The following is a 71390-nucleotide window of genomic DNA, read 5'->3' as shown; positions in this document are numbered from 1 at the left end:
GTACTATCTGTTTGGTTTCAGTGACTCAGGTTCTTGGGGAAACACAGACACAGACAGGATTCAGATATGTCAAATGATTTGCCTGTGGTCACACAGCTGTGTGTTGAGACTGAAGTGTGCTGGGGCCTCTTGGACACCTCCTCACATCCCCTTTTCACCCAAGAAATTTTTATGTGGCCCAGGGTATATAAAATAGGCACACAAAACCCAAACATTTACTGATAAAACCCTAAAGGAATCTATTTTAATATTAAGTGAACGTCCACCTTTACCATGTATTTGCACACAGAAGCAAAATTGTATACTAAGGAAATGGATGCACTTGTTTAATTTACACAAAATTTGAGCCTCAGCTGAAGGTTTGATTCTGTAGGACACGACATCTTCCAGGTCTTTCTGGGATGTGTAGTATTTTGATTTCATTATTGTCAATGCTGAGAATATTACTTCACATAAATACATAGTACAGAATGGCAGAAGCATGTTTAGGACCATTTAGAAATTGCTAGAAATTCTATCCTAAGCTTGGAGAGATGGCCCAGTGGTCAAGAGCACACGATGCTCTCGGAGAAGACCTGAGTTCAGTTCCTAGCACCCATATCAGGCAGCTCACAACTGCCTGCAACTCCAACTCTGGTTTATGTGAATGCCTGCATTGACATGCATTGCTGTGGATATCGCTCTGTATAAATAAAATGCTGATTGGCCAGTATCCAGGCAGGAAGTATAGGTAGGACAAGCAGAGAAGAGAATTCTGGGATGTAGAAGGCTGAGGCAGAGAGACGCTGCCATCCACCGCCATGAAAATCGAGATGTAAAGTACCAGTAAGCCATGAGCCACATGGCAACTTATAGATTAATAGAAATGGGTTAATTTAAGACAGAAGAACTAGATAACAAGAAGCCTGCTATGGCCATACAGTTTGTAAGCAATGTAAGTCTCTGTGTGTTTACTTGGTTGGGTCTGAGCAGCTGCAGGACTGGCAGGTGAGAGAGATTTGTCCTGACTGTGGGCCAGGCAGGACTGGAGAAACTCCAGCTACATATGCATAGATACACACATACACATAACAAAAAAGAAAAACAACCCTAGCACAATACCATCTGAATATTCACTAATTTGATACCGCTGTGCTGAGGCATGATAGTATGAAAATATTGAAAGTTTTGTTTCCATAATTAAGTCAATGGTGTTTCTACAAGAGCAGAAAACTTGGCTCTTACAGTTTAAAACACCATGAGTCACAGCACAAAGGAGTCTCAAATCTGAGCCTGTGGGTTTTCGGGCAGAACTGGTGGTGGTATTGAGCATGAGAGCATGCCCAGAGCAAGGCATGCATGTTGTATGTTCAGATCCAATGACGCCATGGCCACACCATACTACATGAGTGAATTCACTGCCAGAAGCAACTCAGATTCATTACCTGTTTGATTCTGAATTAATTTTTGGTCATTCTGTGTTCAAGTCCCTTTACTGTTGTCAATATTTTTGTGACACCCCACCCCCAAATACACACACATTCAGTCACATGACTATACACAGGTTTGGGACCCACCAGCAAGCTCCAGTTGGCATTCTGACCATCTCAAGAGGCTCGTGTTAGAATAATCTGGAGAGGTAGAGTGTGAGCTCTGGAGCCAGAACCCTGGGTCAGTTGTATGACACAAGTCAAGAACCTTCTGTACTATTTTAATCAACAGGCTTCAAGCAGGACATGACATGTTCAGTGGTTGCTGGCCTGGTCACAGGCAAACCGCGGCTCGACATCTCCCTTCCAGCAGTGAAATGGGTGTCAGTTGTGCTAATTTAAAGATGTTAGTGGAACAGGGCCTGAGCCCCACTCCAAACAGCACTCACCTTTGCTTCAGGGTAACAGGATCACATTCCGGGCACACACTCTTCTCTGTGCTGGAGAGTCACAGCACTGCCAGGCCCCTCTCTCTCTCCAGGGCCATCAGCCCCACAGTCCACAGCTCTCCATCCGGACTGCTGGCAGTCCAATCTACTGGTAACGCTCCGCTGGCTCACTCTACCCAACTCTGGTTTCTGATGAAAAACCTACTGTGTTTTCATCAGAACTGACGATCTGACTCATTATTCCCAACACGGAAATGCAGGCTATCCCCTTGCTTGACTGCCGCAGGGGCCAATAAGAAAAAAGACAGAAATGGGCGAGAACTGCTTATGCAAACAGCCTGGGGCATGCAGACAGCCTGGGGCATGCCAAAGCCTAAGGACCAGATCACCTGTGGAGATCTGAATAGTTGAAGTAAATATACTAGAGATGAGTTAGGGTTGCTGGGAGCCTAATTCCAGATGGTCTGATAACCTGGGATGGATGTGTAAAGTCAGCACAATGAAGAAACTGTGATCACCTACTTCAAACAAGTGGCCCCGAATAACTTGGGCTGTTTTTATTTATACTATTTCAATAATTTGCATGAACAATTTTATAATCAAATTTGTTTCCTTATGTTTCTAATAATGGTTACAATAATTGCCAGTTTGTTCCTTCTGTCCCTCAACTTTCCCACCAGTATCCATCACCTACTTGATCTATCTCTACTGTTAGAAACATCAGCAGAGCTGCCAGCCACAAAGGAAGTTTTCTAACTAGACACACCTACAGGCAGAACAGTGTGTCCAGTTGGCAGCATTTGACGTTATGGCGTCATGCAAGCAAGAGACAGTTTTGTCTCTAGTGGTTAATATTTACATCTGGTAATGTCTGGGATCTCACAATCAACTCAGCAGCCAAGGCTGGATCAATTCATTCTTCATTCTGTACTACTCTATCTCAATGGAGATATACCAGGTTTCCCCCTATCATTCTGTAAGCAACATAACTTAAAAGCTTACCCTCAACAGTTGGCACTGCTTATCCCTTATTCTCATGTCTCTGCTCAACTTCCTACAGTGTTGGCACAGCTATTAGAAATGAGGACATTCTGGGTTTCAATGATTCTGTTTCATTCCCTGACCCTAGACTGTTCCCATTAACTCTTGATACTATCTATTTATTTGCATTTCTCCTAGACTCTTGTGGTTAAAATAATTCTCTCCAGAACAGTTATGCAAATTTGCAATGTCATGAATTACTGTGACACTTTCAGGCTAGTCACAGGGTGCACTGGAAAGGCAACATACTGTTCTTAAGAAGCCTGAACTCATGGTCATACTTGAAACATCAAAGGCTTCAAGGGCTGAATCAGGTCCACTGTATATTTTTAACAACATTCCCTCTGGCTGACCCAGAGGAGAGTCATCAGGGGGGACGTTTTCCTCTTGTAATAGCTATTATATCCATAGCTCTAAGAAAGTGAAACTAGAGGCAACCAGCAATATGGCCAGCATAGTGAAAGCCAGGAGAGCAGGTAACACATATACTCCTGGGGTCATGCCCAGAACTATGCAGGGAACTGTCCACAGGCTTTTCCAAATGGGTCAGGCTCTCCAGGCCTTGCCACAAGGAGAATTTGTTCATGCTATTCTCAGGCCTTGTCCCCTGAAGAAGTCACATGCCTCCCAGCATATGGTCTCTCCCCCGCCCCACCCCCCGTTTCCATATGTATGAATGTGGTACACATGCCTGTGTATGCATTTTGTATGTGTAGGTACATGTATGGAGTATACTCGTGCATGTGAGTGCATGTGCATGTGGAGGCCACAAGAGGGCGTTGGGTTACTCAAGCTGCAGCTACAGGTTGAGTGAACCATTAGACTTGGGTGCTGAGAACCGAGCTTCAGGCGTATGGAAGAGCAGCAAGCACTCTCATCCATGGAGCCATGGCTCTAGCACCTATAACCAAATTCTTTACCTGTCTATTTCCCACACTGGCTTTTTCCCTGCTGAATACTGTCTGACCTGGATCCTTGTACATGTACTGTCTTGCAGAGATTGCAGCCATGTGGCCTATCATCCCTTTCTCCATAAAGCACTTGTCAAACTTCCTCTGCTTTCCTGCTTTCATTTTCCAGCCTGCCCCTGGATCCTAGCAATGCAGGAGTGCTGCTGGGATCTCTCCATCTTGTTGTTGTGATTATGTTACTATTCCATGCACCTTCCCCTTCCCAAGCCCCAGCTTTGGTGAGTGTTGCTGGTAACTCTGCACAGTGGCTCCCTTCTCTGCAGAGCCACGAAGCTCCAGATCAACCAGGTACTACCTGATACAGGAATACTCGTGACAGGGCCCCTCAAGTTAAAGAGCCAAGGGATACCACGGAGGCTCCCATGTTTAGCACCCCAGAAGACTTAGTGGATATTGAGTAATGGAAACATACGGAGGAAAGTCAGACATTGCAGGAGCAGTGGGACCCACGGTCTGGGGTGATGTTAGTATCCAGGACCCCAGCTATCACTGGCATCCTGCCTGTCCCACAGGGTGTGTGGAGGAGCTGGGGCAGTGTGGATGGAACAAGACAGATAGTGATCCTGCCCTGGTGTGTCTTATGGTGGTGCGCTGTAGCCATAAACTCACCACGGTCATTTCCCTGGAGTCTAAATGTATTTCGCCATTGCAGGAAACTCACCTTGGCCCTTGCTCTGCAAAATGAGAGTTAACTAGAGTAGGAAAGCCAACAAAAGCTCTGGAGCTCCCAACAGCTTTCCTAATGAGTGAGAAATGCCTCTGCATCCTAGATTGAGGCAGGAGCCAGGCCGGGTCACCTTCTGAGTATTGACACTTCCTGGAGGGGCAGTCTCTGTAGTATTCCATCTAGTTTATCATTCTGTCCCTACAAGCAATATGTGTGACAGTAGACACCTCTGGAACTTTAGAGGCATTGGTAAGCAGCAGCCCTTCTGTCCCAGGTAGTGTTTCTCTCAGCCTTGGTTGTTAGCTCCTGAATGGTCAATGGATTTTTCCTTAAGCCAATCACAGAGGGAGATCAAAATTTTTTATATTTGTGATGATTAACATTACATTTAAGGTTTTAATTGCTATTTTATATATGTGCTATGTATGTGTGTGTATATGTATGTATGTATGTGTGTATGTACGTATGTATGTATGTATGTATTATTGCCTCTGGCATGTAAACCCCTAGCTTGTACAAGCTGTAGCCTGTCAGCCCACGTCTCTTTTTTCCAAGATGTTGAAGACTATTCTTAAATTGACTGATCTTGTAAATTTGCTGTCCTTTCAAGATAATAAATAGGTCATAAGGCTATATCCCACAACTGCTATTTCTGCTTTTATAATCAAACTTACTTACTCTGCTTAAAAAAAAAAAAAAGAGTAGGACAATTGCAAGACATATATGTTAAAATGAGACTCTGGGTGGTGGTTTGAATGAAAATGGTCCCCATAGGCTCATAGGGAGTGGCACTATTAGGAGGTGTAGACTTTTAGGAATAGGTGTCTTAGTTTGGACTTTCATTGTTGTGAAGAGACACCATGACCACGGCAACTCTTATGAAGAAAAATTTAATTGGTGGCTCACAGTTTCAGAGGTTAAGTCCATTATTATCATGGTGGGGAGCATGGTAGCATGCAGGCAGACAAGGAGCTGGAGCTGAGAGTCCTACATCTTGACTTAGAGGCAACAGGAAGTCAACTGACTGTCATTTAGTGAAGCTTGAGGAAAAGATCTCAAAGCCCACCCCCACAGTGGCACACTTCCTCTAAGACAGCCACGCCTCCCAATAGTGCCACTCCCTTTGGGGGCCATTTTCTTTCAAACCATCACAATAAGTATGGCCTTGTTGGAGGAAGTATGTCCCTGAGGGTGGGCTCTGAGGTTTCAAATACTCAAGCCAGACCCAATGTCTCTGTGTCTTCCTACTGCCTGCCAATCCAGATGTAGAGCTCTTGGCTCCTCCTCCAACACCATGTCTGCCTGTAGGCCTGCCACGAACCTTTGGACTGTAATCCAGCCCCAGATAAATGCTTACTTTCCTTTATAAGAGTTGCCGTGGCCATGGTGTCTCTTCACAATAGAAGGCCTCCTAAGACGCCCTGTCAACACATAGGCAGGATACATGTAATCTTGTGGGGTTTGCCTTTACAATTCCTGGGCTGATAGGGCAAGGGGCTGCATCTTGGGGGTGCTCTCAGGTACAGTCCTGACCCCATGTTGGATGCCAGGACCTAAATAAAAAGTCTCTTTTTATTAAAATTTATTTATGGTCATGGTGAATCTCTGAGTGACCCCAGACCTGTGACAACATTCACACAGGACAAAACTTGTCCAGACATTTCTCCTAAGTAGGAGACCTGTGGGGGCAGGCACCACCACTGGGCTGACTCCAAGCAGAATCTTGAGGTTCTGTCCTAAATCCTCCCCATCTCAGTCCCCGTGTCCACCCAAAACCTCCTAAAATGATCCTGCTGGCTTCCTGTGTGCTGAGGACCCCTAGCAGTACCTGATTCTACTTTCTTTTTAGCCTCAAGCGTCTCCGGAATTCACTGAGTTTAGACCCAAAAAAGCGTCTCAACCCTGTTCTCTTGCTTGGTTGCCCTTCCTGCCTGGCTCTTATTCTTCTGTCTGCTCCTGGCTCAGTGGTTTCCTATCACATCTGGAAGACAGCCTGTGTGGGTTGTATTCTTCAGTCACCCTGTCCACACCACCTCTCTTGTGGACTTGGGGGCCAGCTACCTTCCTGGGGACCACTTGAGCTCTGTTCCAGCTGGGGCTATGCACTTGCCTCATCCATAGCTGTAACCTTACGCTATCACAGTGGCTGGCTCATGGCAAGTATTCCATAAAGGCCTCTACAGCCAAAGGACAAGCATCATTAAGATAGACGAGCCATTACCAGGTAGTTTCTTGAGCAATACTCATATCTGGACCGCACTGGTGGTCCATTGCCGCCAGTAAATAGCCATTGCCATTAAATCCAGCACTTGTACCACATGTTTCCAAAACAGTAACTTATGAGTGCAGGACCCGAGGGCAGAGGGAGGACAGGCCACCAGCAGGGCATGGGACCTCTGCAGTAACCTTTTGGCAACAGTGCCTGTGAACATTCTGAAATCATTGGCATCTTCACCCACTGTGGTAGTGATGAGAACGGTGAGTAGGAAACACTGCCCTGGCTCTTTGCCTGCCCTGGGGAGGATGTCCAGGGGATGTTCACTTGTGGAACCCTGTGCTTCTGTTCTGCCTGGCCATCCTGTATGAAGAATGTGTCCCCTCCCTGAAGTCCCTCTGGAGAGCTTCACAAGCACTCTTTCTGCTTCCTCTTCCCACCCCCAGCTTTCCAGGTGCTCACATATAAAAAGTGAAGGTCTGCTGTTGTTGCCAAAGATGGCTGAAAAGACTCCAGAGGACCTTGCTCGGCTAAAATCTCCAGCTTGGTCCCAACTCTCTCTCTCCAAACCCTGCCCTCTCAGAGAACTGCTGAAAAAGCCCAGTGGTATATCCTTGGCATTGGCAGTGGCTCCTCCCCCAGGCTGCTCTGCTCAAGACCCCGCCTACCATGATGGGGTCCAGACTCAGCTTGTGGAGGACGCAACATCACGCCTCCCCACACCTACAGGATATTGAAGCCCCCTCCTTCAGAGTGGCCATGTGATTTCTCTCCTTCCCTCTTCCTCCACCTTGCTCTCTGGGGGCCAGAGGACACCCCTGGATGTGCTTTGCTCAAATAATTCAGCTTGATCTGGCTTACTTTGTTGGTGGAGCAACCTACAATCGGGGTCCGGACATTTATCAAACCTGATGAACTTAGCAGATTAGCTGAAGTCCTTGCTGCTGTGTGACCATTCTTCAGAGTCCCTGAGCTATGTGTGACCTGAAGGACACAGTCTGATCTTCTGTCTCAGTTGCAGTGGCATCATCGGGAACACAGAGGGAGAGGGGTGAACAAACATCAGAGCCAGGGTTTTGTATGGTGGGTTTTTTTTTTTCTGATTCAAAAAAAGAATTAAACTTCATTCTAAGGTCTATTTAGGTCTTCTAAGAATTAAGGAACATTATGGATTTGTTTAAGATATTTGTATAGATGGAAATTCACATAGGAACCTGGGAATCAGATGTCTCCCACCTCCCCTTCATGTTTTCCTAGAGAAATAAGGAGACAGGTGAGTCAATCTTATTATAATACAGATGTGGTGTGGCCCAGCAGAGTGAGAAGGCCAGGCAAATACCATGACAGGCTCCTAATAACTCAGTTAAGAACTAGATCTCAGTTCCTGCCTCTTGAAACTGGACAGACAGTTTCTGAGGAAGCCACAAAGGGCAATTGATCACCAATGGCCCTGACAGCAAGGATGAAGGGAACTGCATGTACCAGGCCTGAGTCAAGCGAAGACAATCACCAAGTAAGGACAGAGCCTGGAACGTGTCCAGACGTGCCCCAAAATAGACAAACTACAGCCTTACCCAACCCTTGCTAACCCTAACCAATCAGGGCCATACTAATATGATTGCCACTCATGTAAACCAATCCTAGACAGAATGATCTCACTGCCTTTAGAATTCCTTTAGCTATGTATAAAAGAGCCTACAAACTTCTCTTGTGGTCGCCATTTTGCCTTTGTGTTGGATGTGTGGCCCCAGCATGCTGGTATCTTTACTCTCGAGATAATAAATGTTCTTGCTGATTGCCTATGTGGATGGTGGTCTTTTGTAGGACTTCTCCAGGACTCTAACCCAGAGCTCAGATCTGCCCTCTAGATACTTAGAAGGAAAGAGGTCGGGCTCTGAGCTCTGGGTGTGTCCTGGGTCGCAGGCAGAGGGCTCGCCTGGTCTCAGCTCACCATGCAAGGGTGCTGTGGAGAATCCAGACCTGATCAAGGACGGCTTGGAAACTGTTTCAAGGCCAGTCCATAAGGATTAAGGTGAGACAGGACTGGAATGTGGGAACATCTGCTTCCTGAGTCCGGGGTCTGTCCCTTGTGTATTCACTTCCCCTTTCCCCTGGGAGGGCCTTGAACTGGCTTTGGTTTCTCAGGCCCTGAAACAGGAGAGTTCTATGTCTAACTGCTGAGTTCAATTTACCTCTGTCATCACAGCCTGAGGCACAGTCCTCTCTCCACCTTCCCCACGCCCTAGGTGTTTTAATTCTGAATCTTACTTGGTGGCCCAGGTTGGTCTTGAGCTCATCATCCTCCTGCCTCAGCGCCCTGAATAGAGACAACTGCAGTCTATGCCACCTGCTCAGCCCTGCACTCTCGAAGTGCTTCTACTCTATTCACCCTGCCCTCCATCTTCCACACTGGAAAAAAAAACTCCCTAAAATATGTGGATTATCACTGGAGCCTCACATTACATCCAGGGCCCCTGTAATATGAGCTGATGTCTCCACCCTGGTTCCTCTGCATCACAGGCCAACATTCCAGAACAGCAGACAGTGCCATTCAACTCACAAAAATGAAGACAGGACTTATTAACTCCAGTTCTGAATACAGACTGGAAATCTGGCAATAGGGTACGGGGGACTGAGTAGGTACTTTGGAGAAATTAAGGCCTCAGAGGGACTTTATGAAGCGGAGATCTTGGAACTTAGAGCTGAAGGTGTGAAAAAGCAAGTCTGGAAGAATGTTCCAGAATGAGAAAAACCTGCTTCATTCAGTGCTGCATCTGCAGGATGGTGGAGAGTCTGAACTTGGGACAGCTCACATGGCCATGTTTTTGCTCCTCCTAGTGGCTCCCAACTAGTCTGTCTGTTTGTCTCTCCTCAGAGAAGCTTCTAAAGTGGCACAGAATCCACTTGTGTTAATCTGAGCAGGCTGCTGTCTATTTGCAGAAGTGTATTGGGATCTCAGTGCAGAACTGCCAGGCCACAGTTCCATGACACCACCTGATTCTCATCGGTTTCAGACTGCAGAGGGCAGATAAATTTTGACCCTGTAAGTTTAATAACATTGGTGCCATCACCAACAACTAATCACTGACACCTTGCTCTGACATCTTCGCTGGGCTAGGATGAAGGAGGGGCGTATCCCTCCATCTGTGGTGGTGACTCTGGATCATCAGGTTTTGTTTACTGCAAGATACAGAAAATTGTGTTCACTGTGACCTTTGACTCCTACACCATCAGGCTGCTGTGAGGCCACATGGAACAAAACACACAAAGCTGTTGAAACAGTGTTATTAGACTGGGTTCATATAAACAATGTCCACTGTGAGGTTGGCTGATGAGCAGCATGAATTCTCTCTGCAGCCTTAATTCCTCTTAGGACAGTAAGGTGATATAGCCAAGGATCCTGGGATTCAAAGGTGGGTATCAGGGATATCAGGGATGTTATTTTTATCTGACATCAGTTGCTGAGTGGTAACAACACTACGCTAAATATATATGGGGCATGTGTGTATATACCTTTGTGTGTTTATGTGTGTGTGCATATGCTTATATATGTGTATATATGGATGTGTGCTTATGTGCCTGTGTGTGTTTATATGCATGTATGTGTGTGCACATGTGTATCTGTATCTGTGTGTGAATGCTTTCTTGAGGTTCAGAAAAGGATTCATCTAAGTGCAGCTCAGCTTTTCCAGTTTTCTGTTCTCAGCATCATCCTGGAAAAAAATCCTCTGAGATGTAAGACAAACAAAAGGAAAACATTAGGTTTCCAAATACAGTGGGATTTATAAAATGGCATGTCTGTGGGGTCACATGTCCTCAGAGGACCTGCACAGCATCTTGGCTGTTTAAAATCCTTATTTGCAGATGAAGAGGATAGAGCGTTATTTGTTGTATAGTTTATTCCCTCCACACTCTCTTAAACTTCTTTAATGAACCTAACTGAGGCTGAATTTCCAGAGCTCGGCGTTACATCCTGAAAATCACACAAGGCTGTTACTGCCCCGGTGGCTCTCAGTTCCCCAGAGGTTCCCATGTGAGGCCATATTACTGTTCTTGGTGCCGTGACCAAATACTTGACAAAGAAACTTAAGGATTTATTTGCACTCACAGTTTGAGAGTCCGGTTCATCTTCGTGGGGAAGGCATGGAGGCAGGCGTGTGAGGCAGTTGGTCACACGGCACCCACAGTCAGGAAGCAGTGGGAAATGAATGCTGGTGATCAGCTTGCTTCCTTCTTTTACTGAGCCCAACTCTGGGGTGGTGCACCAACATCAGGGGCTGGATTTTCCCTCTCCTTTCTGAAAATACCCTCATAGATACACCCAGAGGTGTTCCCATGGTGATTCTGAACTCCATCAAGTTCAACAGTGATGATTACCATCACAGGGGTTGAACTGCATCCTTTGCCTCTACACACCAGACACCAGGAACATCCCTCTTTGTGACAATGAAAAATGTCCCCATGCTCTGCCAAATGCCCCTGGAAAGAAAAGTCACTCTGGGCTTCTTTCTCCCTCTGTCCCTCCACTTCATCCAGGCTGAGCTCACACAGTCTGAGAGGCACATGCTCTACCACTCATGGTTTTAAGAGCAGACCTGGAGAGGGTGCTACATTTACCACTGGAACCAGGAGTCACAGCAAACCCTTGCCCAGGAATTGTTTACGATGGGCAGAATGTGTCTGATGAGGTTCTTTGTTTAAAGAGGACAATCCCCATTTCAATGCATTAGTCAGGGTTTGCCAGAGAAACAGAACCAACCAGGTGTGTGTCTACACCCGAAAATACACAGAGATAGTGAGATTTATTTTAAGGAGTTGGTCCACGAGACTGTGGAGAAGCCATAGGTCCAACATTTCCAGGGCAGATTGGAGTTTAGAAAAGCCACAGTCTATGCCCAGAGGCATTCGTTCTTGGCTTTTCTTCTCGCTGGCACAGGTTAGTGGGGCGATTTGGTTGGGGTTCATCCATGTCAGGAGCTCTGTCTGAAATCATGCTGTGACCCAGAAATGTGAGAACCTCGTCAGACACACTCTGCCCAGTGTAAACAATTTCTGGGCTAGGGTTGGTTGTGACTCCTGGTTCCAGGGGGTTTACTCCATGGTGGGCGGGTTCCTTGTTTCTGGGTCTGTGGTAAGGTAGAAGGAGCATCGTGGCTGAAGCATGTGAGGAGGCAGACAGAAGAGTACCCTGCCATAGAGGTCTCTCCTCTCCCTCTTTTATTTCACCCATGACCCCAGGCCATGGGACAGTTCCACCGACAGATAGGGTCAGGTCTCCCTGCTTAGTTAATTTCCAGAAATATCTTCACAGACACACCCAGGAACGATTTAGTAATGTCATGCACTTCTCAGGCTACAAGTTACCCATCACAGGAGGTGGAACCTTTCAGGAGGCTGGATTAGCTTTCCCTGCTCGCCCTTCCTCTCTCCTGCTCTCCACTCACAGGGATTTCTGCCACACGAGCTCCTCCACCCTGTTCTGAAGCAGTGTGGGTTCCTTGCCAGAGAGATGACCACCTGACCTTGAGTTCTCAGTCTTCCAAACAGTGAACCAAATGAACTTCTTCATACGTTATCCAGCCTCTAGAATTTTGTTTTACCACCAGGAAAAGGATCGACAGTCTTTTCAGACAGACAGACAGACAGACACACACACACACACACACACACACACACACACACACACACACACACACACGGGAGAGGAGGGAAGAGGAGAGGGAGGAGGGGAGGGGAGAGGAGGGGAGAGGAGGGGAGGGATAGAGGACTTCACTCAGGCTTTAGAGAAGATTCCGCTTTTCATCTAGGTACATGGCAAATATTGTACAATGTCAATTCTTTGCAAATTAGTGAAAGTTTAAAAATATAGTTTTTTTTCTATTTTTTCAAATCAGAATTAGGCATGGGAGTCATTTATAAATAATACACACACTCTAAGTGCACCCTGTAGCACGACCTGCAACTTCCAAGCTCATGGCAGCTTCTGACATTTCTGAAGAACCAGCCACTGGGTACATGGCCAATTGCAGATTTTATCACAGGCTCACCGGATGGCCTACAATAGTGGGTACTTTTGGCTTAGCTGTGCCTGGGAAGGCTCAGATCCAAAGCCAATGTATTTTTGACATTGCAATTGATTTTGGAAACTGCTTTCAGGATTTTAAAATTGTGAAACCTATTCGGGGGTAGAAACAATTATAAAATGTGCACGCACGCGCGCGCGCGCACGCACACACACACACACACACACACACACACACACACAAGAATGAACTATTCTCTCATGTATACTTAGGGATGATGGGGTGCGAGTTTCCTTGTCACTGCCAGTGACAAACAGTGAGAGTCATGGTTAGGTAGAGAGTTGCAGACTTCCAGTGGTTAGGGAAATACTTTGAGAGCTACTTGGCTAAAAGCCACCCTTCTTAGGGGACACGTGGGAAGAGCCTGCAGTGCTGTGAGGTCCCAGCAGATGACTGGGAAGATGACAGAAGGGTGTCACTCCTACTGTCTTTGGCACCTTTGGGGAGCAAATCCTTGACTGAGCTAGAGAGAATGCTGTGAGGAATAGGGGAGGTTGGAAAGGAAGGAACAGGGAAGCCAAGCCATCAAGCCTCCCCCAGTTCCCCTGAGCTGCAATAATGTTCATTATTTAATAGTAAAAGAAGATTTCCCCAGGAGGGATGAGCCCCAGGGGAAGCAAAGATCTCTTCTCATCCTAAACAGGGTAATTGCTGAGCAGTTCCCTGCCAGCTTGTCCTCTTAACACAGGAGGAGAGATCAAAGGTGGGTACGCTTTCTGCTGTGCCCCAGCAGGCTCCCAGTGCCAGTGTTGGCTGGGGGCACTGTCCCTTTCGGGGAGGCTTTTCAACAGACCCAGCCAGTTTCTGTGAGGGCAGAAGGCCAAGAGACAAGGCTGCCTGCTGGCTGAGGTGCTTAAGGAGGGTCTACCAGGAGGGGAGGCCTGAGGTCCCATAGCAGGCTCCAGCCTCTGTCCAGCCACAATCACAGCTGCTCTCTGCTGTCATCTGCTGAGCAATGCAAGCAGGGACCTCAGAAACCGGAAGAGATAAGAAAAGGAAGGCAAGTATAGCATCAAGGCTACCATAGGAGATGGTGGTAACCAAGCTGGCTGTGCAGCTTGTACAGCCAGGACTGCATGAAATCCAAACGCTGGGCTGTTTGTCCCCTTCCTATCCCCACCCCAGGGTGACTGCAGTCCAGTGTGAGGCCGGGGTCCCATTTTCAGTTTTTCCTGCAGGCGCCTATTCTGTCTGTTATTGTCTGTTTTGTACTGGTCTGTTTTCTGTTTCTTTCATTATCTGAGCATCCTGAACTCATTGTGGACCAGTCCCCTGGTCCCCCTACTCCCCTGAGCCTCTTTCTTGACCATTTTAAGGATTTCAGGGAGCACAGAAGGGATAAGGAGACAGCAGAACAGAACAGATAATCTCAAGGCGAGCCAACTGGAAAGCCTCTGTGAGTCAGGATGTCCTGCACTTGGTACTTATTGGCCAGCAGAAGGCACTTTTGATTTCTCCATTATAGGAAAAACTAAAGATGTCATCCATAAAAGACCCAAGCATCTTGATCAGATCCCCTATATCAACATATGGGAGGGTATGGTTCATTCTCCCCCTACTTGGTTGAAGCTGCTAGTCCGGACCAAACTTAGGTGGTCTTTGCCCTGAAGGAATGCGGGCCCAGAGAACCTAAGCCATCTGCCTAGTCCTCCAGGGCAGAACAGAGGATGATTACTTCCTTTTTCCATCCCCCTACCATTTACCCTCTCCCTTCTCCTCTGGCAGCTCAGTGCCCCAGCCACTGCTGCTGCCTCTGCCCTCTGGGGAGGCTTAGGGCTCAGTCAGCTCAACACACTCTCACAGACAGCTTGACCCATCCTCCTCCTCCTCCTCCTCCTCCTCCTCCTCCTCCTCCTCCTCCTCCTCCTCCTCCTCCGTGGCTCAGTGCCCCAGTTGCCGCCATGGCAGCCACCCTCTGAGGAGGTTTGGGGCTTGATCAGCCCACCACACACTCCAGGGCAGGCCCTTCACAAAGCTGCTGCTCATGAGCCTGATTCTACAGTCCTCTCCCTCTGAGTAGTATGGTCTTGAGATGACCATGGCAACAAGTGCTATAAGTACTGGCTGTTTGCTATGGCCGATCTCTGTAATTGGAAAACCAGAATCCCCCATTTTCAGACAACCTGAAGGGTCTTATTAATGCTTAGACTCTGTAATAGTCACCCATCAGCTGACATGGGATGATATGCAGCAATTGCTGCAGATCTTCTTTACAACAGAAGAGAAACAGCAAATCTTGGTTAAGGATTGGAAACTGTTTCTGCGAGCCAATGGGAACCCTACAACTGACCAGGCATGCATCAACCAAGGATATCCCCTGGGATTTCAACTTGCCAGAAGGTAGGGAGAGCCTCAAAATCTACCACCAGTTTCTAATGAAGGGTCTCAGGGCAGCTGCCAGGTACCCAACTGACATGGCTAAAATATATAACGTTCAACAGGAGACAAACGAATCACCATCAGCCTTTCTAGAGAGACGATGGAAGCCTTCAGGACATACTCCCCTATGGACCCTGAGGCACCAGAGCATAGGTCAGCTGTAGTCCTAGCATTTGTAAACCAGACATCAGAAAGAAACCTCCTAAGACAGATGGCTTGGCAGGCAAGTCCATCACTGACTACTATACCCAGCAAAGCTTTCAATCACCATAAACGGAAAAACAAGATATTCCATGACAAAACAAGATTTAAACAATACCTATCCACAAATCCAGCCCTATAGAAAGTACTAGAAGGAAAACTTCAACCCAAGGAAGTTAGCTGTACCCATGAATATACAGACAATAGATATAACCTCACAAGAGAAAAATCCCACAGAAGGGAAACCCACACATACTACCACCACCAACAACAAAAATAACAGGAATTAAAAATCACTGGTCATTAATATCTCTTAATATCAATGGAATCAATTTGCCTATAAAGACACAGGCTAACAGAATAGATATGAAAACAAGATCCTTCCTTCTGCTACATGCAAGAAACACACCTCAACTTCAAAGACAGACATTACCTCAGAGTAAAGGGTTGGGAAAAGACTTTCCAATTAAGTGGACCTAAGAAACAAGCTGGTATAGCTATCCTAATATCTAACAAAATAGACTTCAAACTAAAATTAATCAAAAGAGATGGAGAAAGGCATTTCATACTCATCATAGGAAAAATCCATCAAGATAAAGTCTCAATTCTGAACATCTATGCCCCAAATACAAGGGCACCCACATTTGTAAAAGAAACATTACTAAATCTTAAATCACACATCAAACCTCATACACTAATATGACTTCAACACCCCACTCTCACCAATGGACAGGTCTGCCAGATAGAAACTTAACAGAGAAATAAAGGAACTAACAGATGTTACGACTAAAATGGATTTAACAGACATCTATAGGACATTTCACACAAACACAAAAGAATATACTTTCTTCTCAGCACCTCATGGAATCATCTCTAAAATTGACCACATACTCGGTAACAAAGCAAATCTCAACAGATTAAAAAAAAATTGGAAAACCCCCTGTATCTTATAGGATCACCATGGCTTAAAGTTAGAATTCAACAACAACACAAATTGTTGAAAGCCTACAAACTTGAGGAAATTGAACAATGCTCAACTGAATCACCAATGGGTCAAGGAAGAAATAAAAAAAGAAATTAAAGACTTCCTAGAATTCCACAAAAATGAGTGTACAACATACCCAAACTTATGGGACACCATGAAAGCAGTGCTAAGGAGAAAGTTCATAGCACTAAGTGCCTACATAACGAATGTGGAGAAATTTCACACTAGTGACTTACCAGAACACCTGAAAGCTCTAGAACAAAAAGAAGCAAACTCACCCAGGAGTAGATGATAGGAAATAATCAAATTGAGGGCTGAAATCAATAAAATAGAAACAGAGAAAACAATATAAAGAATCAATGAAACCAAGAGTTGGTTCTTTGAGAAAGTCAACAAGATAGACAAACCCTTATTCAAACTAACCAAAAGGCAGAGAGAGAGAAAATCCAAATCAACAAAATCAGAAACAAAAAGGGGAACATAACAACAGACACTGAGAAAATCCAGAGAATCATTAGGTCACACTTCAGAAATGTGTAATCTACAAAATTGGAAAATGTAAAAGAAACGGGCAATTTCTTGATAAGTACCACATACCAAAATTAAATCAAGACCATATAAACAATTTAAATAGACCTATAACCCCTAAGGAAATAGAAGTCATCAAATTTTCCCAACCAAAAAAAGCCCAGGGCCAAATGGTTTCAGCACAGAATTCTACCAGAATTTCAAAGAAGAGCGAATACTCCTCAATGGTTCCCAATAGAAACAGAAAGAACATTACCAAACTCTTTTTTATGAGGCTACAGTTACCCTGATACTCAAACCACACAAAGATGCAACTAAGAAAGAGAATTAGAGACCAATCTCCCTCATGAACATTGATGCAAAAATGCTCAATAAAATACTGGCAAACCAAATCCAGGAACACATCAAAAAATAACTCATCATGATCAACTAGGCTTCATCCCAGAGATGCAAGGTTGGCTCAACATACTAAAATCTGTCAAGGTAATCCACCATACAAACAAACTGAAAGAAAAAAAACACATGGTCATCTCATTAGATGCTGAAAAAGCCTTTGTCAAAATCCAACACCCCTTCATGATAAAGGTCTTAGAGAGATCAGGGATACAAGGAACATACCTAACCATAATAAAAGCAATATATACAACAAGCTGGCAGCCAACATCAAATTAAATGTAGAGAAACTTCAAGTGATTCCACTAAAATCGGGAAGAAGACAAGGCTGTTCACTCTATCAATATCTATTCAACATAGTACTCAAAGTTATAGCTAGAGCAATAAGACAACAAAAGGAGATCAAGGGAATACAAATTGGAAAGAAAGAAGTCAAACTTTTACTATTTGCAGATGATATGATAGTATACATAGTGACCCCAAAAATTATACCAGGGAACTCCTACAGCTGATAAATAACTTCAGTAATGTGGCAGGATACAAGATCAACTCAAAAAAAAAAATCAGTAGCCCTCTTATATACCAATGATAAATGGGATGAGAAAGAAATCAGAGAAACATCACCCTTTACAATAGTTACAAATAGCACAAAATATCTTGGGGTAACTCTAACCAAACAAGTGAAAGATGTGTGTGACAAGAACTTTAAGTCTTTGAAGAAAGAAATTGAAGAAGATGTCAGGAAAATTGAAACATCTCCCATGCTCTTGGATCAACATAGTAAAAATGGCAATCCTACCAAAAGCAATCTACAGATTCAATGCAATGCCCATCAAAATCCCAACACATTCCTTCACAGACCTTGAAAGAACAATATTCAACTCTATATGGAAGTTAGCCAAAACAATCCTGTACAATAAAGGAACTTTTAGAGGCATCACAATCCCTGACTTCAAGCTCTACTGTAGAGCTATAGTAATTGAAAGACCCTAACCCTTCAGGCTTACACCCCCAAGCCTCAGGAAAAGAGAAACTTCAAGCACCAGGAAATGAGAAAGTAAAAATCTAGTTCCAAGGGCAACCTTAGCCATTATTCAATCTCCCCTGCAACCATATAACAATGTAAAAAGATTTCTGTTAAGAGATGTGCTCAATTGTGACTGGGATAGTTGCAGGTATTCCAGGAAGGACCACTGTGACCTTTGTGTAAACTCCACTCCTGCCCTGATACCCCCCCTTGAGGTTTCAGGAAAAATGTACCCGTTGACGTAACTGTACCCCCTCTGTGATCAGACCATGATCTTGTGAAACGAAATTGTATGGGAATTGTAATCTTGTGGTTTTTTCCCTGATAAGCCCTTATGGGGCTGCAGTAAGATGAGGCTCTTGCTTTTAGGAGCAGAGTTTGCCTTTTTATATAGAAGCTTTAATAATAAAAACCCCTTGCTATTGCATCAACTGGACTGGAGTCTGGGTTCTTGGGGCACCCACTTGAGATCCTAAACTTTGGGGTCCAACAGTAATAAAAACAGCTTGGTATTGGCCTAAAAACAGACATGTTGACCAATGGAATGTTGATCAATGGAATCTAATTAAAGACCCTGACATTAATCCACATACCTATGAACACCTGATTTTTGACAAAGAAGTCAAAAATATACAATGGAACAAAGAAAGCATCTTCAACAAATGGTGCTGGCATAACTGGATGTTGACATGTCGAAGAATGCAAATAGATCCATATCTATCACCATGCACAAAACTCACGTCCAAGTGGATCAAAGACCTCAACATAAATCCAGTTACACTGAACCTGATAGAAGAGAAAGTGGGAAGTAGCCTTGAACGCATTGGCACAAGAGATCACTTCCTAAATATAACACCAGTAGCACAGACACTGAGAGCAACAATTAATAAGTGGGACCTCATGAAACTGAGAAGCTTCTGAAGGCAAAGTAAATAAGACAAAACAACAGCCTACAGAATGGAAAAGATCTCCACCAACCCTCCATCTGACAGAGGGCTGATCTCCAAAATATATAAAGAACTCAGGAAATTAGACATCAAAATACCAAATAATCTAATTAAAAATGGGGTACAGATCTAAGCAGAGAATTCCCAACAGAAGAATCTTAAATGGTAGAAAGACACTTAAAGAATTGCTCAACATCCTTAGACATCAGGGAAATGCAAATCTAAACAACTCTAAGATACCATTTACACCTGTCAGAATGGCTTTCCAGTTTTTGGTGTGTGTGTGTGTGTGTGTGTGTGTGTGTGTGTGTGTGTGTGTGTGTGTGTGTACCTGTGTTTTTTTTTTTTTCAAGACAGGGTTTCTCTGTGTAGTCCTGGCTGTCCTGGAACTCACTCTGTAGACCAGGCTGGCCTTGAACTCACAGAGATCCACCTGCCTCTGCCTCCTGAGTGCTGGGATTAAAGGTGTGCACCACCACCGCCCTGCTCCTTTTTATGTGTGTGTGTGTGTGTGTGTTTTAATGAGTTTTGTGTTTCATTTTTATTTGGGATTCACACAGCAATAATTATTCCCTATTTATGGCAGCAGCAGAGATTCGGTTTCCCAGCAGACCCTGACTGATTTCTGTTAGAGCGAGCCGGTTGCTTTGATGAGGACAGAAGATGGGGCCCCAGAGCAGTAGCTCTGAGAAAGCCCTGGCTGGAGGCCAGGGACATGGGAGGAGGATCTGGTTTCTTGTTATCTCCTACAGGAACACCTCTCCCTGGGGGCTAAGGGTGAGTGTGACAGAAACTGAGAGGAGGCATCTGTGCACCCCTGGGCTGGGCCGATGGGACTGACTGGTTCAGGCCTCTCCATGCCTCACTCATTTCTGCCATAAGCCCCATAAAAGCAGGTAGCAGTTCAATGCTGCCCTATTCCCTGGGACCCCTTCTGCAATGTAGGATCTGTTCTCTCTCTCTCTCTCTCTCTCTCTCTCTCTCTCTCTCTCTCTCTCTCTCTCTCTCTCTCTCTCTCTTCTCTCTCCCACCTATGAATTTATAATACAGTTCTCTAAACTCACCCTCTGTAGAATGAATCTCATTCATCAATCTTTTGAGAACAGAACCTGAAAGCCCCTAGCCATAAAGCCAAGTTCTCCCAAAGCTGAGAAAGGCTCAATGATCTCTTCTCACAGGTATCCAAATATTCCCAGAGTAAATCTATATATTCGTCAGAGTGACGGTGGCAGAGAGTCTGGTCAGTCCCTTCATTTTCTTGTCTGTTATCAAGTTTGATATCAAATAAGTTAGAAATATAGGTTCCTGGGAACAAAGCCTTGAACACCCGGGCTGAGGGGGTCCTCTGAGCCTAGGCTTTCATTAGATTGGCATTAAGATGGACAACTTAAGACACAAGGGTTTTTGCTGCAATATTTTTCTATATACTGACAGTATTAATAAAACAGGTCATTTGTATCACATCTTAAGCTAAAGGAAAAGTGTAAAAAATTGTAAATCTAATTAATCTTATCAATAAAAACCAGGAATCAGATATTGGGGTCAAACCTGTAAGATCAGAGAAGCAGAGAGCAGCCAGTCACTTCCTTCCTCTTGGGTTCCTCCAGTACCAAAGGGCCTGTACAGAGATCCTGTTTTTGCCCCGCCTTATCACTTCCTGTTCCTCTCTGTACAGACCTCCAGACCTCTATGGTTAACTAGCGGCTAGCTCCGCTCTCTGACTCCAAGTAAGCTTTATTTGTCAGAACACAGACAAAGCATCACACAACAATAAGACATTCTGTAAGTTAAGTGTAACTAATAGGCACCAAAAATATGGGAACCTATCACTATATTAAGCAATATACAAGTTAGGGTGTCCCCAGAAAAGCATAAGCAAGAGGATACAGAGGATGTGTAAGAGGGCAGCTCTCATGGGATTGAGGTGGTCTGAATGAGAATGGCCCCCATAGGCTCTTATAAGATGGAAGTGACATTACTTGAGAGGGATTAGGAGGTGTGGTATTGTTGGACTAGGTCTTGCTGGAGGAAGTGTTTCACTGGGGGTGGACTTTGGGGTTTCTCAAGCTCAGGCCATATCCAGTGGCTTTTTCTTCCTGCTGCCTGTGGATCTGGATGTAGAACTCTCAGCTACTTCTCCAGCACCATGTCTATCTACCTATCACCACGTTCCTCACCATGTTGAAAATGGACTAACCGCCTGAAATTGTAAGCAAGTCTCAATTGAATGCTTACTTTTATAGGAGTTTCTGTGGTCATGTGTCTCTACAGCAACAGAACATTGGCTGAGACAGGCATGTAGGTTCTGTGATCACAGAGGCTAAGAAGGCTGCAGATCCTGGAGAACTAGGAAATCAAATCAATGTTAATTTTAAGTTCAGGAGAGCCACTGAAGAGTCTGGTGCTGAAAAGTCTGGGCCAGGGAGGAGGTATGACCAGTGTAAAGTCTGAAGTCTCAACACTGGGGGACCAGGACCTCCCATGTCCGAGATGAATGTCCTAGCTCTGAGAAGTGGGGGAAACAGAGATAGAAGAAGAGGAGGGAGGGGAGAGAGAGAAGAGGAGAGAAGAAAGGAGGAGGGGAGAGGCAGGAAGAGAACTTACTTTTCCCTTGCTCTTAGGTTCTGTTTACACTGGAGGTGGTGCCATCCTTGAGCTGGTGGTCCTGGGTGCTGTAAGAAAGCAGGCTGAACAAGCTATGAGGAGCAAGCCAGTACATAGTGTTCCTCCATGGCCTCTGTTCCAGTTCCTGCCTTCAGGTTTCTGCCTTGAGCTCCTGTCCTGACTTTCTGGAGGATGCACTGTGACCTATAAGCCAAATAAGCCATTTCCTGCCCAACTGCTTCTGGCCAGTGTTTTATCACAGCAGCAGAGACCTGATGAGGACAGACGCCTTACTGACAGGGTAAGGGCGAATCTTTTTTACACTCTTTACCAACTGGAGTATAATAATCTGTTGCTAGTCTCCTCCAGTCACCATTCAGCTGCCTGGAGTCCTTTTCTTTCCCCCGATAGACATGGGGGGACAGGTGAGGAGACTCCAGGCTTTGGCAGCTTTTGTGGATTCTTATGAAGAGCAATAGCTTCGGCAGGTGGTGCCCTCTAGTGTTAGAGATCTTGTGTAGGCCTTGGATGCTGGGATGCTTAGCTGGACCAGTGCTACCCATCTAGTTAGGCCCTGAGCATTCTGGATTCCTTAACTCTTGACAGTAGCGGAGTTACAGCCTCCAGGCAGGCCTGGGTATCAAGATTCCTCTGCCCTCGATAATGGCTGCTATTACAGCTCCTTCACCTGGGCTGCTCCCAGAGGCTCGGCAGCGCTCTATAACTGTTCCGGCCACAAGGCCTATTGCTTCTCCTGTCTGGTGCTGTACAGCTGCCGAGCCTTATTCAGCCTCGGCTCTGTGTCCTCTGCTTCCACTTTCTCCCTTGTTCCTGCCCTGGCCGTTTTTCTCAAACTGTCCGGCTTCGGGGCATTCTCATCATTTTTATAGCTTGGGCCTCTGACTGCTCCTTCCAACCTCACTCTGCTGCTCTGGCTGTTTCTTCCTTCATGTTACTGGCCCATGTAAACTTCCACCGGGTGAATGAAATGAAGAATCCCTTCTTTTGCATTTATACTTTTATTTGCATATGTCATATATGTAAAACAACAAAGAGTAAGAGGCCATGAATTCGAAAGGGAGTGGACGGAGAGACACGGGAGGGTTGAAGGGAGGAAGGAGAAACTGCTTCTAATTCTTTCAGTCTCTTAGGCTCGTGACTCTTCTTCCTGACAGCGCCACTAGCTTTTTAGAAATAAAAGGAATCCTTCTTCAATTCAAGACGCCGGGAGACATGTCTCCTAAGTCAAGGAGAGAGATGGGTATCTGGTGCTCAGAGGCTAGAGGTGGGGTAGGGTGGGACTTCTTTTTTGTTTTTTGGTTTTTTGAGACAGGGTTTCTCTGTGTAGTTTTGCGCCTTTCCTGGAACTCGCTTTGTAGACCAGGCTGGCCTCGAACTCACAGAGATCCGCCTGGCTCTGCCTCCCGAGTGTTGGGATTAAAGGTGTGCGCCACCACCGCCCGGCAGGGTGGGACTTCTAAGCATCCTGCAGGGACCAGGTCTGAGCCCACCATGAGCAACTGTCCGGCCTAAAGGTCAGTAGTGCAGAGGCAGGGGAGCTGACGGGGGAGCTGCTCTCAAAAAGTAGTCCAGAGGGGGCTGAGAGCTGCATGGTTTTCTGCAAACAGAGAAATGTGCTCCATGCCAAAATTTAAACACTGAAATGGATGAGAATCATGTAGAGAATGTAGGACAGTTCCTTTCCTGTTTCAGTGACAAAGCCCCCGACAGATGCAGCTTGAGGGAAGAATGTCTCTGGTTCGCAGTCTAAGGCGGCTGGAGAGGTGGCTTGGAGGTTAAGGGCATTTGCTGCTCTTGCAGAGAGGATCTGGGTTCAGTTCTCAGCACCCACATATGGTTCACAACCATCCATAACTCCCATTCCAGGAGATCCAATGCCCTCTTCTAACTTCCTGAGCACCAGGCACACACATGGTGATTATATATACACACATGCAAAACACTTACACACATGAAATAAAATCAATCAATCAATCAATCAATAAATAAATAAATAAACTCTTAAAATAGGATACATTTTATCACAGTGAGTAAGGTATGGTGGAGTTCATGGCCACAGCATGTGGAACTGGGGACCACTCAGTGATCGGGGAGCAGAAAAAGGAGGATGCCAGCATTCATTTTTTTCCTATCTCTCTATGTATTAATTTGGGGATCTAGTCCACTGGACAGTGCTACCTACATTCAGGGCAGCTAGTCACCCTCAGTGGGTACTCCTAGGAATGCTCTCACAGACACACTCAGAGGTGTTCCTCATTAATATCCTAGGCATGACTTAATTCAACCAAGTTGTCAATCAAAAGTAACAATCACAGGTTGTAGATGTTATATTGCAAGAGCAGAAAAATTGGCTCCAAGTGAGGAAGTGGCTGGGGTTCCTATTAAGAACACGCCAACTGGCCTGGGAGATGCATCCAGACCATTTGGACTTGAGCTGAAACAGCAAAAAGACAGCTTTGCTCTGGGCCAGCAATGCATGTTTGCAGTCATTTAATCCAAGCAACCAAAACTGGCTTCATCGTAATGACTAGTAGACCAGGGCTTTGCGACCTTCAGATAGTATCAGTGTCACTTCCCGATAAGATGAATTAGATGCTGCAATGGAAAGGGGACAGGAAGAAAAGTAGGAAGGGCTGGACACGGGAGGGCGCCTTTCTCATACACCTGCTACAGCCTCATGTGTCCAGCAGATCCGGGAACACTGCTGGACTTCGCCCAGGCTCTTTGCCCTGTACTATCGTTAGTTGGTACTTATTCTGTGTCCTCCATCCACAGTGCTAGCATGTAGAGTGTAGTCCATTCTTGCCAGCACCTTTCATGTGTCCAGGAATAACAGTGAAGTCTGAAGCTTGTGGGTCAGGCCCAGTTAGGGCTTTACCTTTAGCGTCTCAAGTATACCCTGCACAGCCCTGTGAAGTGTGTGCTATTCTGGTCCTCATTTTCAGCAATGGAAGCTGACACTACCATTGTGGACACTGCTAGATACCCCTGACGTACATTCTACTCTTTTCCATCCTGCATGGTAACACAGGACAGGTTCTGCTGTGCTGGCAACCGTGTTCACGGGCTGACAAAATCAGGGTTTATTTTTTGCTCACACTTCAGTCTGGAGCTGCATTGGTTGGGTATGTATTGGCATTGCTGGTTCTGTTCAGACACCAAGTCCCTATCCTTGGCACCCACTCCCTGAAGTGGCCCAACTCTAGTTAGTGAGATCTAAGGGGACTCAGCCATCACTCTGGGAAGATGTTTATCTTTTTTTGTTTGTTTGTTTTGTTTTTGTTTTTGTTTTTTGAGACAGGGTTTCTCTGTGTAGCTTTGCACCTTTCCTGGAACTCGCTTTGTAGACTAGGCTGGCCTTGAACTCACAGAGATCTACCTGCCTCTGCCTCCCCAGTGCTGGGATTAAAGGCATGCGCCATCACCGCCCGGCTTCTTACGGGTCTACTTTGGGGAGTGCCCATGATGAAGACCTGCAGGTCTCTGCAAAGTGGACCAAGTCTTTCGCCTCTTCCACTGTGTGTGAGACCAGATCTTCACTTGCTTGAACAAGAACAATGAATCATAGATTGGAGACAGACATTTCCTAGTATTAAAACAAAGTCATTCTTCTAATTTGGGGGAAGGGCGTGTTTTCTGGTAAGTGTGCTCTGATAAGAAGAAGTGTTGGGTTTACCACTTTCTTTCAAATGCACTCATATGTAGTTTCATTTGGTTTTCAGTGGCATGTCACATGATCACAGATCATGGGGTCTTTAAGGAGGGTCTACATTTCAATAGAGGCGCCTCAGCTCTGAGGTCCATACTTGGAGCATTCAGCTCCAACAGGTTCTGGGTAACTTGCTAAGGAAATTCGCGTAAGACTAACCCCAAAGAATCCTTGGAGAAGTATTTTCATGCCTAGTTCTCTGGTGGCCACCATCACCACTGTGCCAGGGTGGGGGGTGGCTGTATGAACAGAGCCGTGACAGCAGCTTCCGTTTTACAGAGTCTCACATTCAGTTCGCGTGTATACACTTTAAAAACCAAACAGTGAAAGCTGCCCATCCCAGAATTTGGGAGCTAGAGGTAGGAGGGGCAGGGTGTCAGGGCTAGCCTCAACTACATAGCAAGTCTGAGGTCCAAGAAGAAGAGTAGTTCTGCTCTAACACATAACTCTTGAGACAGTTTAATAGGCTAGTATTAATTCCTTTAACATTAGGAACAGGGCTGGGGCATAGCATGAGACACCCTGGGTTCCATCTCAGCATCATAAACAAGAGTGTATTCTGCTTCCCGCCAAATGAATGCTTAAGTGGGGCAGTGCTGGGTGGAAACAGGCTGCATCCCTGAGGCCAAAGGAGTTAACGACCTTCTAAACTGGGCCTCTTAGCATCTAGCAGATTAGTGTGAACCCAGAAAAAGCGTCCCCACACCGTCTTTGTCCAGATACCCTTTAAACGTGAGCATTTTTTTTTTTAATTGAAGAGACATTTTTCATACAATATATTCCAATCGCTTCTCCTCCCGGATCCTCACCACCTACGCAACTCCAAGTCATCTTTTCTTTAGTATAGAAACAGGCCTATCCAAACCAGAGCAAGCCAAGTCAATACTAGAACAAAACAAACACCAAAGAAAAAGAAAGCATGAGAAATACATACACCTGCAGACACACACACACACACACACACACACACACACACACACACACACACACACACACACACACACCATAAAACACAAAACTGGAAACTATAATAAACAAGCAAAAGACCAGTAAGATTGGCAACTGATGGAAACAGATGCAGACACACAATGAAACATTAGGCGGAGCTTGGGGAATCCTGCAGAAGAGGGGGAGAAAGGATTGTAGGAGCCAGAGGGGTCAAGGACACCACAGAATCGACTAACCTGGGCTCCTAGGGCCTCACAGAGACTGAACTTACAATCAGGGAGCCTGCATTGGACTGACCTAGGTCCTTTGAATATGTTACAGCTGTATATAGCATGGTCCTTTTGTGGGACTCCTAACAGTGGGAGCAGGGACTGTCTCTGACTCTTTTACTGGCTTTTGGGACCCTACACCCCATACTGGGTCACCTCGCCCAGCCTTTATACAAGGGGAGGTGCTTAGTCTTACTGCAACTTGATATGCCATGTTTTGTTGATACTCATGGGAGGACTGCCCTTTCCTAAACAGAAACAGAGGAGGAGTAAATTGGGGGGTGGGAACAATGGGGGATGAGGGAGAGGGCTGGGAGAGAAGGAAGAAGAAATGGTAACCGGGATATAAAACAAATAAACAAAAACAAACAAAAATCTGGGGCCATGGTGTCATCTGGCCTGGGCATTTGCCGAAGGCCATGTCTGGGTCCGTGGCCCTACTGCAGCCAGGGTCTATGTTGATGTCTGAGACTCCTGTTACCATTGAAGGACATGCAGACCATGTTAGTGTCTGAGGGCCACACTGCCACTGGGGTGGTGTCAATCTGAGTGGCCTGCACTGCCACCTGGGGCAATGGTGACATCCAGACCCGGCGGCTGCTGAGGGCCATGTCTGGCTCCATAGTCCTACCAAGGCTGGAGTCTGTGCTGAAGTCTGAGGCCTGTGTTGCCACCAAAGGACACACGTAAAACCCAGGGTTGGGGCTGCGACCTGTGGCTTTGTTGGTGTCCGGGGGCCTGTGTCACTGCCAGAGCCGTCCTGATCTGAGTAACCAGTGCTTCCACCTGGAGCCAGGATGTCGTCCAGGCTCAAGCTGCTGCCAAGAGCCATGTCTGGGTCCATGGTCCAGCTGCAGCTGGGGTCTGAGGTCTGTGGCCCATGTCACCTCAGGGGGCCTTAAGAACCATGTGTGATGAAATCAGAGGGCCATGCTGAGCTGGCCCCATCCTTCGTTGGCCCTGCCACTCAGGAGAGATGGCTCCACCCCCACCACAGGCGAGGGAGAACTGACCCTGATAACATGGGTGTAGGGGAGCTGACTCCACCTCCTCACCTGAGGCCAGTGGCTGGGACTGACCAGCTCAGCTACCACATAAGCCTACAGCCGAGACTTGGGTTGGCCCACCTTAGGGCCAACTACTCCATCTAGGACCTACTAGAAGGGGCTGGTCCTGTGGAATGATACCTGCAGGATCTCTGTGACTCATGGTGGCCACAGGATAACCCAGAGTTTCGGTGAGGATCCAGTGATGATGGTGTACCAGAAACCAGAGGCCTTGAACCAATGACTCATTGCAATGAACATTGGCAAGTAAAGCTGACTGGACAAAAGGGTGTACTATAGGGCAGAGCGCTGCCAATGCCACCAGGATGAATGGTGTTGGAGAGGTGGGAAAGATGAAAGGGAAGAGTAGACTTGACCCTGACATTCTGTGCTCCCTTGAAACTTTCACGTACAGATCTTGTTGCAATGATGAAGGTCATGGGTGTGGGCCACTTCTGATAAGCTTCCTTAGAAATGAAGCCAACCCCACTAGCATGCCTCAGTCGGAAACAATTGAAATGGGGTCACTTGATAGGCATTATCTTGCAGTGTGGTTTCTATTTCCGTATTTTGAAGATTGTACTATTTTTATGAAAAAAAAAAATTGCCAGGCATCAAACTCACGGAGAGTTCCCTGGTCTGGTAGTCTGTTTCATTTCTCACACTGTCAACTCTCTTGCCAGCATTCATTATGAACACAGTCAGAAGCCACCACTTGTTGTGGGAGAGCTTCTGGCCTCTGCATGTGTGTATGTACTTGTAATGCACATGCACTTAGGTTCACACACAAATAAAGCTTGTATTTAAAAATCACAAAACCAAACCCACTTTTCATTGAAATCTCCCTTGGAGCTTTCTACTCTGAAGCAAATGGTTCCTTTTGTCAAACTTCTCACCTCTGATGTCCCTCTAACCTCACGTGGTTTAAGAACCAGACAGGCCACCATCCCTCAGGTGCCCACTCTCATCCACTGACTCCTTGACAGGAAAGCATCTGGACTCATTGCCAAACTTGTTTCTGACCTTGTTGTGTGATGGTTTGCATTTCAGAAAATGTAATTTAATTTTCTTGATTTCTGGTGTCCTTTTACACTTGAAAAGCAAGACCAATAACAATGTCTTTATGGGGACTACAAACCTGCACCCAAGAGCAAAGCCTTTTGCTTTGAGTTGTTTTGGCTGTACTAGGAGTTTTCTCAAACACCCAGATCTAGTTCCGGGCTTGAGGTATTAAGGCTGGTTACAGATAGGAGGGGGAGGTAGCATCTAGATGCATCAGGCCCAATACTCAGTTTACAAATGAAAGCTGGGCTCCAAGGGGTTGGGCTAGGCCACTGGGGTCTGGAAGCAGGGATGGGAACCAGAAAAAGAGTCCTGGTTTCTCTGGGGCTATCCTTCCATGTGATGGCCACAATGGGGGTGGCTGGTGGGTCCTCCAAAGCCCCCCTCCCTCCCACATGCACCACCACACAGAGCCAGTGATCCACAATCAAGAGAAAAGATATTTAATTATTTCTCAGTCTAATCTCTTAAAGCGCTCAAAGTGTTTTCACAAGTGCAAGGGGAGGGATTGTTCTCAGCCAACATTTACCAGTGATTCCGACACACGCAAAGAAACTGCCAATCACGGTGCTTTATACTTACTTTAATTTCTGCACTGAAAAAGAAAAAAAAAAGGTAAAAACATGACAAGTTACAGTGACATCATCTTGTCCTTAATCTCTGCTCTTGGGGCCAGAGGGTAGGGGGTAGACAGGAAAACATTGAAGCATGGTGATGTGACCAGGACACCTCAGTCTGGCTAAGAAGGGTTCTCTATTCGCCTAGACATAGTACTCTCAGCAAGCCAGCTCAGGAACAAGACAGACAACAGTCAAGATACATTAAAAAAAAAAAAAAAAAAAAAAAAAAAAAACGGAAAAAAAAAACAAAAAAAAACCATGATTCCATTCTTAAAATCAAGCACAAAATCTGACAATGAGATCAAGGTTCACATGTCCCCGTGGGATTTGGGGATGGCTCCAGGGAGACAGCCATGTAACGTGACTTACACCAAGGAGCAGACACCTGCTCTACACAGAATGCTGACACAGGGGTCTGCAGAGCATCTCCTCCTCTCCAGTGCAGCTGCATCCTGCATGGGAAAGGGGAGCCATGGCCTGCTCCCTACCCAGCTTCCTGATAAGCGGCAAGAGCCACAGGGGCTGGGTCTGTGCTTTGGAGGCTGCTGCCTCTGGAATGTTCCACGCTCTCACGGTCTGGTGGGCTGTAAGTTTTTAGGTACGCTCCACATGCTGTTGTAAGTGCTTGCTTTATTTCTCATGTGCAAACTGTTACTGTCTAAAGCTTTCAGAAGGACGCTTACAGACATGGACACCCTGCAGAGAGGAGGGTATTCGTAGGCCCTGCTCACTCCCGGGGCAAGTGGGAAAGGGAGCGTTACAGAAATAGTTAAGAGAAGGGTGCTCCGAGGCAGTTAAAGATCTAGTCCCTGATTCAGTCCGTGGGGTGAGCGGCGTCCTCAGTAGGTGATTGTCCACTCCTTCACAGAGGCGTCATGGGAGGTGGTGACGAGTGTGTGCTCGTCCAGCCAGGCCAAGCTGCTGACATGGTGCAGCCGGTGAGCATCTGGGAAAGAGAGTGCATTTGAGGAGATGGACCCACTCTGCCTCTCCCTATATTTGACGAAGAGAGAGGCAGGGACTAGAGTCATCTGTGAGACCCAGAAACTACCACAGTGGCAGTTTCATTTTCACAAGGACAAGTTTGTGAGGACAGAGGCGGGACCAGGTGAGGTCAGCCCTGTACCAATTCCAGACGAACCAACAGTAACTCCCGGCTTCTCACCACCCACGCCAAGTGGCTCCTCTTTAAGTCCTAACACTTAATGATCTTCCCTTTTCACAGAGATATCAACAGTCAGACAAGACAGAACAGACACACATGTGGGTCCACAGGATCGACATTTACAGACGCAACCAATCAAGCAGGGAAAAGAGTCAGCTCCACAATGGCTCTGGCTGTGCTCAACAGACAAATCAGTTACTCGGAACACCGCAAGCCAAGCACTGATGTGGCATGTACACTGTTTTGCCAACTAACAGTGGTTTGAAGTGTACCCATGTGTCAGCTTACATGCAAATGGTGCTATGCCATTCGAACAAAGGACTCAAGGTCTTTGGATGTTGAGGAGCTCCTGTAACTAGTGTCCTATGTGGCACTAAAGTAGAAGGCGCCGGGTATGGACAACAAGAAAGAGGGCTGAGGAACTATCTGGTGTCCCCTCCAGAAGTCATACTGGAGTGATGGGACTCCAGCTGCCATCTCACCTCCATCATTCTTGCCTCCAGCCCTGAGATCCCAGATCTTTCCCGGACCTTTGTGGTTCCTTCAGCCCAAACTTCTCATAAAGCCCCAGGGACCTCGCAGTTCCAGGAAGAGAGTCCTCCAACAGGATTCCCAGTCCCTAGGCCCAGGTGGCTCCCAGCCTGAACCAGTAGCCCTCCCCGCCCCCCAAGGGGGCTCAGAAGGTCAGGCCACCCTGGGCCTGAGCACTCCCTAATCTGCAGCACTCTCCATGGCAAGGCCAGCTGTGAGCAGCTTGTGTGCAGGATCTGTGACCACAGCAGACAGACAGATGCCAGCTCCATTCTCGGCACTAGCGCTGACACAGTTCCTTACTGATCCATTTCCCTGTGAAATTTCCAGGTTTCCTTACAAAATAAACGGCTTCTTGGGAGCTGCTCCAGGGTCCCCCCTGCTCCAGGGTCCCCCCTGCTCTGCTCTCCATGAACACTGACATGGCAGGAAGTGGGTCTCCCTAGCTGGCGGCTGCTGGGGTTGTCTCAGGACAGCTGTAAGATGGGCTAGAATGCCCATTCCCCTAAACACAGAAGAAGGCTGCCTCCTATGAGCAGGGAGACCAAGGGGACAAGATAAAAACGGTCACCCAGGACCACCAGCCATGTGTGACTCTGGACCTACCAGCAGGAGCAGTGTGACACCATGATGGATAATCAGAATAAAGATTCAAAAATATGTCTCCTTGGGAAAGCATGGTTCTCATGGCTTCTACTGAGCTCACTATGGTCAGAGTAAGCTAACTCGACTGTGGGTTAAGGCACAGGAGCAGGGTGGGGAGAAAAGATGTCAAAAGCCTTTCCTCACGTAGTCCTCCATATGGAGAGCAAGGATTCCTACTGTAGTGAGTGTCTCAGGACCCCCTGCACAGGCCAGCAGAGTGCCTGGTGTGTGCTGGAGGAAGGACGGAGCCACATCTCCATTGGGTCACTTCTTAAAGCACAGACCCTGGGTCACTTGACCCTAGGAAGCACGGTCAGGGAACCGACAGGCTGAGGCTCAGGGGTGAGTTACCTTGGATCTTGACTTTGGTCTCTGGGTCACTCAGTGTCCACACATACACCATCATGTCCATGCCACCGGAGGCAAAGTGTTCATTGTCTGGTGACCAGGCCAGGCACACGATTTTTGCATGGTGTCCATAAAAAACATTGTTCTCCTAGTACAGAAAGAAAATAGAGGCGTAAGATCAGAGTACAGGTCAGAGCACCCTGTGTCCTCCCAGCGAGCCCTAGTCTAGGAAGCCCCAGCCCTAGGAAGAAGCCCTAGTCCCTGATCACGAGCAGGATGCTCCCAAGAGCTCTATCAGGTGCCTGCCACTCATGGAGATGAAGACAAAGGCCAAGGGCATCTGGCTAAGGTCCTCCCCTGTACCGTCTAGTATAGGGGTCTGCACCCTACTCACCGAGTAGCCATCAGCCACACTGAACACCGTGACCACCTTGCTGGCATCACACACGGCCAGGAAGGCACCATCATGGGAGTAGGCCAAGTCTGTCACTGGCCCCTTGGCTTCTAGGAGCTTGCCTTCATCCTTCAGTGTGGTGCCCAGGATGGAGTATACACGCACATTGCCATCCTGTGGGCAGGGACAGGAAGCAGTCACTCCTTATCATACAAACCACATGCCTCTGTCATAGGGAAGGTCAGGGTTTCAGCAAAGAAGTGCTCTGCCATGGGATCAGTAGGCATGAGTATGTGCCCGGGCTCTGTCCGCCAAGAAACGGCTGGTTCCTCTTCATATACTCCCTTCAGTATTCACCTCCGCTTCCTCCTCTCCTGGGCAGAAATGACTGGACCCCAGGTCTCTCTAGTCTCATTCTGTGTGTTGGCTGGCTGCCAAGGAGGCCCCATAAATAGTGCTCGTGGTTCCCTGAAAGGTCACCCTGGAGAAAACTGCAGACAGCTTCCCAGCCTCTGGGGGTACCAGCTGCGCCAGGCAAGCTGCATACACCTGTCTCCGGCAAGCTTCCTGCCACCATGTGCCAGGCACACCTTGTGTGATAGCTATTCTTGGTTGTTAACTTGACTACATCTGGAATGAACTAAAATCCAAGAGGCTAGGTACATCTGTGAGGTTTCTTGTTTCTCCCCTTAATTAAAGCATTTGAAGTGGGAAGACCCACTTTTAATCCGGATTTTTTGTGTTAGGAAGATGTACCTTTAATCTGGGCTACAGCTGCTGGCCGCCTATCTAAGGGACATGGAAGAAGGAAGCTTGCTCTCCTCGCTCTCTTGCTCTCACTGGCATTAGAGCCTACTTCTTCAGGATTCCAGTGTAGACTGAAGACCTTGGCCTTCTCCATAACCGAGGTCACAGGGTAGAGAAGAAAAGAGCCTTACCGAGCCCCCAACAGCCACTGTGTCCCCACCGGGGTGCACGGCCACAACTTCGGGCTCATAGCCAGGGCTGTCGATGCTGAAGCACTTCTTCTGGTCCTTCAGGAGGACAATCTGTGACACGGAAGATGTGGTCAGGTCAGTGGTCCCTTAAGACACTGCTCATCAGCAGGACAGGTGAGTTCTGGTGAAGTGGCTCTGGGCTTTAAGCCACACCCTGGGTCAGTCTCTATCTTTGGATGCAGGCACTTCCTTTCTCACCATAAGGACCATGTTACTGGTAGGTGCAGGCAGAACTTGAGAAAACCTTTAGTGACTGAAGCATGTGAAGTGCTGATCTCTGAAGGGCAAAGGGCAGAAGCACGAGGAAGGAACTTGGCTCAGTCATCAGGGGCAGTGGCCTGAGTCCGAGGAGTGAACCACTAGGTCCTAGGTCATAAGGAACAGCTAATGCCTGCGTCATGCAGGTTTCTGTTCAGCTTGGAGGATGGTGTGTTATCCATGACAAATGCTGCTGGACACTCGGCACTGAGTGTCTGCCGTCCTTCAGGGCAGCAGTGGAGCTCTGTGGGAACAACTGGTAACCCCAGAGGCAGGAAGGAGGAGAGGCTAGGCAGGCAGAGCACAGTGGGTGTGGGTGGGTGTGTGGCAGGGGGTCTGCAATGTACCCCTCTGAGAGAACCCTCAAGTCCTACCCTAAGAAAGGCGAAGGCTGTGTGGAGAAAGCTACACCACACTCAGCCATGCTGGGGCCAGCCATGCCTGTCTGAGTAGCAGACACCTCCATGTGTCTGCCGTCAGGACTTTGGAGGTATGTGGCAGCCTGATCCTGACTAAAGTACCTGTTGGTCAGGGGTCAGGATCACACACGGACCTCGGCTTGTCCTCAACAACCAGCAGATACTATGGTGTACACACATGCACACAAGAGAAAAGCCCTCCTACTGGGAGATGGTGCTCTCATCTGTTAACACACGGGAGGAATTTGCCGCCACCTTCTGAATGGCAGGTAGTCGGAATCCTTGCTTTCACCCATCTTGGGTAATTCTGATCAGCCTCAAGGACAGGGTAAGTTTATGGCCACTATAACCTCAGATGAAGTAACTGGGGCCTGGGACAAGGAGGTGCTTGTCTGAAGCCTTGCCACAGAAAAGGCCCTAAGTCCTCACGCATTGTTCACCAAGGCCAGGTGCGGATACAAGGCTGACAGACCTGTCATCAAGAAGCAGCTGCCAAGGCACCCCGTGCAGCACATCCCTTTTTGTGCCTTGTGGCAGCCCAGACTGAGTGGCAGTAATTATTTGGCAGCAACATCTGATTATCTGGGACACAGAATTCACTCTCCCTTTAGCAATCAGCTTCACAGACCAGGGAAGGGTGGGAGATCCTGAACAGCCCTTTCTTCAGCAGGGTCTGCCACTAAGCCAACAGGAACCCCTAGTCAGTTGCTGGTTCTGACCACATGATGGGATGCCTGGGTTTGCAGAGATGGCATGTTGTGAAGCAGAATCCTGCACAAAGTAGGTCAGGCACAGATGTGAACCAAGGGCTCTGTTCTAGACAGTCAGAGGAAAAGCTATGCAGGGACTGCAGAGCGTTAGCCCCTGCCATGGCCTGGGATCCACCTTAGCCCCAGGTGGCAGTGTTCCTCAGTGGCTAAACTAGACAAGGAGTATGACACGTGCATCTTCATGATCACCCTGTGCACTCAGAGAGAGGGAGCTTCTCCAGGGGAGGGCACAGATCTGAAGGACGATGACAAAACCATATGCTGAGTGCCGCAGACCTCATGGACCCAAGCATGGCTCCACAGTCTGGTCTGATGCTTAAGAGACCAGCTCCGCCCTCTTCCTGTGTCTCAATTTAGGGGGCAGTGCTCGGCCTAACAGTTAGGCCCTAATTAGTAGCACAGTGAGTTCACGCAAAGACAAGTGAGCCTGCAGCACAGAACACTGGCTACAGGAACCTGTCAACCTGACACAACCTAGAGTCACCTGCAAGAGGGACCCTCAGTGAAGAGCTGCTTTAATCAGACAGTTCTGTGGGCACTGTCTGGACTACTAACTGACACAAGGGGAGCCCAATTCATTGTGCGAGGTACCATCCAGGCAGGCAGTCCTGGGATAGAAAAGAAAGCTAGCCGGGCAGAGTTCCTGTTCTGCTGGTCCTCAATGGTGGACTGTGATCCAGATTAAAAGTCAACTAAACCCTCTCCTCCCCAAGCATCAGAAAAGGAAACCGGAACATGGGACATGGATGAAATTCAGAAACTAAACAGTAGTTATACATCTCATATCCCACTACTTCTGGTCAAAATATAGCCAACCATACCTGTCCGATGCACACGACCACGGTATATCCCCCAGGGCCAACAGCTACACACTTTGGCTGAACATCCAGTTTCACAACGCCTTGTCCACTGTGGGGGAGGGGGAGGGAAGGGGAGGGAGAGGGCAGTTACTTCCACGTTCAGGTGGCTCAGCGTGCTCTCAATACACACCCCGCAAACCCTGCACCACTTAACTATGGGGAGAAGAAAATCTTACTGTAATCGCTCCTTAAGGTCAACTTGCTCAAGTCTGAGGTCACAAAATTGGGCATGGGGGTCTTTTTATCACGAAGGGAGAGCAGAGTGGGGAAAAGGTGACAGCGCCAAGTGTGGGTTAGAGGAAGCTGTGCAGACGTTCGCTGTGCTAAATGCAGACATGTTAGCCCCTCGCCACCTGCAGGCCCACGACTGGCATTTTCTAGGTACATACAGAACTGAGTTCTGCTCCTTCTATGGGTCATAGCTGCTACAACTCTTAATGAGGATCCCAGTTCCCTCTTCTATTAGACAAATGCTATCAAAACTCATCTGGAATAACTTATAGCCATCTTTCTTGAAAATAGTAACCAGCAAGCTTCCACAGAACTGATCCAAGCCATGGTTGGCCTCTAGAGTGCCTGAGTCCTGGCAGCCATGGGCTGCCAACAGGACTTTCATGAGTCATGTCAAGACAACAGGGAAGCCGACAGCTGAGAGCCCTGGGTTCTGGGGTGCCTTCATTCTCAGACGCCCAGTGGCCACTGGTCGGAACACAGCACACATTGGCAGGTTTGCTACCAGCCAGGCACATATCCGGGGTAGGGGACCTTGTAAAGATGAACCCCCACCCACCCCATCCCTCTCCTTGTCAGACACATTCCAGCAAGATGTGAGTCTACCAGGAAGTGCTCTACAGGGGAGGGAGGTGTGTGTGTGAGGGGTAGAGAGGTCTTGCTAAGGTCAGTGGGTCTGCTTCTGAGCCAACAACTTGGAGCAGCCTATCTCGCCCCCTTGCCTGCTCTCACCTCTCATTGCTGTGGATGGACACCTCTGATTCAGTGTCCACTTATCCCCTCAACAGGAGGTGGACCCTCACACTCGGCACCTGGCATGCCATGAGTCTGCAAGTGTCACTTGACCTTTTCAATAGCCCAAACTCTACTGTCACTACCTCCACGGGCAGAAAGACACAAAGCAGAGCATAAAGCAGAGCAGACAAGTGAATGACGCATGGGCTGCCGGCTGCTTTGGGGTAGGGGCTACAGCTGGTCACATCTGTGAGCCTGGTTACCAGGGCCCTGCTGCTCAGCACCCTGGGCTTGGTACCTGAATGATGTTCAGAAACTAAGGGCAGACAGGAACCACCTGACCTGGAACCTTATAGGCACTGGGGCCCATTCTGGGCCTCTCTCGAGCCCGAGTTGGCTTCCTTGGGCAGAACCTACCTGTAGTCCCTCAGCGTTAGGTTGGTGTAGCGCACAGTGTCGTCCATGCTGCAGCTGACCAACTGCCCAGCCTCATCCACCGTCATCCTGGACACCTGATTTGTGTGGCCTTTCCCGGAGAAGGCGTCATTCTCTCCCGTCTCTGAATCCCAGTAATGTGGAGTGTGATTAAGGAGAAACCAGGCCTCGGGAGGGTGACGACTACTGCTCTGGAAAGGCCTGGCTGCCCTTCACGCAGGCAGAAGATTCCGCAGGAAGGACAGGAGGCATTCTCACGGATGGCCAAGCTTGGAATTTCAGAGAGCTAAGGCAGTGAGGCAGCCTGGCTACTAGCCAAAGGACCAATGCAATAAATAGCACAGCCTCCTTTAAGAATGCATGTAAAGCCGGTGTGCTGGACACAGGCAGACTTGTCTCTGATGGCCAAGACAGCTGACACACCTGATGTCTAACAGTCCAAAAATCTATCTCTCTGGGTGCTGATACAATGTATGGTAATCCAGGAAGTTCCATGGCATGTGCTACTTGTAGTCAGAACACAGGCACACAATAAACACTCTCTCTATAGCATTATAACCTCTGGATTGTAGGGTACACAAATGATTTCAGGTTTAGACTTGGGTCCCACTGACAAGGCAGGTATCTCTATAAATAATCTGGAAACAAGAACAAGGAGAGAAAAAAAAAGTCCACTGGGACTCTGCATATGAGCCAAATGCTCATTTTGTCTTTCCTGAATCAGGAGCTGAACTCTGACTATCCCCAGGTAAGCTGGCTATGCTCCAATGTTCACGTAACTAGTGCCTAAGTGTTACTGGGTACCAGCCTGAGGGTAGATGAGGCCCACCTTCCAGGGGTGATGTGTGGATACTGAGCCTGGGGTGTTCAGGGATTAGATAGAGGGAGTGGTTAAAAGTGCATAACACAAGAAACTCTCAGTTCAAGTGAACGTCACCACTCTGTGGGAGACTCGGCATACATGAGCTGTAGGGACAGAAATCCAGACATGAGCTCTGAAGGACCCAGTTCAAGTGTGAGTACAGGGAGTGGGTAAGGGACACAGGTGGTGCCGATGACCCTGGTTACAACTTCAGGACACATTAGCCCTAGGAGCTGCTTGGTCATCACTTTTCCTCGCCTAGTAGCAGAGGGTGGGTTATTCGCCCTTCCCAGGACGGGAGATCTTCCCGGGTCTTGTGAAAACCTGAGACAAAGTAGGTTTGGGAGGCATGCTGTAGGGTACTGGGAAAGCCTTCTCTGGGAAGGCAGTAGCATGTGAATGAGAGGCCATCATGCAGAGGACACCTTGGAGCAAGCGCACACAGCAGGCAACAGAGCACGAGCATGGCAGGCATGCCTCTAATGGTTCCACACCTCCTAAAAAAGCTGAAGTTCCTGGGCCAAGGGCATGGAGAACCCACTCCCCGCTGAGTTTGGGCCCCAGCTCCAATCTTGACAGCTCATGTAGTTTTAGGAAAGGTACCTTGCCTTTCTGGGTTCCACTCTCTTCACGTTTAAAACAAAGTGCCTCTGCTGAAGGGTCTAAGTCCTGAATCCTAAGACTCAATGATTTCATCGCCAGTGATAGACCTGGACACAGCAAGGCGCCATTATTACAGAAAAAGGAGTTCAAGTGCAGAGACCTCAAGCACCATGCTAGGTTGAGCAGCAAGCTGGGCCCAGGCCTCCTTCTGCCGAAGGCCTGGAGAAGTCAAGGTACCAGGCGCAGACAGAGGTACCAGCTAGGTCAACCTGTTTAGTGAGTACAGCTGGGCTGGTGCCATCTGGCTGGCCCGGCCTCCAGCACCATGGGAACAGAAAAGTCCTCTCTCCTGCCAGTGTCTGTGCCAGCTCCCCAGTAAAAGGATATTGATATGTCCATCGTGGCTCCCGGAATAGATGTAGGACTTGCCACCATTTTTATGTACTGTTAGACACTGGATGGATTTGCTGTGACCCTGAGAGGGAGACAACAGGACGGGGTGAGCCGAGGTAGCACATCCTACCCTGCCAATCATCAGCTGAGCTGTGCTGGAACCCCAGCAGACACATTGCCCACAAAGAAGTCACGAGCCACAGTCAGCCATCCATCTTCCAGTCAGCTGATCAGACAAACCAGAATATGCTGCCTCCCTCAATACCTAACTAAAACCTACCTGGGCTATGGACAAGGTCTACACCAAAGCCTAGCCCTCAGGGACCTAAGCCACCTGTAGAAGGAAACACTGCCCCTGCTGCCACCCATGAGAACATCAGCTGGGTCTCTCAGAGAGAGTGAGGCAGCCAGGACAGGATTATACACTGGGGGTTCTGGAGCTCGAGGGGTGACCACTTTGGCTCAGGCCCTCCTCAGTACTGATTTTTCCTAGTACTCCTTGTGTACACAGGACTATCTAGAAAGTGCCTCTCACCTTCTCTGTAACTGGCTCAGATAGTACTTCTCAAGTACGCTCTAAACTAATCCTTTCCCTGGTCCCACTAGTCTCTGCTATTTTCCAGCGACACTTGATGGCTTCCCGTCTGCTTCATGCTTGGGGCTTCCTCACATCCTGTCTCAGGGATCCTGAGGGTCTCCTTTGTTGCCACAGTATGGCATTTACCCTCCAACAGTGACAGTCCTTGGTGGAATGCATTGTGCAACCCCTGAAGAGCTATGAGCCCAGGTTGTGTTCTGTTCAATGCAGCACGGGCCTCACAGGAGCCCAGCAGACTGCCTGGCCTACTGTATAAAAACTGAAGCTCAGCAAGATTCCAGGGGACCTGTGTGCTTCCTGGTTGACTCTGGCAACAGCCTAGCCTAAGAGATTTAAGATTGCAGCCCTCAACATAGTATCTAGTCTTCTTTAAGACGGGGTTGTTTAACAAGCTAATATTCTTAGGTGATTCTCACACACCCTCAAGCTTGAGAAACAGGCTAGAGAAAGCACCCCAAAGGCCAGCTCCATAGACCCTGACTGGTCCCTCTGGGCAGCCAGGAAGCTGTTTGCTATAAAACTCCCAGGTAAGATGGCCAAGTAGCCAGGAATAGAATCACATTCCAATTGCAAACTTCTGGTTCACTGGTACAGGTCATGCCCTCTGTAGCCTGAGAGTGGCAGCTTCCACCTGGCACGATCCGTACAGCTGTACCAAGAGGATGAGATGTAGGTTTCTCTGCGAACTTAAGTCTGCACAATTTCTCACCACTGAAACTGGAGCCCCAGCACAGAAGTGTCTGTCCCTGGGCAGCTTCGGCTTCCCATACACCCTTCCCATGCTCTGTCACACATCCAACCCTGGTCTGGGACCCAACAATAGATAGAGGGGCTCCCAATCCTGTCCTCAAGGCCAGCTGCAAGCTACCTTGTTCTGAGAAATCACTCAATGGGGCTGGAGTACAATCTCACCTACAGAGTGGGAACTGTGACCCTGTATATTTGGGCCCTTCGAATAAGCAGGCTGCATTGGTGAGAGAAGAGCTGGGCCGGGGTCTTTACTGGAACAGTTTAAAATGTAAACTTTGGAAATTATCAGCAACCAATAAACTCCCAGTGGGGAGTTTAGGCATGGAAACTGTATGCTGGATAGTTTTATGTCAACTTGATACAAACTGAAGTCATCTGAGAAGAGAGAACTTCAATTAAGGAAATGCCTCTAGGATTGGGCTACAGGCCATCCTGTAGGGCATTTTCTTAAGTTAGTGATTGATGAAGGATGGTCCAGACCATTTTAGGTGGTATTATCCCTGGAATGGTAGTCTTGTGTTCTACAACAAAGCAAGCTGAGAAAAGTCCCTCCATGGCCTTTTGTAGCTCCTGCCTCCAGGTTCCTGCCCTGTGTGAGTTCCTGTCCTGACTTCTTTTGATGATGGACAGAGATGTGGAAGTGTAAGCCATTTAAATAAATAAACGCTTTCCTCCCCAACTTGCTTTTGGTCATGGTGTTTCATCATAGCAACAGTAACGCTAACTAAGGAAACCTGGCTGTGGAAAACCTCCCTTAAAAATCATGGCACAGTCATTAGGGGCCTGGGGGTCTTGCAGAAGACAGGGCAAAGGTGGTCCTGGGCTACAGGTCTCCTGAGAGGCCGAAGTGGCAAGGGCAGATGGAGGCAGAACCTCAAGTTATGTTCCGTCCAGGGTGGCCTTGGGGGCCTTGACAGCTCATCCAACTTCGTTTGCTTCTGTCCTCTATTCCTGTGAACCCTAGTGTCTCTTTCACACTTATGCCCGTTTTTAAACTACATGACGATCCAGAATCAAGGTCCCTCCCCTCCCCCGATTCCTAGCTGAACCCCCTTCCTCATTTATTCACTCGGTCTCCCATCTCACCCCACCTGGTCTATATCCTGCCCTAACACTCAGAATGTTTCTGGTCTTGCCTTGCAGTCGTGAGGCACAGTGCAAATCCTAACAGAAAGCCCAGCTCCTCAGGAAATGTGACTTTCAGCAGCAGCAGCAGAGAACAACACAGACCCCAACTGTGCACTGCTCACAGTGCTTCTAGGGGGCGACTCGTGTCCAAAAGTATCAACCTGACTTCTGCGGAAACTCACAGGGCCAAGGAAGCCTGGCATCTCTGCTTCCCTTGGCCATCCATCCCTGTTTCCCCCTTTCACAGCAGACCACAGGACTTTGCTTCCTATCCACATCATGCCTAGAACAAGGCTCACCTTGATGACACGGAGGGGCTTGCTGGGGTTGTTCTTGTCCAGATAGTTGATGTATCCAGACAGGGAGATGCTAAGGAGGTGGTCCTTCTGCCACAGGCAGCCCAGCTGCTGGTCCAGAACATTGGAGCCCATGGGAAATGTGCTGACCACAGAGTTCACGTTGACATCCCAAATCTTGGAGGTTTTGTCTCCAGAGGCAGATAGCAAATGGGTGCTATCGGGACTCCAACTAATCTATTTCAACAGAACAGTGCCGCATATCAGAGGGAGTCAGAGCCACATGAGCCCCAAAGCAGCAGTCTACAGCCACCATTTCACAACGGTGAATAGGGAACTGAAGAAGGTGGCAGGATGGGCCAGCCCCCAGGGTTCCTGCTCAGCCATTGGCTGCTCCCATCAGTGACTATGACCTTAAAGCCCTGTGCCATGCTCAATTAGCTGCTTACATTAATATTCATCTAGCTTCAAAACAATCTATGATGACTTGAATACCAACACAGAACTAACTAAATTAAAACCAGCAAATCGGGAAACATTCATACTCACAGCATAAATTCCTCCGTCATGGGCCTTGCTTCCTCCAAGGGCACACACTTTCTCCCCTGTCTTTCCATCGTAAATGAATATCTTCAAGAAACAAACAAGTTATGTAGAAGCTGGTGCAGTGCGCTATTAGCCCACCACTCCCTAGCAACTGTGCTTATACAGTTGGAGCCGTGAGCCTCTGAAATCAGAGACCTCCGGCTGTTGGGCTCTGGGAAGTGGGGAACAGGGAGCGCTACCACGAACCTGCCTATGTACAGCCCCCTTCTCCAGCCCAGTTCTTACCTGGCCATCGGCGCTGGCTGTGGCAAATCTGTTCCCGTCAGGAGAGAACCGCACACAGTTGACAAAGCGGCTGTGATCCTGCGGGAGAGAGGGCGGTCACACACGGGGCAGAGCTCACAAAAGCTCTCTACTTCAACCACCCCCGCCCCAAACACTGGTAAGATTCATCAGTCCACAGGAACATTCCGAGCTCAGAGGGAGTCCCAGGCAGTCCCTCATGGCATAGCTGAGTGTGAAAGGCTATTCTTCAGCCAGGCCTGCCTCCCTTATCAAGTGCCTCCTGATGCGTCCATCCTCTTCCCTCTGGGGCCTCAGACAGCTTATGTACTAAACTGCTGGGCTCTGAGACAGCCACACAAGGTACCTCCTGTTAGGCCTAGTCAGCTCTGGGGATGTTTGCTGAAGAACAAATGACATTTAAAAGAAATCAAGCAGTGGCTGTGACTTCCAATCAGGACAAAGCATCTGAGACCAAGGCCTAAGGCAGGCCAGGGCAGTCCCCAGTCTTGGGAAGCAGTGATGGCACCAAGGGCCTCCGCTCTAGTTATGGAGACTCCTTTCTTGTTTATTTTTGCCTGGTGTTGTGCTCTTTTGGTTACTCTCATACTTCCACCTGTTTCAGAGGCCTTTATCTCCACCTGTAGTTTCTCAGTAGGCACAACTCGCCACAGTGCATGGAGTCCAAGTCTTCCCCAGGGGGATCTCATAAGCCCTATATGCTTCAGTTCTGCCACTGTCACGAGCCGTTACTGTTTCATGCACAGGGCAAACTCTTTACAGCAGAGCATGAGGCCCAAAGCAGCCGGGTAACTTGAGCTGCAGGAGTTGTGAAAATCCAGGCTCCAGTTTCTTGTCCAGCACTGACTTGCTCACACTGGCAGGCCTGGCGTGCTCTGGCCAAGAGCCACCCTAGTGGGTCAGAGCCTTAACTCCTCAGACTGACCGCCACCCAATCTGACATCCATCTCTAGGTGCAAAGGAGCCTGCTACACAAAAGAGCCTGTGCCCCACATCTATTAGTCGTGGGGCTCAAAGATGATGGAAGCAAGATCTCAGAGCCAAAGCCTTTACTGATCACTGTGGGGATCACATAGCTTTGGGTCAAGGTCAAATAACCCAGAGGTACTAGCCACAGCTAGACCAGAGTGTCCAGCTTGCTCCCCCTTAATCCCACCCCCAGCCTAAGGGCCTCACACCGGCTCCTCAAATCCCTGCTCTGCCTATTCCACAGAAAGGATGCAAAAGAGCCACACTGGTGTCAGCTCATTCCTGGACTCCTCTATTTGGACAGGGTATGGGGCACTCTAGACCTCAGAGGCCAAAGTACCCATTCCAATAGAGAAGCCTGGAGACCAGAGGATGGACCAAGGGCGCCACTCTGTCACTGTGTGAAAAGGTGTCATGAAAGGAACACTGGGAAAAAGCAGATGGCAAGCACTCAACTCCAGCCTCCAACAAACTCCCTGTCACCAGTACTTCCCTGGCCAGATGCAGGACGGTCATAGGAGGCAGTATTGGAAGCACCATCCAGGCTCCAGGACCTCCAACAGGGCCTGGGGCCAAGCTTCTACCTCCGTGGGCCTCTCTTGGAAAACGCCCTGGAGACCACACAGGTTTAAGAGGCCAAGAGAAGGCTGGACAAAGCAGACAATGAAAGGGGGACGGAGCCCACAGGAGCTCGGTTAGAGCCTGAGCCCATCATTCCTTTCTGCAACTCAGGCACCAGAGTGTACACAGGCAGGAGACATGTCTGCTCCTGAAATAGACCCTGTGCAGGCAGGGACAGCCAACAGCAGCCCGTAAGCCAAAGAAAACGCGGGCTAAGAATAGCGTTTCCCACAGAGAGGGCCCAGCAGTGTGGAGGGAGAGTTTGGAAAGTGTCTCATGAGTTCGGAGGTTCAGCTGCCTCACATGGCTGCCTGAACCCTGCCACTTATTGAGCCAGACAAGCCTTCTGGTGCCCGGCCCAGCCATCCAGAGGGGTCACATTCAACCTCACAGGTCCTGTTTCCAATATCCCTATGTGAAGGCAATTATTCTCCTGGAACTACTCTTGGCCCCCCATAGCCAATGTTCAATGAATCTAAATATAGGCTGTGTCAGTGAGTTCCCCAAGAACACTCTCTTCAATCCCACCCCCCATCCTCTTTCCCCTAAATATCCCCACCTCCCCGTCCTCATCTTCACCACCAAATCTACTCCGCTGATGGCGATTCAGGTGCTCTTGGGCTCCTTGATGGCCTGACTGTCATGGCCATGCTTACTACCTGGGTTGGCTCATTAAGGACCTTCTGCAGAAGCCCTCCTGAATCTGCACTGGTCTCTCAAAGGGAGACTTGTCTGCAGATGAATAGCACAGCCTTGCTCCAAAATCCCAAAGGTCTCCTCTGTGGTTCACCTACAGGGGCCTGCCAAAGAGCATTAATGATCTTTGAGATGTTTCCTGACACCTCACATACCATCAGATCTGCCAGAAGCATTACATGCAGGAAAGGCAAATCTATAACCAGAAAAAGTATCTACTCCAGTAAGGATAAAGCATTATCCTTTCCATGAAGAAGTGGTCCAGTGTAGTCTACCTGCTTTGTTTGGCTAGTCTCCCTGGGGAATGGTGCCATACTGGGGCTCAGTGTTTGTCTCTGCTGTTGGCAGGTCCGACATTCACCAGCAGCTGTGGCCAGGTCATCCTTGGTGAATGGAAGTCCATGTTGTCAATCCCATGCAAAACCTCCATCTCTGCTACCCCGGCCACTTTGTTCATGGGCCCACTGGGCAACGATAGCGATGGCCAGCAGCAAGATGGTCCCACTCACTCCTTCTAAGGCTAAGGTTGAACCCCTAAGGGAAACCAGTCCATCTCATCCATGGTATCTCCTATGACCCTGGAGGGTTTCTCCTAAGGTCACCTACTACATGCAAAAACCACAGTGGGAGCAGACAGGTAGTGCTTTGGCCTATTCTACCCTCAAACCTGGATAACACCCAAGTGTGGCAGCCAGGGCTGGAAGGTGTAAGTAAGTTTGGCTACAGGTGAACCTGAGCTCACTTCAGAATAGCTCAAGTCTATGCCCTGCTCATAACAATGATGTGACGTGATCTTCAAACTTGGACCAGCAAGTTTGGTGGTTGGATATGATTTTTGTAGATCAGGTCCTATTTATCTTTCTGTCAGCTACTATTTTCCTTCTGCAGCTGGCACATCACAGGCTGGTTTCACTACATACCACACAGAAATTCCTAACAACTACTTTATGAGGCAGCAGCTTGAACTCACCCCGTCCCAGTGACACAATATGGGCCTCCAGCCCCATGCTTGGGAAAGCTCTTACAGGGCCACTATCCACTTCAACCTGGACACCCTTACAAGCTCTGGGTCTCTGCCTAGATACGAGCTGTGAGGGAGAAGGAAGATGGGAGACTGGATGTTTGACTTCAAGGACAGAGTGCCTGTGGGCTGTTCACTTGGATGAAGGTTCTAGCAAGCACAGGCCATTGACCTGCAGACAGAAGGACGTGAAGGCAGCCTGGTTCCCAGCACTCATGGACTAGAAATGAAAGCTCTAGTGACAGAGAATTGCTATTTAAAAATGTTTTTCCTCTAACAAAACATGACAACAAAAAACCCAACACCCTCACATATTTTAATTGCTAAGGCCTCACAGATTTTAATTTTTAAAGCCTTTCACTAGGAAGAGCTCAATGAAGTCCTGTGAACCACTACACCTCTAGCTTTCAATACCAGAACCCACATGTGGGGCTCAGTCCATCTTTAACAGAGAGCCTCACCTTGCATAGGTTTTCTGTTATTCCCCATCTGTCAGCACACTTGTCCTTAGTTGGGGCAAATCAGGGAGTCTTCCTGCCCTACCCCACCCCAGCCAGAAGAAAGACAGCAGGGGGGGAAGCAGGGCAAATAGCCCGGGTCGAACCCTAAACTGCAGCTTTACTCCTGCTGGCCAGCTGGCCAAGGTCAGACACATATTTAGTTACTGACTCCAAGTCTCCCTTATGTCAGCTGGGCCTGGGAAACAGCTTTAGATGGAAATGTGAACCCTCCCTACAGCTATGGGGTCTGGAGGAGGGGCCTCCTGGTCTGAGAGCCCAGAGGCACACTTAGCTGGAGGGTCAGAGCCAACCAGTTCTGTGCCAGGCACCACCTAGGTCTCTGCTCCTTGGTCTACAACCCTTTCTGAATCTTCTAGGCCTCTAGTCAGGATTTAGGGTTGTGGGCTCCAAGGAGTTCAGCATAAATGGTGGTGCCCACCTAGAGACAGGGCCAGCTGAGACTGTGGGCAGGGGGGGCGTGCACCAGTTGGGCTTCCAGTGAGTCCATACAGAAAATGGTGGGGAGTACAGGCACAGGCTCCTCGCCAGCAGCAAGCCCTGGCCCCATGGCTCCATTAAATGCTCTTCAGCTGCTGTGTTCTTTCTCCACAGGCACAAGAGAAAGGCTCACTCCTGCTACAGGAAAGGGAGCCCCACCCACAAACGGCTCAACCAGAGTCCAAATAGTGTGTGTGGAGGTCTGGGGAAGGCAGACAGCATCACTAGAAAATGGCCCTGCTTCTGCTGGCTGCAGAAACCTCATCATCTTCCCTCCCTCAAGATCAGACCCCAGAGATTCACTGGCTCAGCATTCCTCAACCCAGAGCCCACGGGGCATCCACCCCTGCTTAAGAACACCGACCTTGAGCTACATCTTTCAACAAAGCTCCCAGAATAGCCATGTCACCACTACCTACCAATGATAGCCGCAGCAGACCAGGATGAGAGCCACAGGAGGTTAAGAAGAGCTTGGCTCAGCACACCTGCTGGACACACAGGCCTCACTTAGCTTCCCCAGGGATGAAACAGAGCCTACTTCACTACAAAGACGGAATCCCTAGATAGCCATCTGTACCCTAAGCCAAGACCTGTTTATGGGAACTGCCTACTACATAAGTCCTGTCCTTGCCCTGCCAGGGATGCTGTGCCTATTTATGACTTGTTACTAAAAGACTAAAATTAACAGTCCTCCTCAGCAAGCCACTTTAAGGATATTATCTCATTTAATCCCCAAAGAAGTATGGACACTGGAACCACTGACATTTCTGGATGATGAGTCTGAAGACCTTGGAGAAGCTCCAAACTCAACTACCTTCAAGGACAGAAGACATGTCCCTTCTGATTAGACAGGCACTCCATCTCCTATTATCAGAATAGTACCAGCTGCTTCGTTCATAGTATGTGGGAAAGAGTCACTGGGAAAGTTGGAGCAGCTAAGATGGCTGCTAGGGCTGCCCAGGTTGCAGAACCTTCCCCCATCACTTGCCCTCACTCACTCCAGTGTGTTAGCCTGACCACTGGCCCCCATCACTCATGCTCACTCCAGAACGCCAGCCCGAGCACTAGAGCAGTGACAGGCCATGGACACTACCAGCTAAGGCCCCACCGACCCCCATCCTGTGATGGGGAACAGGAAGTGGAGGAGCCTGTCACTTGGCCAAGCCAGGGACAACTGCAGAGCAGGGACCACGAGCCCAAAGCCCACAGTGCTCTTCAGAAAAAGGTTGAGCACTTCACTCCTCAATCAGATCCACTCTGGCACCTCTGCTCTGCAGGGAGGTACCCTAGAGGCCAACCCAGATGTCCCGGGGGCAGATCTTTTGCTAATCCGGTGGCTTGGCAAGGCCAGCTCAACAGAGCCAAGTACACTGGCATTTCGCTATCCTTATATTATGTAATCACATTATCCTGGGACATGCCATTCCCTGACGGAGCCTCCATGCCCAGTCTGGGACCTAGGATTATAAGGACCAGAGATGGGAACTCCCCCATCTCTGTATATTTTCTGGACTGAATCTGTTTCCTATACATTACAGCACTTAAGAGCATTCATTGTTACCTTTCCGCATCCATATCTAAACACATCTATCCAGGCCCCACGTCTCACATACAAACCACAAAACTCACCCAAGACCACCCTAAGAAAAGAAAGCCCACTTACGCCAATTGTAAACTTGAACTTGAATGGGGGTCCCTCGAAGAATGCTGCACAGTTATCATCACTCCCTGTTGCTAGTCGGTAGGGCCTGCTCTGCTTGATGTCCACACTGTTGATGACTTTGTTGTGTCCTGTGATCTCACCCACAGAAGAGCCACTGTCCCATAAGAAGACAGCTCCAAACCTTTCCCCAGTCAGGTCAAGGAGAGAAAGAGAGAGACAGAGAGAGAGAAAATCAATCCCAGAAGGATGCTGGGAAAGACAATGCTGAAGCTGCTGCAGCCCAGGTCTGTGGTGGGTGCTGCTGCAGCCCAGGTCTGTGGTGGGTGCTGCTGCAGCCCAGGTCTGTGGTGGGTGCTGCTGCAGCCCAGGTCTGTGGTGGGTGCTGCATGCCGACCTCAGGCTGCGCTAGGGACTGATGTGGCCCTAAGGACTGATTTGGGCCTTTCAAGCTCATGTCCAAAGGTGTCCCAGGACTGATGGAGCTCACGTAGGAAAGGGGCCAGCTGTCCTTGTCTGCATGGCCCAGTGTCAGCACCTCCAACGTGGATGTGCCACAGGAAGCAGCACTGGGGAGCATCGTTCTGGTTTCATCACTTCCTAAGTTTCTTTAGAAAGGCCAGGTAATAGGCAAGTTGGTATCTCCTGGTTGAAAGGAGCAGGCCTGCGCTGGCACCCATGACAACAAACTGTTGTAGTTACTACTTGCTGCTAACGAGAACACCTGGGCTGCAGCTCCCACCCTGCTGTCACCAGCCCATCAGGGCATCCTCTTCCCAAGAGGATCTGTTCACCTCTGTCATGAACAGAAAATCTCAGGATATGGGCCCATCTGGAAGAAAAAAAAACATGCCCAGCCCTTCCTGCAGCTTCAAGGGGTCATGTGTAACTGCTTAGAGGGTTCCCCAATACAGTAACACCTCTCTTTTACTACCTGGTCCTTTCTGCCTAGGATGCAGGTACAACAATAGAGTCCAGACTTCCAGGAGGTAATGGGCTTAGGACGTCAGGGTGTGGAGAGAAGAGGTGCTTATGCCTTGGTGATGTGGAGTCTCCCTGATACATGACAAACTGGCCCTGAAGGGTCAATGGCTCCAACTAGTCACACTACTGAGAAAGAAGGTGTGCTGGCATTCTCAGGAGCTAAGTCACACTTGTCCAAGCTGACAGACTGAATGCAGCCTCTTCCTCCAAGGGGGCAGACCACAGCACAAGAATGGGGTGGGAGCGGGCAGGGGCTGAGGAGACGACTCACTTCTCCCTTCCTTCCCCGACCACGGCGATCCTCTTACTGTCTTCAGTCCAGGCAATGTCCTTGATCTTCCCAGCGAAAGGCTGATACTCATACTTTAGAAGATGTTCCTTCTGTGTGGTATCCCAGATCCTTAGCTTCCCGGAGACATCTGCAGGACATGACAGGGTGGAAGGGCCACATTTCACCACCAGCCAGGGATGCATGGCCTCAGCACTCAGCCCCAGCTCCATTTCTTCTGGTCCAGGCTCAACACTCAGCTACTCTTAAATCAAGGTGCTGTCTCCACATATCTGTCACAATATCCTTAATTTGCACCTGGCCAGCAAACCTTGTGTAGGAAGCAGAAAAGGCCAAGGGATGGCCAAATCCCAGCACACCAAAAAGCAGTTTCCTGAATGATTTGCAGAGCATCTGCATGGTCTCCACAACACCTGCACTGAAATCCTCCATTTCTGAAGTATGGCAATGCTACAGAGCCTGCATCTCTTGTCAGCTGCAGGTGTACCTGAGCAGACCCTGATGCTGTGATGGCCTGTGGCTACTTGCCTGCTTCCAAGGGTAGATCTGCAGTCTCAGTCTCCTGAATATCTGCCACTCCTCCCCCTGTGTAAGAGCTGGGGTGGAGTAAGACGCTTCTGTGAGATGGATGAGGTGGGCGGCACAAGGAAAGAACAGACCGTGGTGCGAGTTGTTCCCAATGGAATGCTGCCAGCAGATTGTAAAGAAGGGAATACTTGGGGTCCCACCCACCTCTTCCCAAATTAGCACCATGCCTGTGCCATGGGAAGAAATGGGAGTGCTTTACCTAACTCTTCAGGCTTACAAAACTCACAGGGCCTCCAAGAAGGCAGACAGGGTATAGGTTTTCCTGAGGATGCCATAGTACTTTAGTGAGCACCGAATAGAAGTAGCAGCTAAAAACAGCTTCCCTTTCTGGGCTAAGCAGAAGTGAGGGACAGCAAGGGCAGCGCCAGCATCCAGACCTTTGAGTCACATGTTCAGGGACCAAATCTGTTTCTGCTGGATACGGGCTTCTTGGACCTCATCAGGACCTCATACATGGCCCCTCTGTAAAAACATTCCTTACAGGGGTTGCTATGAGAGCAAAAAGAAGTCACGTGTGAAGTCTCAGGCTAGTCCTTGGGGTGCAGGCAGTTCTTGTTACAAGTGAACCATGAACTAAGGCTCTGCACACTACAGACCCCAACTACATGCAAATATAGGGTCAATGTCTAGAGCAGTGGTTCTCAAAACTTCCTAATGCTGGGGCCCATTATATAGTTCCTCATGTTGTGGCAACTGCCAACCATAAAATTATTTTGTTGCTACTTCCTACCATAATTTTTACTGTTATGAATTATAATGTAAATACCTGCGTTTTCCAATGGTCTTAGGTGACCTCTGTGAAAGGGTCATTCGATCCAAAGGGTCATGCGACCCACATGTTGAGGACCACTGGTCTAGAACCAGGACATGCACGAGATTTGAAATGCTGTTCCCATACCATGCCCAGCCAGGGAATATATAAGCGGGAGAACCAATCCCCAGGAACGGAAGACAAGTTAGGTGGTGGTATTCCAGAAAGCTTTTTCCCCTAGTTATCTGTGGGTAGAGTCCAGAAAACCAACAGGCCAACAAGGAAAGGATGAAACCAGCAGTATGAGGAGCTGTGTGTGCATAGGAAAGGCACCAGCCCCTGCCAAATACATAGAGGCAATCCATCCATAGGAAGGCATCCTACACATATGTACACACACATATGCATATGCACTCATGAGTAAATATGTACACATGCACCACACAGATAGATATCCATGTATACATGCACACTATGTACATTAACTCAAGCACACATGATCATGAGGTCCCTTCCTATCAGGGCCCACACTGTCCCCTGGACAAGACAATAAGGACAGGATAGAAAGTGTTCCTCCCTTTCAGGCAGGGCAGGACCCAGCTTTCCTATCCCTGGGTTCATCGACCTGCTGCCACTCCTCATGTAGTCCTGCCTGCCAGCTCTCGATTGGTAGCCAATCATTTATGCACCACCAGACAAGCAGCCTCTTCCTCTGGGCTCCCTTCATTCTTTTCAGAGGAAGTGGAACAGGAAAGAGATAGAAGGAGCCTGGAGATCAAAACCAAACCTCAACCTATCAGGGTAGACCTCAACATTCATCAAACATGAACTGGGGGCCAAGTCCCATGCTGGGTGCCGGGGTCAGAGAAGTTACCAGAGACCAATAGTTGAGAAGTAGCTAGATCATTTTCAATGATCTATTGATCTGTACAGCATTGGGGAGAAAAACTGCCCAGTGCAGTGTGACATCAGGAATGGGCTTCTTCTGGGCAAACTCATGTTCACACTTGGACAGGGAACAGAGCCAAGGGAGCATTCTTCTCAATCTGCATCATCCCTCAAGCCCACACAAGTGGTACTGGGAGCACACCTGCTCATCAAATGCCATGGGGCTTGAAGAGGGAGGAGGAGGAGGACTTGAGCAGAGTGGCTTTTATTCTCCCAAGGAGACCCAGCCTGTGGACAGCTCCTCCCTACAGTGCCCTTCTAGCCTTCATCTCAGGCCTTCCTTTGGGAAGCCTGTCCTGGACACTGGGACAAATCAGGCATCCTTCTGCATCTCCAGGGCTACCTGGGAATCCCTTTTAAAAGTCAAGGGGATAGAGGAGCAGATAAGCATCAGCATCACCCCAAGATGTTGAAGAAAACTGAGACTGCACTAGAAACAACTCTTATGAACAGAGGGCCTTCTCAGAGGCACAGGCTCCAGGGACCCAGACCTCTCATGTACTTAGGATTCCTGCCAGAAGGTTCTATCTTCCAGTAGCTAATGACCAGCTAGACTAAGAGCATCTACATATTCAAAGAAACAGGGGCCCCTGCTGGGAGGGAGATGCAGATACACCCCTTAGCAGCTAACCTTTCCTAAGCTTCCCCACCCCCTCCCTTACTTCAAACATGCAACACTATTTTTAGCCCAGGGCCTTCATGTGCACAGCAAATGTCCCACTGTTAACCTTAACAATCACTTTGCCTTCCTCAAAGAAGTACACTGGAAATGTGAAAATGTAACCTCCACCCACAAGCTCCCTCATTCTGCTGGCGAACCAGGGGTTTTTAAGAGAACATCAAAACCATACCACTGTCCCCTTTCATGGACTGTCCTTTGTCACACCCTCTGTATCCACCTTCTACATAGATTCTGCATTCAATCCGAAGGCCTTTGGATTTCTGTCTTGTTCAACAGCCCCAAGAAGGCAGTGAGGCCAGGTTTAGGCCCACAGGCTCTCAGATGGGGAAGGTGAGACTCGGGAGCTATGCCAAGATCGGTGGCTGCCCTTAGCCTTCCTCTCTTAATAGATGTCTTAGATCACTCAGCACTGTGTTACACACAATTTTAAAAGGCACTCCAGCCAAATCCTGTGGTTTAAATGAAGAGACATTTTGCTGGCAAGCAGGGCCAGAGGCAAAAAACTCTACAAGGTTTTTACAACAAATCACCAGGGTTAGTTTTACAGAGAGCAGAAACATTTAAACCCAAACTCAGGAAGTGTCCTTAGACAGTCAGATTCCCAGCCCAGCCCTTCATTATTACAGCACATCCGCTGGCCTGCCTCTCTCAGCACAGGGCCCTTCTCTCCAAGTGTGCCACGGCTTCACTGATAGCTGCCATGGGCATCCCTAGCAGGCCTTGAGCTACTACATACCAAACACACATTACCTTGCTGGATCCTCAACCCACCGAGGGAGCGTCCATCTGCAGCCCCAGTGCACAGAGAGAACTGAGGTACAAGAATGTGACCGAACCGACTGTGAATGTACAACCAGTAAGGGGTGGGCTGGGGGCCCTCCCAGCCCTGCAGCCTGTGATCTCCTAGACACCACCACCAAGGGTATGAGGTCCGTGGAGATAAAGATGGCCACAGCACCTAAAAATCCTGGTCCTCCCTGTTCTGACTAAGTGCCTGGGCTCTCACTCCCAGCCATCGCTCATTCACACTTCCCTCCCTGTGCTGGAAACAGATAAGCTAGCAGGCCATTGTTTATTGGATAGCTGAATGAAAAGAAAAATGAATGAATGAATGAATGATTTGAGTGGTTAAATGAATGAGATGCAAGGGGCACCACTCTATCTTTTTCGCTTCTGCTTCTCAGATGTAAATGGTTAAATTCTACTGCTAAGAGCTAAGAGTGTAAGCTCCCAGAAATGCAAATAACTGCCTGAACCATCTGCCACCATCCCCTACTGAGCTACTCAGTGGTTCAGGCTGGAGGGCATAAAGGCCAGGTCTCACAATGCCAGCACTGGTTACAAGGCTGGCTGGAAAGGAGCAGCCAGTGGATTGACACAAAATAGCCACCACATGCCCAGGCCAAGCTTCAAAACATAGTGCAGATACCCAGAGGCCTCACAGAAGAGTTTCTGTTGACCTCCAGCTGGAACACTGCAAACTACAAAGTGTCCATTCTAGGTCTGCAACAGGCACTCTGGAGGTTTACCCTTTCCTGTCATCTTAATCAAAGCTAGTCAGTGGTGCTCTCCATGCCCTTAACCAAGCCTCACCCCATTCCCAAGGCAGCAGGTGTGTGTCCAGGAACAGCACTCATACGTTACCTCCAGAAGCAATGTAAAACCCGCTGGGGGCATACTTGGCCACTACCACCTGATGGGCATGTTCCGTGTAGATGTCAGCAATAGCGGGGTTCTGTGGGGAGAAAAGTAGAGGCTGAATGTACAGGTACCAACAGCTGCTAGCTCCCAACCCAAGACAAGGGCAAGAACACAATTTTTAACATTAGACTATTATGGACAAAGTCCTAGAAAGATACCTACCTGTCCATCCACTGATACCCATTTGGCCTCTTGGGGTGAGGGAGTCTGAGGTCAGTGTTTGCTGGCTTGCTTTTTCATACTTCCCACAATACACAAACTAACTCCCACCACTCAAACTAACATGGATTAAAGAGTTCTGTTTCTCCTGTCCTGTGTAGGAAGCTGTCAGTTGACAATGACTTCATCTATCTAGCCTACCCCCACATCGTCTCCCCTGAGAAGTGCCAATCCTATCCAAGCACCGCTTGGGGTCTGTCAGAGAACAGCTCCTGGCCCTGATGTTCAGGAGCAGAGGAGGCATGAGGCTGAGGGCCTTCTGTCAGAAACTTAGGCTTGGGAAGAAACAAGGATTCCCTGCTCCTTCCCATAGCACACATCACAAATGGCTGGACTTGGAGGAAAGGATGAGGTAGAAGCTGAGGTAGAAGACTCTATTTCTTGGCAATGAGGTTTTGGATATGTAGTTCCTAAAAGCAGATCCTTGTTCATTTATTCCCAACCCCCTCTCACAAGTATACAATCCAAGCAGTGCCCCAGCCCGGCCATAGATGTGTCTCAGTCTCTCCACAGCTAAGCTTGCTTTCTGGAAGGAATAAAGATGAGGCTGTCTGTCCTGATTCCTACTGCTGGCTTTCTCCTGACCAGTACTCTCTGGAAAAGGAAGCAGCTTCCCAGACTCAAGGCTGAGATCACAGGATTTTTCCTGAAGGACCTGCCTGTTTTCTCAAGACCCTAGAGGTTGGTTTATTCCTGGTCAAGGGATCCCATACAGCACTCACTCTACAGAATGAGACCACCCACCTTCAGCCAGTCAATGCAGCCACCTTCTGGGACTCCTGAGCAACCTCACATCTCTGTGCATGTTGGTCCCTTGCCCAGTGATCGTACCTGCCTGCCTGCCTGAGACCACCACTCACTTATCACTTATCTTAAGCGGCATCTCCTCTAGATTCTCTGCAAAACCTGCCAAGCTGCTTCACAGCTCCTCTGTAGTAATTACTGTAGTGTAGTAATTACACTACGGAATGACTTACTGTACTGTGTGATTCTGTAGTGTAGCAATTACCACATCCTGAGGGGGCTGCATGGAAAGATGGGAACCCCACCCCTCCACATAGCATACCTGCAAGCCCTTGATGTGCCTGCCCTTGTCCTCCAACATTTCTGTGACCTGCTTCATGTGACATCCCATGAACCACCACAGCACTTAGCAAATAATGTGTTCCATACATGGTGTGAAGTGGGAGAAAACCATTGACAGCTTTTCTCTTTCACCTACAACTTGACCCATAGAATAAGCATGAGCTAATAATAAAAGAAAATCACCCAAAGAAGACATTGAACGTTAAATCAGTGTATAAGCAAGTGTTCAATAGCATTCACTGTTTGAGAAATGACAATCAAAACCACCATACCTACAAGAACCTGTGAGACCCAAGACACAGCTGCTAGTGAGGACGGAGGGAAGGGGCACCAGCCTGTCCACACAGTGCTTGGGGAACGTTGTGACACAGTTGGAAAACAGGTAATGACTTCCAAGGTTAAATGCATGTGGGATGGCAAGATGGCTCAGAGCAACCTGAGTTTAAACCTGGAACTCACATAAAGGTGGAGGAGAGAACTTACAAGTTGTCTTTTGGCCTCCATATGTGGGCCATGCATGCCCAGCAATGATAATAAATTAAAAAAGAAAGTTAAACACATTCAGGAAAAATCTCATTCTTGGGACACTTCAGTAGAGAAAAGAAACCTCATGTTCACAAAGGCCACCAGGGAAGCCTTATCAATTGGGCCTCAAACTGGGGACAACCCCAATGGCTGGGGTTGTCTCAACAGCAGGTGAACAAGAAAACTATATAGGGTATATCCATGCACTCTCAACACAATATAACACAACACTGTTCAACCACAAAATGCACCAAACTACTAACACCTAGCCAGCTGTACCTTCAAAGCATCAGTCATGAAATGGCAGGGGAGACCACACTCTTGACTCATGTCACAGGGAGCTAGTTCTAGAATGGTAGCCCCCATCAAAATGGATCAGGAACTGCTGTGGATACCATGCCTGGTAGGAGCCAGGGGGCTTTCTGGGACGCTGGGAATGTTGCTATGGTTACAGGACAAGTCAGATCCAGCTGGGCACCTGCACAGCACACCTCACCAAGGCAACCCCAGAAGTTTCACATTCTGACCAGCCCCTTCCTTCACAGCCCCTGACACATCTGGAGCAGGCTCTGGCCATCCATCCTCATCTACAGCTGCAGAGACTGAGGGCTGTGAACCCTGCACCAGCTACAGAATTAGGGGACCTCCTAGGCTGCATTGCCTTCCAAGGGTAGGAAGCAGGTCAGCAGGAAAGGGCATCCCAAAATGAAGGATAAAGCAGCAGAGGCCAAGGGACTAAATTCTACTCCTAACATTCCTGACCCTAAATGGTCACAGAGCCTGCAGAGGGCTTGGAAAGCCCCAGAGGGCACCAACTCCCGCCTAAGCTGGATGAATCATTCATCACTCACTCACTCACTCTCGTTTGTATTCTGAATACAACTGGGTCAAAAGACTCCAAATCACAGATAATGACTTGCATCTGAGTCAGCAGCCTCCTCCCCATCTTCCTAGGCTCACAGCAGGAGCATCTACTAGTGCCAGGAAGATGGGGTGACTTCCCTGACCCAGGCCACTGTGTGTCCCACTGCAGAAGACTCAGGCCAGAAGACACCCAGAGTGATCATGCACACCCACCCTCATCTCTATTCTGCAAGCATCCTCTCCCCAGCTTCCTCTCTAGGGTGAGCAGCCTGAGAAACCAATTTCAGGAGCCCGGGGCATGGCTACCACTGTGTGCAGGGCCCATTGCCCTAGATGGGGCCAGTGTCACCATTCAGAACAGCCTCCACATGGTGGTGGTCCTCAGTTCCTGGGAGAAAGCAGAAAGTGCCACCCCTCCCCATGGAGACCCTGTGGGCCTCCCAGGCCTGGTTCTCCACCAGGGCTACCTGGTGCTCCCAACAGCCCTGGAATACATTCATCTTAACCACCACATTTTCAACCCAGTTCTTCCCGTGGCTCCTGGTGTTAGCAACAACCATTTAACCAATCCCTCTACCACATCCTTAGACATCACCAGCTCATCCTGTGCCCTGGAACCACAGGCCTTTCCTCAGGAGTTCCCAGTATTTCATCTTGCCTGGGAGAGCACCAGCAATTAGCACAGCCCCTGCAGCTTCCAGAGTGCTCTGCCTCCAGGATGAGGAAGGGCTGGGGACAGGATCAGACTGGAGGTGTGCCTAAGTCAACCAGGGTAGCCCTCAGAGGACCTGATGGAACATGCAAACTAAACCTTAAGCCATGTCAGTCAGTATCACAAAAGAGGCCTCCATGTGCTTTTTTAATTGCCATCAGTCTCCTGGACCCACCAAGAAGAGCACTGGGCACTGCCCCACCCCCACCCCCCACCATTCACCTGTATGGGGCTGAGGCACACTTCCAGGAAGGGCACCATGTTATAAGTACTCTCAGGCTAGAGGTGGTAGGGGCTAGGAGCAGATCCTGCTATGGCAGGCCTGTGCCACACACAATGTACAGGGCCCTTCTGTTTCATCAGTGACACGGGCCAACCCTGTGTTACCGCAGTAACCCAGCTCCAAAATAGCACACACCTTCAGACATCCAGTATAGAACTTATGCCTGGACCAAGGTGAGCCCCAGACCACATCTCGCTGAAAAGAGAGAATTGGAGGTGTCCAATTGGTCACGCAGAGCCACACTCACTTGGTACAGTGCCAGCCCTGGGTAGTAAACACAAGTTGTGGTTCACATGCTGACCAGCCATGCCCCCAGTAACTCATGGCATATTGGTTAACCTGACTGCACAGACACCAAACAGCACATCAGACACCTTCCCTGGTTCCATACCACAACTCTCAGCTGACCACAGTACAAAGTCCTTTCTTTCCATGTTGCACCCCTCATCCAGCCTGTGCTCCACAAATCACTGCTTAATCCCCCCCACTTCCATCTAGACTGTGCCTCCTTCCCAATCCTCAATGCCCTCCCCCAACCCCAGTCAAACATGTAGCAAAGGGCACCATGTCCACCTGGCCTTCCCTGACGTGCCCTGCCACACTGCCACACTACCACACATGCCCCTAACACCCACATCATTTGGGATGTGCCTCTTTTTGGACGCCCCATCAACCCTCTAGACTAAGTGGACCTCACATTTCAAGCAGGACTTGTGTGTATGATTGACCACCCTAAAGAACCCTGTATTCACTATGACAAGCATTGGGTAGACCCTTCTATTGACACTCCCTACAAGAAGATGTGGGTTGTAATCTAATGCCTAGCTGAAAAAGCCAAGGCACAGATGTGACTAGATGTGACCCAAGTCAGTTATGCTAAGACCAGGACTTGAAATAACAGTCTTCATTCCACCATCTGGTCCCATTCTCCTATCATAGCTGGCATGCTAGATGGAGCCAGGTCCTGAGAGGAGGTAGGGTGGTCATTTATATATAGGTCTAAGAGTATTCTAGTGTGACCTGAAAGCATAAGCGACCCTTGGACTGTGTCAAGATGCTGCCACCTTGCTTCTGTACCCCTCCTACCTGCTGAGTACCCACCCGCTGAGTATGAGCCTTTGGGAGATGACTCCATCTACCCAAATAGGGAGGCAGAGAAGATGTCAGGAGAGAAGCAGCACAGCTGGACAGCTTTCTGCAGATGCTCTGCGAGTCCACTTGGCTATACCTGGAGACTATTACTCCTCCTCCATCCCAACATTTGCCCTGCTCATTAAGGGTACAAAGAGATGAAGACCCTCGACAGGAAATGACAGCCCAGATATCCTGGGTGGAACATCAAGGTGGAGATGGCTATGGAGGTGGGACAGGGCCTTTTCAGGAAGATAACAAGTGCAGCATCAAATCGAGGAACTAGGATCTTTCTGAAAGAGGTGTCACAAGTAGGGAACACTCTCTACTGAGCCAGCAGAAGCAAAGCAGGTAAAGCTCTTCAGAGTCAAGCCTGAAGTAGGGCCACCTCTCCACTGGCCTCAAGTACTAGCTAAAGCTTCTCCTTTTTCCCTTTTATACCAAAGGGGTCTGTGATCTCCCTCCCTGCTCCTCCCAGAAGATACACACCAAACCAAAGCCACCCTGCAGTACAGTGGCTTCCTGTCTGGACTTCGCCCATATCTACTGTGTGTCTAAACCCTCCTCTGAGGGAACTCTTGCTCACTCTGAAAGCTCAACTGTACTTCTCCAGTACCTGTCCTTGCTACTCTTCAGATGAGTGGCTCTTTCCTCATGCTCCACAGCACTCACGACATTCTTGTAAAATGGCTAATACATCGTGTGAGTATGTCATCTACCAGGGTCCGAAAACCCAGTATTCCTGGCATTTTGGAGTAGGATTTCTATTACAGGGTGGTCTTGAGATGTGTAGAATGTTCAGCAACATCTACCTGTTAAATATCACCAATACACTGTATTTAAACATTGATAACGAACAAAATCGCCCTCCCCCAGGAAGCAGTGACAGAAGTCTTGGCTTATAGCTCATGGACTAAGCTAAGTAACACCCTGGCTTAGTGGACCTATACCACAAACACCCAGAAACAATGGACAGCTACCTAGATGATGAGCTTTTGAGCAATGCATTTATCTCTAGCTTGCTAATGGGCCTCCCAGACTCAAACCACAAAGACAAGTCTCAATTGCATGAGCCTGTCACCTTGTCACTCTCAAATATGTTTGAGTGCTTCCAGTGGCCTTAAGAACAATGCTGGACTAGGCGGTGGTGGCACACGCCTTTAATCCCAGCACTTGAGAGGCAGAGGCAGGCAGATCTCTGTGAATGGAGGCCAGCCTGGTCTACAGAGTGAGTTCCAAGACAGGTAGGCTACACAGAGAAACCCTGCCTTGGAAACCCAAAAGAACACTGCTGGGCCACTGAAGGTAGCCTGAGCCCCACACACAGCCTCTAGCTGCTGTCTTGAGTCTCCTCCCTCATGCCTGTTGTTGCAGTTACTACTCTAGCCTTACCCAACTGGTCCCCACAGACCCTACCAGAACCCACAGACCCTGGCTGCCTTGTGCTGAAGCACCTTGTCTAGCCCTCATCCACCAGGTGGTCTTGGGTGAAGGGAATGGAATCAAGTTCCTGGCTCTGGACACCGAGCTACTACTGTGTGCTCATTTCTGTCCAAATGGACATCAACCACACAATCTGTTCGGCTGCACAGAACTCCATTTGCTATGACAGTGTGCTCTACGGGCAGGCCCTTGAACCGGTACCCCCTAGGCTGACAGCCATCCTGGAAATGCAGCAATGACTCATCAGGCGTGTATCTGGACAGAGGGGCTGTTGGTCCTCAAGCCCTGTTCTGCCATTCCCAACCTGCAAGGGTCCACACAGGGCCCCTGTGCACAGGCTGGGAACAGGGTGCCAAATGCAAACAGGTTTGAGTTCAAACTCCTCCAAGAGGTCCAAAGAGACAAGCCCGTGATTAGTCCAATTGCTGTGTGTCATCCCCTGAGACCTGATATTATAGAGCGAGTTTCCCAGATATGCGCCTCAGCTCTGCAACCAGGAACCAAACACCTTCTTTAAGTTCTCAGGTTGCTCTTCCCATTGGGGGGTGTGGTGGGGGGTTTCACATCTGTCGAGGTATTTAGAACTGTTCTAAAGTTCTCAAATGCCAGTTTCCAGATGGCCTCCATCACCACATGCTTTAACTCTGAAGAGAATTTCCTCTTCAAGTGTGGCAATAGGACATGGGAAAAGAAACAGGGAGCACCTTTCCTCCCAGCTAATCCAAAAGTCAGGCTCACAAGGCTATTTCAGTCAGAGAACAGGTGGCAGGCAGCCCCAGGAGGAGGCTGGCAAGAATACTCTTGTTTAAGTTCAAAAGGTGGGTACCAGCCAATTTAGGAGGCAGTGATGCCATGCATTCTATCCCTGCCCCAGGGAGGCAGAAGCAGGGGGATTTTGAATTGTAGGCAGCATTGGCTATATAATAAAACCCTCTGACAGGAAAAGAAATTAGGTGCTGTGAACTCAGTGGGATACTGTGTGCCAGGTGTTCCATGTAAGGACATGTGATGAATGACACAGGAAAAGCCCCCCTTTCCTGAGTTACAGACAAGGGGGAACATCCTTGAACACTTAGGAACCCTAACAGCAATGGCTTGGTTCCCGTTTACTGCCAGCAGAAAGCAAGAGAAGGCCAGAGGCAGAGATGCTGTTGAGGATAAAGGCCCTCTAGTGAGGCAATTCTAAACAGAAGCCTAAGAGACAACAGGGAGCAGCCCTTGGGGACACTGGAGAATGAATATCCAGGCAAAGGCCACAGGTACTAAAAGGGATGTGAAGGATGTGTGGCATGTGAGGAGTGAGGAGACAGTGAGCCTGGAGCTGACAGAGAAGGGAAGGTCAGAGGAAGAGCACTGGGGCAACGCTGCTGGGTGTGAGCCATGGGGAGACTGATTACAACTGCTCCAGCAGGCACAGGAAGAACAGACCTCAGGGCAGCAAGTGTGGAGCTTGGATACAGCAGGGAGCAAAACAAAGCAGGTCTGCAGATTCTGCAGGACTCTAATGAAATGTGACATGGCAGCCATGGGGCTCAGAGCAGTCTTGGCTCTCGGACCTTAACACCAGAGGGATAGGGTTGAGTCTGGGGAAGAGGCATCCAAGAACCCCAAATGTGTTAGGGATATGTAGGTGTGAGAAGTCTACAAGGCACTCAGACCCCCCACAATGTGGTGCTAGCCTTCCATCTATCCTGGCCTTGGATTCCTACCAGATGGCCTTCTTTCCTGCAGCCTGAATGTTTCTGAGAACTCACAGTTTCTCTAGCAACACTCTGTCCTAATAAAAATCTAACGCATCTCTGAGGACCAGTAGCCCAACAGCAAATTAGTACATGCCTGATAGCAACCAGCACACAAAGGTTTGTAGTAACAGTACCCTATACCATGTTGTCCTGGCATGCCAGGAACTTAACCTGGGTGGGAACAGAAGTGGCTGCACCTTCGGGAGAGAAAAGTGAAACCTGGAGGGGAAAGAACTGGCAGAGGTACACGTGACTGGAAATGAATCCACCCCTTTCAACCTCCCTGTTTACTGCTCCTGACAGTACCAGGCCAGTGGATTCAAGGGATAAGCTGACCCAGCACCAGAGTGACCACTCTGGACAGTTCTCCCAACTGGAAGTGAACAGACAAACTGGAGTGGAGGGAGGCTGTGTAGGAGGCAAAATCAAACACACCACAGCTCGGGGTATAAGAAGATGCTTTAGACATCTTTGTTAATCCACAGAGCTTCCATGTGGCCATCTCCATTTTCCCTTTACTTTCTCAAAACCTTACGACCTCAATCCAGTGTTAACCCCTTGAGGAGGCTTCCCCAGTTCTAAAGAGGCAGGACCAGCTTTCTAGGAATCCAATTGACTAGCAAGACAGGCTCATATGCAAACTTTCACCTCACCTGAGGTGCCCAACAATCCTTTAAAAAAAGAAACTGGGGTCTGCCCTCAACCAACTGGGAGGCTCTTGGAGGATATGGGTGTCTATGAGCCACCTCACCTGACTGATGATGCTCCCAGAATGCATGCAGGAGCTGAAAATGACAGCCTTGGTGGAGCAGTGAACTAACACCTCCACCTCTCTCCCAGTCCTTCACCAAGCATGGTAGTAAAGTGCCCCTCCATGCTGGCTGCCACCTCCAGCTTCCACCCCATACCATTCCTTAGGGCTGAGGGGGAGGGGGGGGGGAGAGACAAAATTTGAGCCGCCATTCTGGAGATGAAGAGGAGGCAGACTGACTCATTTCAACAATCAGAGGAAAAACATTAATTTGCAAGGGCCTCCTAAAACCAAAAAGCTGGCCTGGGAACAGCAGGTTATCTGCAGAGAACCACCCAGCTGAACACACTACTTCCTGTTTCTTCTCTGAATGAGACTCAAATCCACAACAGTTGGAGTTCAGATGACTGGGTGTGTTGTCTGGACTCTGGCACACCAGCGAGCCGAGGGTATTAGGATGATTAAGCAGAAGGGCTATTTACCAAGTACTCCATTTGTGCCAGGCACAGTCAGCATGAGGACTTCTGGCTGACCAGCTCATTCAGCCAGTCCAGGAAGCCAGGGGAAGTGGAGGATCATCTCAAGATCTCCATTTCTCCAATGAGGAAACTGGGCTCAGGGAAGACCAACCACCCACGATCAAGGAGCAGCAGACTTAAAACCAAACTGATCCAAGCCTCAGTTTCCCAGTTAATGGGGGTTGGGGGTGGAAGAAACAGTCCAGTCCCGTCCAGTCATCTGAGCCTCCAAGGTGTGGCTCCTGGGCAGAAGGGGCGTGGCTCCCCCTCTCCCTCGGCCAACCTGCTGGGAGGGGGCAGAAGGGCGAGAATTCCAACTCTAGAGGTAGTTCCCAGGGCATGGATGCAAACAGGCCCCTAAGGGACCACGGAGTACTCATACTCACATCGATGTTCCTCAGGATGACGCACTTGCCATTGGTGTAAAGGAAATGATCGCCCTTGGGGTCTCCGCCGAGAATCTTGGAGACGCCCCGCTCCACCTGGGGGAGGCTGGCAAACACCTTCTCTGGGGAGACACAAACACGCGGTGCGTGAGGGGAGGTCCCGGACTCTCGGTCCCCGGGGAGTCCCAGGCCGTCAGCGCCTGGGGTCCCAGCCCGGTCACCTGTTGCCGCCTTGCGGGCGCGGCCGGCAGACTTCCTGGTCGGCGTCGGCGGCCAGGCCCCAGGGTCGAGCAGTTCGGCCCGTCCAGCCCAGAGCTCCCACTCCTGGGTTCCCGTCCCGCACCCCGCGGCCGTGAGCGACCCCAGCCGCGCCCTCCTGCCTACACCGACCCCAGAAGCGGGCGGCCGCGCGCCAGGGCCCACGCACTCACTGATCTCGTATGGCATCCTCGCCCACTTGTTACGGCGCCGTGCTCGAATGGGACCTCACAGTGGCCGAGCCGGGGGACGGTGCGGAAGGCGGCGCCGGGCGTGCCGGGGGCGGTCCGAGGCCCGGCTCCGAGGCCCGCTCGCGCCTGCCCTGCGCGCTGCCGCTGCGGACGACCCAACCCGGAAGCGCGGCCCCGGCACGGCTCGCCCCCAGCTTTGACCATATATAGTCAAGCGCTGGGCTCCGAGGCTGCAGCCCCACGAGCCTGCGCGGACATCGCCCCGCCCCTCGCGCGGGCCCGCCCCGGAAGTGACGCGTAGACACGACCCGTGAAAAAGGCGGCGCGGGCCGTACTCTGAGGGTGTGGGTGGGAGACGTGGGTTTTTTAAGGACTGGTGGCGCTGTCTGCCCCGGCGGTCTTCGCGCAGAGCAGATAGTCTCAAACCCTCCGCCAGCTTGGCTCCCGGGCTTGCAAAAGACTTGAAGCCGCGGCGCTTATGGGTTTTTAAAAAACTTTTGCTTTTCCCTGGGTACGCTTAGGAACTCCCCTTCCTTGAGGCAGAAACTTTATGAAGTACTTTCTAGACCCGAATTCTCACTCTCCTTCCTCCTGTTCTTACTTCAAACTTACTAGTAACAAAGAAGACGGCAGGGGTAATTTTCTAAAAGTGAGGGTGGCGTGGGGGGAGCCATGGAGGTTGGGATTCGGTTGGGCAGGGGTAATTTTCCTAAAAGCGGGGGTGGCGTGGAGGGGAGCCATGGGGGTTGGAACTCGGTTGGGCAGGGGTAATTTCCTAAAAGCGGGGATGGTGTGGGGGTGGGGGCTTGGGGTTTGGAACTCTGGTTGGGAAGGGGTAATCTTTTTTTTTTTTTTTTTTTTTTGAGCTGGGGATGGAACCCAGGGCCTTGCGCCTGCTAGGAAAGGGCTCTACCACTGAGCTAAATCCCCAACCCCGGGGTGGTTTCTTAAAAGCGGGAGTGGCCTGAGGGTTGGAACTGTCTTGGTAGAGGGGGAAAGAAAGCAAAGCATGATGCTTGTTCTCAGCCTCCCAGTGGTTCGCTAGGACAAAATGAAGATTTCAAGCTACTTGTTCTGAAAGTTCTGAAACCCTAGTTGGGAAACCGGAGAAGTGGTCTTTCAAAGGGGAAAGCTTAGGAATTTGCCTTAGATGAAAGTCAAATTCTGCTTTAGAAGTTGGAGCCAGGTTTGTCCTGCTAATTACTCTGCAGGTCAGACCGACCCCTTCTCGTGGTTCACCTGGATACCCACCCGTTTCCTATCCGGGCTGATCTTAGCCTCTTACTCTTAAGTTGCTATCTAGTTAGTGGTTAGATGAATTTACAGCCTGCAGGACCAAGTTTCATAGGAGAGAGCGTTTTTAAGTGTCCTTCGGTCCTGTGTGGGAGCCTCGGTGTTAATTGAAACTGAGTCCTGTTTTCCTTAGTACCTGGTCTCTTGTGCTCTGACACATCAACATTGAGGTTCTGGGAATGCTACCTCCTGCTCTGTGGCATCTGTTGTCTTCCAGAATTGCGGGTTTAGGGGTTCTACATGGTTAACTTCTCTGAAAAGTATTGGCTTAGTCACAACTTTTCTTAATGAATCTCACCTGCTGCAACCTTGAAACTGTAACCAATGAGTCTCACCTGCTACAACCTTGAAACTGTAACCAAGGAGTCTCACTTGCCCCAGCCTTGAAACTGCAACCTTCTAGGGCCCTACCCTGCTCCCCCTCCCCTTGCTCTGTGATGTTGATAGTTGACATTATGTCTCAAGGCTTAGAGGACCTCCAAACTAATGTGGCTACTTAACTACAGTTATGACTTAAAACACTCCCTTTGTTACTCTAGCTACCTTAGTGCACAGTGTAGATGAAAAACATGTGGCTGGCTCTGATCTAAGGCTGTGCTAGAGATGTTTTCTCTAACAGCAAGAAGTCTGTCCTGGGATTCTGGGACAGAAGAGAGTGTAGGCTATGAGTTTCTGATCTATTAGAATCGTTCCAGATAAGTTGTTAAAGATGACCTTTGTAGGGCTGGAGAGATGGCTTAGCAGTTAGGAGCATTGACTGTTCTCCCAGAGGACCCAGTTTCAATCCTTAGCACCCACGTGGCACCTCACAACTGTTTGTAGCTCCAATTCCAAGGAATCTGGCATCTTCCCAGACGTAAACATAGGCAAAACCACAAATTCACATGAGTGAAAATTATATAAAAATACATGAAGCTGAACTCACTAATCAGGTTGGGAAAAAGCCATGCCGAAGCCTGCAGTGAGGGACGGGGGAGGAGGACATTCATCTCAGTTGGCCTGTACTTCTGCTTCAATAGCTACCTTCAATTTAAAGACCCGTAGACAGCAGTGGGGGCATCTGGGTCCAGAGAAAAAGTAGGTGTAAGTGGTCAGGCTAATTTCTAGAGATTGAAGTCTTTGTACTGACATCCTCATCGCCCACATTCAGGCCTTCATCAAATCGGTCTTCAAGAAAGCACCGAGCTTGAATCTGTGGATCTCTATCTTAACAGTGCTACCCTGCTCTCTAAGCCTGTCTCACATCATCTCAGCCTGTCTTAGCCAACTGATTCTGCTCTACATAGAGTCAACCCATTACAGCCAGTGTGGTCTTAGTTGGCTACTTACCCCTCTACTCAGCTTTTGGCCTCTGATGTCCTGGAGTTACCTGTCCTGCTTGGCTTTCAGAGATAATAAAGGGTGTGGTTCTGCTCTGCGTAGCACCTACCCCAACCTCCTGTACCTGCTCTGTCTAGGCCATTCCAGAACCTCCATTTGAGGTCAGCCCCCTTTACAAGCTACAGACTGTGGTGTTCAGCACTGGTTATGGCATTTCTCCCTTCCATTAGCACAGAGCTTTCCAGACAATTCCAATGAAGCTGCTGATTGTCACTGCTGTGAGGAAATGGGCAGCATAAAATGTCACAAGTGTGCATTCAATAGCAATGTTGATGCTGACTCTAAAAAAAGAATTCCATCTGGGAGAAATACTTCAGATACTTGTTAGATTCTGGTGCAGGGCCTGGTGGAGGGGTGGGGATTGCCTGTGAGGAGAGCTGAGCTGTTAATTCCAAAAGGACTGCTGCTCTGGACTTCTAAGCCTTGTCTGAGGACTGGTCAGAGGAATTCTGGCCTGACTATAGACCTATCCAGAAGTTATTAGCCTCTGTATGGTAAACTCTTTAGAGAGGGAGAACAAGTGAAGTCTTCTCTCATCCCCAAGGGAGCTTGTTCCTGGATCCCTCCTGAGTGTCTCCATACATGCTTTCTTCAGTTGATCAGCCCCAAGGCAAGCTCATGCATCCTACTGTCTTCTCAGTTTGCTTTTGTTTCTGTGAATGACCCAAGAGCAACCTGGGGAAGTTTATTTTCAGCTTGCTGTCCAGGTTCCCAGCCTCTCCCTGAAGGGAAGTCCAGGCAGGTACTGGAGAGGAAACTGGAGGATGCTGCTTACTTCTTGCTCTCTAGCTCATGGTCCTCATGCTCACCATTTTTCACAACTCGGCTACCTGCCTGACAGTGGACTGTGTCTTCCCCATCAATCCAAACAGTTCATCACAGATGAAACTACTCTCAAAACCTCATGGGGGCAACTCTGAAGTTTCCCTATTCCCAGGTGACTCAAGATCTGTGTCAGGTTGACAACATCCACCAGCATACCGGCATTCAATTCTATCATGGACCCAGTCACTTTCCAGTTTGAGATCATCTACAGTAGTCACTTCTAAGAACTTTGCATCCCTGTCAACATCATAGCCACTTCTAATTTGGGGGAGGTGTCCTGTTGTGGTTCTTACCCATCTCAGTTTGCAGAAACTAACTTCCTAGGCAGCTAAGCCTACTATTTTCTGGGCCACCAGGGTGGAGGTTGGTAATGATCTTCATGAGGTCTGGCTGATGGCTAACTGCTGCAGTTGGCAAATCTTGTTATGACAGACTGGGAGGGACCTAATCATGTGGCCTATGCCCATTTAGGGAATTCTCCTGTAGTAGGTATGGGGTCCGTTACTGTCTCCTACTCTGCAGCCCCCACCTCCTTCTGATGGATTGCCGAAGTTCAGGAGCATCAACCTTCACCTGCCTTATGCTCTCCCACGTAAAGTGGTGTCCCAAGGCCAGCGGACAATCCTGCCTCATCTGTTTGTTTGCCTACCCAGGGCTATTTTCCAGGACAACGTTTTCTGCCCTCTTACTCGGTACATACTTTAAGAGAGCTGGCTCTGGGTACTAGTTGTATGCTGTCTGAGCATAGCCCCCCCCCACACCTCCCAAACAGGGTTTTGAGGTATAACATCCCTGACTGTCCTGGAACTTGCTTTGTAGATCAGACTGGCCTCAAATTCTGAAACTTGCTTCTGCCTCCTGAGTTCTGCTGGGATTAAAGGAGTGTGGGACCGCACCTGGCTTAACCCCTTTATTTTGGGGGCAGCAGGGGTTCATGTTTTACCTTGTACAAGTTTAGAAGCCATAAGTGGTATGCGACTAGGGTATAAGATGAGTTTTTAGAGTTGTTGCTTAATACATAGAGAAGCCCGACACACAGGAACTGATTTTTGTCAACTTCAGTTTCAGCCATTGACTCATGCTTGGAGTTAGTAGCACTGAAGCTAGAATGAGTTGCACATCTATTCCTCCTTCTGACTTAGGCTTTTCAGCCAGCCCTCTTGACTTCCAGATGTGTGGTGACATGTCTGGTTGTAAAGTTTGATTCTGGGAACTGGTGTGTGTGGTCTGACTGTGCTCAGGGTATGAAGGCTTGCCCTTGTGACTACTGTGTGGTTTACTGTATTGCAGGGTCTGGTCTGAGGGTCACAGCAGAACCCATTGCTGGTTTCATGGGGCAGCTTCCACAGAGATCTGCTTGTATAGACCCCAGCCTCTCGTGACTTGAAAGTCTAATTAGCACCGTGTTTTCATCCTGACCCTGAGTGGGAAAACTATGCTACAGGGCATCAGCATGCTTTGGGGGTGCTCCTTCAGAACTTTTCTATGGAACTAGCCCAGCCCTCTTGCCAGGGCCTGCTGAGAATCTCAGTGTAGGACCTGAAGTTTCTGGAACTCCTAGCTCCTGCCTAATAAGCTTCTGACCTTGTCCCAAGGGTTGGCTGCTTTCTGCAGGCTTGTGTATTATCTTCTTCCCTGTTCCTTGTACATCAGAATGAACAGGAACCAGAGGCCTGTTCCTTCCCAAAGCACATCTACAGGTGTACCATAGCTTCTACGGAGAAGGGATGAGCTGGTGTGTCCATCCAGGCTTCTCTCTTCCTCATGTTTCCTAAAAAAAAAAGTGAACTCTGCCCCATAGATTACCTAGGGGAAGGCTTAAGTAATTAAATTTCATCCGAGCTCTGTCTGTTGCTGGCAGGTATTCCAATCTGCTTCCCTATGAACTGAGTATTCTCCATGAAGGGGGGGAACTGAGTTGTAGATCTGCATGTGAATAAGGAATTTTGGTTGACAAGGGTAACCATAACCAAAGAACTCCAAACCCGAGTGACTTAAAGAACAGAAATCTGTCTTGAATAGAAGTCCAAATGAAGGGGATGCTAGGGTTGCTTTCTTCTGAGACTGAAAGGGAAATCTGTTCAGTCCTCTCTCTTACCAGGCTCCTGCTATGGGCTCTGCTTAGCTTTCAGAGTACCTCTCAGACCTGACTGTCTCCCTGTACACAGTGTCTGCAGGTTTCTTCTGTATGGAAACACTAGGCCTATCCTAGCAGATGGATGCTGCTGTTCTCCAACATCTTGTCAGTTTTCTGTTTTCACCGAGAGTATGCTAAAGTGGAGACTACATCTCACAGGATTGTGTCGGTAGCTTGCACAGTCCTATAAAAATTTTAGTTAACCTTAACTCTAGCCTCCTCTCTTAACTCCGAGACCACTGGCACCATGAAATGGCGTGCAGCTGGGATAGATCTTCATGTAGCTACTGAGGCATGGGAGGAGTAACTGACATAATGTGAGGGTTTAAAGGCAGATGATCTGAGGTGGGAGGGGTCATCTGGTTGCCCTCAGGAGCAAGGCTTCAGCAAATTCCTGCTTTCCGTGTGGCTTACCCTTCAAGGTACAGAGGCTGGCAAGTCTCCTGCAACCACAGAGGAGCTCACTGCCTAGCAGGGAATGTCTGCCTGCATCAATTTTATTTATTATTTGAAGAGGAAATTAGTGTACTACCAGAAAAACGTAAATGAAAACCTATGCTTGAGAGGCAGAGAGGCCTTCACCTGTGTCTTATCACAGAAATAGGAACCCTAAAATACCATGACCAAGGCAACTTGGAGAGGAAAGGGTTCATGTCAGCTTACACTTCCAAATGGCAGTCCATCACAGAAGGCAGGGCAGGCACCTGGAGGCAGGAACTGAAGCAGAAACCACTGGGAAAGTTCTTACTGTCTTCAGCACCCCATTGCTGGCTTAGCCTGCTTTCCAAAGTGCCAGGAGCCTGAGGTGACACCACCCACAGTGAGCTGGACCCCCTAATATCAAGAACATGACCACAGGCTAGCCCACAGGCTCATCAGATAGGGACATTTTTTCT

The 71390-nt window shown here is 48.8% G+C and overlaps 2 protein-coding genes across 4 annotated transcripts in view; both read right to left on the bottom strand.

The window, feature by feature from the left end:
• Slc2a9 (solute carrier family 2 member 9) overlaps positions 1–2394 on the bottom strand; it is a 155785-nt gene extending 153391 nt beyond the window's left edge. Inside the window, exon 1 of one of the 2 annotated variants that reach the window (XM_042285917.2) lies at positions 1859–2394. The gene's annotated coding sequence lies outside the window, so the exon portion shown is untranslated. The remainder of the gene's footprint in view (positions 1–1858) is intronic. The other variant, XM_076545667.1, reaches the window with a different exon arrangement.
• Positions 2395–29374: 26980 nt separating this feature from the next.
• Wdr1 (WD repeat domain 1) lies at positions 29375–65123 on the bottom strand. 2 transcript variants are annotated; one of them, XM_006985624.4, is made up of 15 exons: positions 64842–65123; positions 64411–64532; positions 54694–54784; positions 50063–50210; positions 48811–48991; positions 42825–42902; positions 42543–42623; positions 41997–42230; positions 39216–39303; positions 37346–37502; positions 35924–36011; positions 33596–33706; positions 32658–32831; positions 32267–32411; positions 29375–30520 (listed from the first exon to the last, which is right to left on the bottom strand). In XM_006985624.4, exons 1-15 carry the CDS (start codon positions 64855–64857, stop codon positions 30414–30416), a joined length of 1821 nt encoding a protein of 606 aa, XP_006985686.1. In that variant the 5' UTR covers positions 64858–65123; the 3' UTR covers positions 29375–30413. The 2 variants fall into 2 exon arrangements, with proteins under 2 accessions (XP_006985686.1, XP_076401779.1); XM_076545664.1 differs by having other exon boundaries at positions 37346–37497; positions 39211–39303; positions 64842–64998.
• Between the last annotated feature and the right edge of the window lie 6267 nt (positions 65124–71390).

Source organism: Peromyscus maniculatus, chromosome 10, assembly GCF_049852395.1.
Source record: "Peromyscus maniculatus bairdii isolate BWxNUB_F1_BW_parent chromosome 10, HU_Pman_BW_mat_3.1, whole genome shotgun sequence".
NCBI classification, from domain to species: domain Eukaryota; kingdom Metazoa; phylum Chordata; class Mammalia; order Rodentia; family Cricetidae; genus Peromyscus; species Peromyscus maniculatus.
Note: the sequence above shows the minus strand (reverse complement) of the source record. Positions and strands in the feature narration are given on the sequence as shown.

Coding starts and splice junctions, on each gene's coding strand:
- Wdr1 (XM_006985624.4), bottom strand. Junction 54,785..64,410: donor TCATCCTGAGGAACATCGAT/GTGAGTATGAGT, acceptor TTCTCCCCACAG/AACCCCGCTATTGCTGACAT. Junction 32,412..32,657: donor GTGTGGCTGATGGCTACTCG/GTGAGTAGGGTG, acceptor TTTCTGTACTAG/GAGAACAATGTTTTTTATGG.